At 44.6% G+C, this 70,146-nt stretch overlaps 3 protein-coding genes across 6 annotated transcripts; 2 read left to right on the forward strand and 1 right to left on the reverse strand.

Annotated features, from left to right (window-relative positions):
* Positions 1-31,172: 31,172 nt before the first annotated feature.
* Positions 31,173-46,994, forward strand: LOC125534966. Of its 4 annotated transcripts, none has more exons than XR_007294569.1 (19): positions 31,173-31,479; positions 32,135-34,814; positions 34,913-35,111; positions 35,861-36,000; positions 36,260-36,339; positions 37,010-37,141; positions 37,226-37,342; positions 38,331-38,423; positions 38,713-38,790; positions 38,914-38,970; positions 39,207-39,873; positions 39,948-40,003; positions 40,876-41,057; positions 41,134-41,216; positions 41,306-41,385; positions 41,574-41,653; positions 45,119-45,164; positions 45,803-46,685; positions 46,768-46,994. XR_007294569.1 is itself a non-coding variant. In XM_048698026.1 (18 exons), exons 2-18 carry the CDS (start codon positions 32,192-32,194, stop codon positions 46,520-46,522), a joined length of 5,433 nt encoding a protein of 1,810 aa, XP_048553983.1. In that variant the 5' UTR covers positions 31,346-31,479; positions 32,135-32,191; the 3' UTR covers positions 46,523-46,756. The 4 variants fall into 4 exon arrangements, 1 of the variants encoding a protein (XP_048553983.1); XR_007294568.1 differs by having other exon boundaries at positions 31,346-31,479; positions 46,812-46,994; XR_007294567.1 differs by having other exon boundaries at positions 31,359-31,475.
* A 1,981-nt stretch (positions 46,995-48,975) lies between these two features.
* On the forward strand, positions 48,976-51,098 carry LOC125534967 (desmethyl-deoxy-podophyllotoxin synthase-like). The gene is made up of 2 exons (XM_048698027.1): positions 48,976-49,975; positions 50,180-51,098. The coding sequence occupies exons 1-2, from the start codon at positions 49,073-49,075 to the stop codon at positions 50,813-50,815; spliced, it is 1,539 nt and encodes a 512-aa protein (XP_048553984.1). The 5' UTR covers positions 48,976-49,072; the 3' UTR covers positions 50,816-51,098.
* A 198-nt stretch (positions 51,099-51,296) lies between these two features.
* LOC125534671 (hexokinase-4, chloroplastic) lies at positions 51,297-59,001 on the reverse strand. The gene is made up of 11 exons (XM_048697832.1): positions 58,992-59,001; positions 58,827-58,906; positions 54,165-54,577; positions 53,811-53,961; positions 53,476-53,658; positions 53,195-53,269; positions 52,770-52,925; positions 52,433-52,528; positions 52,225-52,355; positions 52,047-52,128; positions 51,297-51,958 (listed from the first exon to the last, which is right to left on the reverse strand). Exons 1-11 carry the CDS (start codon positions 58,999-59,001, stop codon positions 51,608-51,610), a joined length of 1,728 nt encoding a protein of 575 aa, XP_048553789.1. The 3' UTR covers positions 51,297-51,607.
* Between the last annotated feature and the right edge of the window lie 11,145 nt (positions 59,002-70,146).

A 70,146-nucleotide genomic window follows, 5' to 3' on the forward strand; every position in this document is an offset into this window, starting at 1 on the left:
CCCCGCACATATTTTTGGGAGGGCAACTAACTAAGAGGCACCCCCTGACGGAGCCCTTCAAGGGTAACTTTTGGCGGGATGAGAGCACGCCACTTGGCGCGCTTTTAGCCGCCGCTACGTGTCGCGTGCTCGACGCTCCCTCAAGACTTTTTATAGGCATTTTCTGGTTTAGATGGTTTGTTTTTTAGGTTTTTCGGGTTTTGCCTTAATTTCCTGAGATTTTGAAGAAAAAACATATTTGGAAAAATAATTGCGTGAAAGTGTTTTTTTTTTGCTTTCACAAGAGGCACAGATTTTCTTCTCGTGGAGGCACAAAGTTGCTTCCACAAAGCCTCTCGGAAAGGTAAAAATGTGTTTTTTACTTCTGGTGAAAGAAAAAAATGTGTTTATTTATTTATTTTTTGCTTCCACGAGAGACATAGATTTTCTTCTCATGGAGGCACTGGTTGGCTTCTGCGAGAGGCGAAAGGAAAGAAAGACTTCTTTTGCTTTTGCGATAAGAACAAGTTTGCTTTTTGTGGAGGCACGTGTTTGCTTCCGCGAGAGGCAAAGAAACAACACATTTTTTCCAACGAGAGGCACAAGATTGCTTCTTGTGGAGGCGCAGATTTGCTTCCATGAGAAGTATTGTTGTGCCTCCGGAAAGCTAAAAAGAGAGAGAAAACGTGCTTCTGGCTATGATTTTTTTCTATCGGTTTTATCCAGGGTTTTTTGTGAAAAAAGTTCATCGAAACCTATTAACACAGTGTCTAGTTTCAAAGATCCCGGTGCGAGGAACCCAGTGGTGAAAGCGCTTTGAAATTTGGACGCATGGTTTGAGAGATAAAACATTTTGAAAAATGAATCTAAAAAAGGAAAAAACTCCCAGGCTACCACTTGTCAGCCCCTGAGGAGTTGAGAGTGACCTTTGCAAGAGGTACCCTTAACTAGTGATTTCATATTTTTAGTCATCGGCTTTGTGTGCGGGGATGCGTCTGCCCAGGCCAATGGCTTGTTCATGTCTGTGTGGTGGCCCGACCTTGGTATGCCTGGCCTATTGTCGGTGGTTGTTTACCAACGATCTGTAGAGAACACATGTTCATACTAAATCCAACCAGAAAATAGTGGCCACAAGACGGTATGCAATTTATATTGATCATTTGTCGAAAAAAAACATAGGACACGAAAGAAGGCACACTCAGGTCCCCAACCCAAGGATCTACAGAGAAAATTATCACAAGAATAGAATGGGCTCCACAAAGTTGTTGTGATCATTAAAAATGATACTCAACATAGTAAAGGACACAATAACATTTGTTGCATGTCATAGAAATAGAGAAATGTTAACACCCCCATGATTTCCTCTAATGCATATCACCTTCAAGAATCATTTTTTTACTGCATGCTTCGATCGCCCGCTCCAGCATAACACAATACTCAGTAGTCTCGGTTGCTGCATTCTTCTCACTATGCAAGAAGTGAACCATGCTTTTGATGTTCCACGGGGTGAGGAGGCCCATTGCGAGGTTTAAAACCTTCTGTTGCACAGCAAGATCACCGACTGCTAGCGCACGGAGGACATACGTGGCCATGTCATCCATACCAGAACCTTCCATGATGGCAGACTTGAGTTGTTGTAGCCGATCGAGAATTATTAGCATGTTTTCAGTTCGTAGAGATGGTGTTTGGGCAATCAAATTACAGTAGGCTTTTGCCACAACATAAGCAAATCCTGGCAAAACAGAGGACAATTGCAACAGTGCATCGGCGCATCCACACACCACTTCCATGTGGGGTGATGATAACAACGAAACAAAGCCTACAATACATCTAACATCATTGACATGTCCAGGCAAACGAGGGAGGCATGTTTGCATGATCCTCAGTGCACCACGTTGCGCCGGGAGCGTTAACAACCTTAGATCTATTGGGTCACGTAAAATGTACCCAAAGGCCTCATCCTCCCAACAACAATTAATGGCATAGAGGGCATTATTGCGGGCAGACGGATCCATCATCATGTTTGTGGTGATGGATGCTCTTATTGCCTTCAATGTGTAGCGGGCTGCATGGTTCATTGTGGTGTGGCTATGGGCCTGGATCAAAATTGAGGAGAGGCTAGAAATGAGGTGATGAAGTGGTATGTCACCTGGAAGGGTTTCACCCCTAGCAAGGTGCACCATAATGTCTACCATGGCACATATTTTGGCGATATCGTCGCCACATAGAAGAGTGGATGCGGTTACTGAGAAGTCAACACATGGTGAATTCGTCTCCATGACCACAACAAAGGTTTCTACAAATGGTTATTCTAACCTTTGTACTCGGTAGAATTCATAGAGCATATACTCCAGAAGTTTCGGCTATGAAGGCGGATTGATATCGTATTGTGGAATGTATTGTAAAGGTATAGATGCCAATATACTTACTTGTGGGCTGATCCAAACTGGGAAAATGATGGCTTCATATAGCAGGATAACATGACAAAAATTGGAAGAATATAACTCATAGTAAATGAAAAACTTATGAATAGCCAATATTGGATCTTATGCCTAAGATAGATATGTGGTACTTAATTAAGATTTAATATTATCTATCCAGATGCCACACTGGCCAAGAATCATGATGTTGATATATTCCACATAACATATATTGTCTCATCAACAAACTAATCAACTCTGTGTTAAAATGGTAGACATTGCTTGTCAAAATCATTGAGGGACTCTTAAGTACGTTTAAGACGCCTAATAAACTCATATGGAACTAGTTCTGCAAGTGCAAGCCATGCAGGACTCTGTGGGCTTGATCCTTGAGGGATCAATACCCATTTTACGGATAGTGTCCTGATAAAGCAGGTTAAGACTTCTGCTGCCATCCATGAGGACTCGTGTGAGGTGACATCCGTCGATGATTGGATCGAGGACCAATGCTTCCGAACCTCCATGATGGATACTGGTCGTATGGTCTCTGTGGTCAAAAGTGATCGGACAGGCCGACCATGGGTTGAATTTTGGGGCGACTGACTCTATGGCATAAACTTCCCTTAGTGCGTGCTTGCGCTCCTGATAACCCACAAGTATAGGGGATCACAACAGTTTTCGAGGCTAGAGTATTCAACCCAAATTTATTGATTCGACACAAGGGGAGCCAAAGAATATTCTCAAGTATTAGCAGTTGAGTTGTCAATTCAACCACACCTGGAAACTTAATATCTGCAGCGAAGTATTTAGTAGCAAAGTAATATGATAGTAGTGGTAACAGTAGCAAAAGGTAACGGTGGCAAAAGTAATGTTTTTGGTATTTTGTAGTGATGATAGCAATAGCAATAGAAAAGTAAATAAGCGAAGAACAATATATGGAAAGCTTGTAGGCAATGGATCGATGATGGAGAATTATGCCAGATGCGGTTCATCATGTAACAATCATAACATAGGGTGACGCAGAACTAGCTCCAATTCATCAGTGTAATGTAGGCATGTATTCCGAATATAGTCATACGTTCTTATGGAAGAGAACTTGCATGACATCTTTTGTCCTACCCTCTCGTGGCAGCGGGGTCCTAATGGAAACTAAGGGATATTAAGGCCTCCTTTTAATATAGTACCGGAACAAAGCATTAGCACATAGTGAATACATGAACTCCTCAAACTATGGTCATCACCGGTAAGTATCCCGATTATTGTCACTTCGGGGATAACTGATCATAACACATAATAGGTGACTATAGACTTGCAAGATAGGATCAAGAACTCTCATATATTGATGAAAACATAATAGGTTCAAATCTGAAATCGTGGCACTCGGGCCCTAGTGACAAGCATTAAGCATAGCAAAGTCATAGCAACATCAATCTCAGAACATAGTGGATACTAGGGATCAAACCCTAACAAAACTAACTCGATTACATGATAGATCACATCCAACCCATCACCGTCCAGCAGGCCTACGATGGAATTACTCACGCACGGTGGTGAGCATCATGAAATTGGTGATGGAGGATGGTTGATGATGACGATGGCGACGGATTCCCCTCTCCGGAGCCCCGAACGGACTCCAGATCAGCCCTCCCGGGAGGTTTTAGGGCTTGGCGGCGGCTCCATATCGTAAAACATGATGAATTCTTCTCTCTGATTTTTTCTCCCAAAAGCAAATATATAGAGTTGGAGTTGAGGTCGGAGGAGCTCCAGGGGGGCCACGAGGTAGGGGCGCGCCCTAGGGGGGTAGGCACGCCCCCACCCTCGTGGACAGGTGGTGGGCCCCCTAGTCTTCATCTTTTGCAAGGATTTTTTATTATTTCTGAATAGATGTTCCGTGAAGTTTCAGGTCATTCCGAGAACTTTTGTTTCTGCACATAAATAACACCATAGCAATTCTGCTGAAAACAACGTCAGTCCAGGTTAGTTCCATTCGAATCATGCAAGTTAGAGTCCAAAACAAGGGAAAAAGTGTTTGGAAAAGTAGATATGACGGAGACGTATCAACTCCCCCAAGCTTAAACCTTTGCTTGTCCTCAAGCAATTCAGTTGATAAACTGAAAGTGATAAAGAAAAACTTTTACAAACTCTGTTTGCTCTTGTTGTTGTAAATATGTAAAGCCAGCATTCAAGTTTTCAACAAAGATTATGACTAACCACATTCACAATAACGCTTAGGTCTCAAGTTTACTCATATAAATTGCATAATCAACTAGCAAGCAATAATAATAAATCTCGGATGACTACACTTTCTCAAAACAATCAAGATGGTATCTCGCTAGCCCTTTCTGAGACCGCAAAACATAAGTGCAGAGCACCTTTAAAGATCAAGGACTGACTAGACATTGTAATTCATGGTAAAAGAGATCCAGTCAAGTCATACTCAATGTAAACTAACAGTAATGAATGCAAGTGATAGTGGTGCTCTCCAACTGGTGCTTTTTAATAAGAAGATGATGACTCTACATGAAAGTAAATAGATAGGCCCTTCGCAGAGGGAAGCAGGGATTTGTAGAGGTGCCAGAGCTAGGTTTTGAAATAGAGATGAATAATATTTTGAGCGGTATACTTTCATTGTCAACATAACAACCAAGAGATGGCAATATCTTCCATGCTACACACATTATAGGCGGTTCCCAAACAGAATGGTAAAGTTTATACTCCCCCTCCACCAACAAGCATCAATCCATGGCTTGCTCAAAAAAACGAGTGCCTCCAACTAACAAGAGTCCCAGGGGGAGTTTTGTTTGCAATTATTTTGATTTAATTTGCATAAAGCATGGGACTGGGCATCCCGGTGACCAGCCACTTTCTCGTGAGTGAGGAGCAGAGTCCACTCCTCTTGAGAATAACCCGCCTAACATGGAAGAGACGGACATCCCTAGTTGATACATGAGCTATTCGAGCATACAAAACAGGATACTTATTTGAAGGTTTAGAGTTTGGCACATGCAAATTTACTTGAAACGGCAGGTAGATACCGTATATAGGTAGGTATGGTGGACTCATATGGAAAAACTTTGGGGTTTATGGACTTGGATGCACAAGCAGTATGCCCGCTTAGTATAGGTGAAGGCTAGCAAAAGACTGGGAAGCGACCAGCTAGAGAGCGACAACAGTCATGAACATGCATTAAAATTAATCAACACTGAATGCAATCATGAGTAGGATATAATCCACCATGAACATAAATATCATGAAGGCTATGTTGATTTTGTTTCAACTACATGCGTGAACATGCGCCAAGTCAAGTCACTTAAATCATTCAGAGGAGGATACCACCCTATCATACCACATCACAACCATTTTAATAGCATGTTGGCACGCAAGGTAAACCATTATAAGCTCCTAGCTAATCAAGCATGGCACAAGAAACTATGATCTCTAGTTGTCATTGCAAACATGTTTATTCATAATAGGCTGAATCAGGAACGATGAACTAATCATATTTACAAAAACAAGAGAGGTCGAGTTCATACCAGCTTTTCTCATCTCAGTCAGTCCATCATATATCGTCATAATTGCCTTTCACTTGCACGACCGAATAGTGTGAATAATAATAATAATAATAATAATCGTGCACGTGCATTTGACTAAGCTGTAATCTGCAAGCATTTAATAAACAGGAGAAGACAAGGCAATATGGGCTCTTTTGTCAGATCAACAATAATGCATATAAGAGCTACTTCATCAATTTAATTATGGCCTTCTCCTATCGACCCACAAAGAAAAGAAAAGAAATAAAACTATTTACACGGGAAAGCTCCCAACAAGTAAAAGAAGAACAGGAATTTTTTTGGGTTTTCTTTTTAATTACTACTACAAGCATGGAAAGTAAACTAATTAAAAGCTACAACTAATTTTTTTGTTTTTCTTAAGGTTTATTAAACACACAAGAAGAAAGCATAAAAAGGAAATAAACTAGCATGGATGATACAACGAAAAAGTATGAGCACCGACATCTAGCAATGAGTGTGTGAACATAAATGTAATGTCGGTAAGAAATACGTACTCCGCCAAGCTTAGGCTTTTGGCCTAAGTTGGTCTATGTCCACGGTTGGCCTAGCGGATATACATAATAATAGTTGGGGTCGTACTGAGATGCAGCGGCTATCGCCTCCTGAGTTGCAGCGTGGCGACGAGCGGCCTCTGCCCTCCTCTCGTACTCATCTGCCTCCTCTTTGGTAATAACATATCTTCCTTTTGCCTGATAATCAAAGAAGGCAGGAGCAGGGAGAGTAATACGGACAGCATGACGTTTGTCAAAGATTAAACGATACTGGAGAGGTGATTCATTCCTCTCGACAAACTGGTGGCGAACCATAGCATTAAAGTCTAGGTAAGCAGGAGGTAATTCAATATCATCATTACGTATAGTTACACTAAGAAAATCAGCTAAGCGGGTTGCATAAATTCCACCAAAGAAATCTCCATTAAATCTATTCAGATGCAACCTACGTGCAACAATGGCTCCCAAATTATAAGATTTATCTCCCAACACACCACTCCTAAGAATATGAGGTCGGGGCACACATGTGACATGCTTCATCTTTACCGTTAATGCATCTACCTATGAAGAGAGCAAAATAATGTATAGCAGGAAAATGAATGCTCCCTATGGTAGCTTGTGTTATATCTCTAGATTCCCCCACAGTTATACTAGCAAGAAAATCTCTAAATTCAGATTTGCGAGGTTCCCTGATACTACCCCATTGTGGAAGTTTGCAAGCAGTGGTAAAATCCTCTAAGTCCATAGTGTAAGAATTTTCATAAAGATCAAACAGGACAGTTGGAGAATTACGTGAAGATGAAAATTCAAACCTGCTCACAAAGGAACTAGTGAGACAGTGGTACTGACGGCATTTTTCTTCCTCGAAGCTCACAAGATCAGCGTTACGCAAACATGCGTTAAATTCTTCCTTAATTCCCGCTCGATCCATAAAGTTTTCCGAAGGCCATTCACAAGGACGCACTGGAGCGTTTCTTGGTGGCTCATCATCAGCATCACGCATTGCAAGCCTGGGCTCTTGTTTCCCCGAAGAGCCCCCTTGGTACATTTTCCTAAACATATTTCTTTCTCTGAAAAATTTCTGAAATTTTTAGTAACTTCAAAATAAAAGTGAACCAAACTCAATAATATTGATAGCAACTACTCCTACAAGTGCCTAGAGCCTATATCATGCATCAAAACTACTTTTGACCATATAAATTTGACATGCAAGCTCAAGAACAGGGTCACCTAAGCAGCACAAATTTGCAATGAATAAAGCACTAGAACAAAAACTAATTGGACCAATGGAGGATTCACATACCAAGGAACAATCTCCCCAAGCAGTTTTGTGAGAGGTGCTTTGAGCAAGGAGATCGAAAATGGTAGCAAAATGAGCTTGGACTCGGGTTTGAGTTGGATATTCATGTTTGTGGGAGGAAGAAGGAGTGTGTGGGTGCAGGAATAAGTGGAGGAGGGCTACCGTGGGCCCACGAGGCAGGGGGCGCGCCCAGGGGGGTAGGGCGTGCCCCTGACCCTCGTGGCCAGGTGCCAGCTCCTCCTGTGTGTTCTCAGTGCCAAATATTCTCAAATATTCCAGAAAAAATCATATTTAAATTTCAGGGCATTTGGAGAACTTTTATTTTTTGGGTATTTTTATATTGCACGGATAAATCAGATAACAGACAGAAAAATACTATTTTTATTTTATTTAATATAAATAACAGAAAGTAAGAGGAGGGTACAACAGGTTGTGCCTTATAGTTTCATCCATCTCATGATCATCAAAAGGAATCCACTAACAAGGTTGATCAAGTCTTGTTAACAAACTCATTCCGAATAACATGGAACCGGAGAAATTTCGAATAACACTATGTTACCTCAACGGGGATATGCACATCCCCAATAATAAGAATATCATATTTCTTCTTGACAGTAGGAAGAGGAGATTCAAAACATCCAAATATAATCGATGGATTTTTTCCAATAGAGTTGATACTATGAACTTGAGGATGTTTCCTCGGAAAGTGTACCGTATGCTCATTACCATTAACATGAAAAGTGACATTGCCTTTAGTGCAATCAATAACAGCCCCTGTAGTATTCAAAAAAGGTATTCCAAGAATAATAGACATACTATCGTCCTCGGGAATATCAAGAATAACAAAGTTCGTTAAAATAGTAACGTTTGCAACTATAACAGGCACATCCTCACAAATACCGACAGGTATAGCAGTTGATTTATCATCCATTTGCAAAGATATTTCAGTAGGTGTCAACTTATTCAAATCAAGTCTACGATATAAAGAGAGAGGCATAACACTAACACCGGCTCCAAGATCACATAAAGCAGTTTTAACATAGTTTCTTTTAATGGAGCATGGTATAGTTGGTACATCGGGATCTCAAAGTTTCTTTGGTATTCCACCCTTAAAAGTATAATTAGCAAGCATGGTGGAAATTTCATCTTCTGGTATCTTTCTTTTATTTGTAACAATATTTTTCATATACTTAGCATAAGGATTCATTTTGAGCATATCAGTTAATCGCATACGCAAAAAGATAGGTCTAATCATTTCAGCAAAGCGCTCAAAATCCTCATCATCCTTTTTCTTGGATGGTTTGGGAGGAAAAGGCATGGGTTCCTGAACCCAAGGCTCTCTTTCCTTACCGTGTTTCCTAGCAACAAAGTCTCTCTTATCATAACATTGATTCTTTGATTGTGGGTTATCAAGATCAACAACAGGTTCAATTTCTATATCATTATCATTGCTAGGTTGAGCATCAACATGAACATTATCATTAACATTATCACTAGTTTCAGGTTCATTACCAGATTGTGTTTCAGCATCAGAGATAGAAATATCATTTGGATTCTCAAGTGTTTCAGTAATAGGTTCACTAGAAGCATGCAAAGTCCTATCATTTTTCTTTTTCTTCCTATTAGAAGGACTAGGTGCATCCACATTATTTCTCTGAGAATCTTTCTCAATTCTCTTAGGGTGGCCTTCAGGATACAAAGGTTCCTGAGTCATTCTACCACCTCTAGTCATAACTCTAACATCGTTATCATTATTCTTACTATTCAATTCATTGAGCAAATCATTTTGAGCTTTAAGTACTTATTCTACTTGAGTGGTAACCATAGAAGCATGTTTACTAATAAGTTTAAGTTCACCTTTGACACTAGCCATATAATTACCCAAGTGTTCAAGCATATCTGAATTGTATTTCAATTGTCTATCAAAATAAGCATTAAAATCTTCTTGATTAACCATAAATTTATCAAACTCATCTAAGCATGGGCTAGCAAATTTAGTAAACGGGGTTTCAGCTTTATCATTCCGAGAACTTTTGTTTCTGCACATAAATAACACCATAGCAATTCTGCTGAAAACAACATCAGTCTGGGTTAGTTCCATTCAAATCATGCAAGTTAGAGTCCAAAACAAGGGCAAAAGTGTTTGGAAAAGTAGATACGACGGAGACGTATCAGCTCCGCTTAGGGATATGAGTGACGTAGATCATATTCACTGTTTTTACCTCGGGGGGATTTCTTTTGCCCCCTATGTTTGTTGGCGAGGCCCATCGTCATCCTCGCTGGGCGGCCCTTTCCCCTTATCTTCGGTGTTTATCTTACCGGCCTGTTTGAAGACCCAACAGTTTCTATTGGTATGATTAGCAGGCTTGTCCGGGGTGCCATGGATCTGGCAAGGCTGATCTAGTATTCTGTCTAAGATAGATGGACCATCTTTGTTTTCTTTGAATGGCTTCTTCCGCTAACCGGGTTTAGAGCCACTGAATCCGGCGTCGACCACCGTGTCTTCGGTATCTTCATTGTTGCTTCGACGCTTGTGTTTGTTGCGTCGTGGCCTGCCATTGCCATCTCTAGCTTCGGAGGTGCCAGGGTCGCTGGTGTTGTTGCTTCTGCGAACTAGCCAGCTATCTTCTCACGCGCAAAAGCGGGTCATGAGTGCGGTGAGAGCTGCCATGGACTTCGGTTTTTCTTGGCCGAGGTGTCGGGCGAGCCACCCGTCACGGACGCTGTGTTTGAAGACCGCGAGGGCTTCAGTGTCCGGGCAATCAACAATTTGGTTCTTTTTAATTAAGAACATGGTCCAGAGTTTTCAGGCTGACTCTCCGGGTTGCTGAACTATGTGACTGCGATCATCGGCGTCTGATACGTCTCCAACGTATCTATAATTTTTGATTGCGCCATGCTATGTTATCTACTGTTTTTGGCAATATTGGGCTTTATTATCCACTTTTATATTATTTTTGGGACTAACCTATTAACCGGAGGCCCATCCCAGAATTGTTGTTTTTTTGCCTATTTCCGTGTTTTGAAGAAAAGGAATATCAAACGGAGTCGAAATGGAACGAAATCAACTAGAGAAGTTATTTTTGGAAGGAAAGCTACCGGATGGACTTGGACCCCACGTCAGGAGCCAAGGGAGGTGCTCACAAGGGCGGGGGCGCCCCCCCAGGGCGCGCCCCCTGCCTCGTGGGGCCCCCGAAGCTCCATCGACGTACTTCATTCACTCATATATACCTACGTACCCAAAAACTTCCAGAACACACAATAGATCGGGAGTTCCGCCGCCACAAGCCTCTATAGCCACCAAAAACCAATCTAGACCCATTTCAGCACCCTGCCGGAGGGGGCAATCCTTCTCCGGTGGCCATCTTCATCATCCCAGTGCTCTCCATGACGAGGAGGGAGTAGTTCTCCCTCGGGGCTGAGGGTATGTACCAGTAGCTATGTGTTTGATCTCTCTCTCTCTCGTGTTCTTGAGATGATACGATCTTGATGTATCGCGAGCTTTGCTATTATATTTGGGTCCTATGATGTTTCTTCCTCCCTCTACTCTCTTGTAATGAATTGAGTTTCCCCTTTGAAGTTATCTTATCAGATTGAGTCCTTATAGATTTGAGAACACTTGATGTATGTCTTGTCATGGATATCTGTGGTGACAATGGGATATCACGTGATTAACTTGATGTATGTTTTGGTGATCAACTTGCGGGTTCCGCCCATGAACCTATGCATAGGGGTTGGCACACGTTTTCATCGTGATTCTCCGGTAGAAACTTTGGGGCACTCTTTGAGGTCCTTTGTGTTGGTTGAAAGATGAATCTGAGATTGTGTGATGCATATCGTATAATCATACCCGCGGATACTTGAGGTGACATTGGAGTATCTAGGTGACATTAGGGTTTTGGTTGATTTGTGTCTTAAGGTGTTATTCTAGTACAAACTCTAGGGCTGTTTGTGACACTTATAGGAATAGCCCAACGGATTGATTGGAAAGAATAACTTTGAGGTGGTTTCGTACCCTACCATAATCTCTTCGTTCGTTCTCCGCTATTAGTGACTTTGGAGTGACTCTTTGTTGCATGTTGAGGGATAGTTATGTGATCCAATTATGTTAGCATTGTTGAGGGAACTTACACTAGCGAAAGTATGAACCCTAGGCCTTATTTCCATGCATTGCAATACCATTTACGCTCACTTTTATCATTATTTACCTTGCTGTTTTTATAATTTCAGATTACAAATACCTTTATCTACCATCCATATACCACTTGTATCACCATCTCTTCGCCGAACTAGTGCACCTATACAATTTACCATTGTATTGGGTGTGTTGGGGACACAAGAGACTCTTTGTTATTTGGTTGCAGGGTTGCTTGAGAGAGACCATCTTCATCCTACGCCTCCTACGGATTGATAAACCTTAGGTCATCCACTTGAGGGAAATTTGCTACTGTCCTACAAACCTCTGCACTTGGAGGCCCAACAACGTCTACAAGAAGAAGGTTGTGTAGTAGACATCAAGCTCTTTTCTGGCGCCGTTGCCAGGGAGGTGAGTGCTTGAAGGTATATCTTTAGATCTTGCAATCGAGTCTTTTAGTTTCTTGTTTTATCACTAGTTTAGTTTATAAAAGAAAACTATAAAAAAATGGAATTAAGTTTGTCTCATACGCTTCACCTTTTTAATATATTTCGTTAGTATGATGGAAAGGATAATTGTGCTCAAGTGCTAGAAGAAGAAATCTATAAAATGTTTGGCACTAAATATTTGAATGATGAGCATGATTGCAATGTTGTTAGTACGAATTCTTTGAATATCCATGATACTAATGATGATTGCACTAGTTATGATGAAAATGTCTCCTATAAACATGTCAATTTTTGTGGAGTGCATTGGGTTTGTAAGTACACACCAAATAGGGAAGATAGATATTGCAAGAGGCATAAGTACTTAGAAACTGAATTGTTGCAAGAAAGTCTTGATGATTGTGCTAAAAAATTCAATATTTTTCGCGCCCCTTGTGAACTTTGCAATGAACATGGTCATTTAAATCTCCAATGTAAATTGTTTCATGACCGAATTGTATCCAAAATTTGTGATAATTTGATTACCCTTGAGCATCATAAAGAGCTTAGTCTTCTTTTGGGGTATGAGGAAATGAAACGTATAACTGAGGGTATTCCAAAGTTTAATCTTTATAAATTTCTTGATTTTGATCTAGAGAAGATTTATATGTATTGTGCGGTGAATTGCATTGAAAATCCTTATATTGCCAATTACATAAAGAAAAGAAAACAAATAGAAGATGAAGAGAATACTAATGAAAGGGAAGAGGCTTCCCAATACCCTCCTATTATTTCTTATGATGAATTAGGTAACGAGGAGGAGCCTCCTATTCAACCAATCTCATTAATAAGGAGCTACAAAAAGAGGATTGAACCCACACATGATGTGGTGAAGAAGAAGAAAAGAAAAAGGAAGAGAGGTAAAAAGATATCTCTCCCAAATAGTGCTGCTCCTATTACTATTGTGCCTCATGAAAATATGATTGTGGAAGATAATGATACCTCTTATGATCTTGAAAATCTTTTTGGCACTTGCTTGGAAGAATATGATAATTGCTATACTATTGGTGCTATCCATACTATTAATGATGAGAGTGATTATGCTTATGATATGAAAAGGCCCAAGCTTGGGGATGCTATGTTTGATGAAGATGATGTTTTTGAGAATATATTTGCTGCAATTAATGTTTGTAACAATCTTGGGGAAGCTATGATTAATGAAGATGATATTTTTAGTCTCCCAAGTTTTGATATGCAAGTTTATAATGCTGATAGCATGCCTGCTACTTATGATGATTATTGTGATGATACTTATGCTATAAAAATTAGTGATTATATTTATAAAACTTGTCTTGATTATGATTACCCCTTCTCTGAACATTACTCTTCTAATTTGGAAACAATTTATAATATTCGAGTTTCCTATGATGCTCCCACTATTCCGAATGAGAAGAATTTTGCTTATGTGGAGAGTAATAAAATTTCTATGCTTATAGATCATGAAAATAATGCTTTAGGTGCTGGTTATATTGTTGAATTCATTCATGATGCTACTGAAAATTATTATGAGGGAGGAATATATGCTTGTAGGAATTGCAATAATATCAAGTTTCCTCTCTATGTGCTTAAAATTTTGAAGTTATGCTTGTTTATGCAAGTTGATTCTTGTTCCCACAAGTTGTTTGCTCACAAAATCCCTATGCATAGGAAGTATGTTAGACTTAAATGTGATAGTCATATTCTTCATGATGCTCTCTTTATATTTCAATTCTTATCTTTCATGTGAGCATCGTTGAAATCATCATGCCTAGCTAGGGGTGTTAAACGATAGCGCTTGTTGGGAGGCAACCCAACTTTATTTTTGTTCCTTGCTTTTTGTTCCTGTTTAGTAATAAATAATTCATCTAGCCTCTGTTTAGATGTGTTTTTATGCTTTTAATTAGTGTTTGTGCCAAGTAGAACCTTTGGGAAGACTTGAGGAAAGTCTTTGTGATCATGCTGTAAAAAACAGAAACTTTAGTGCTCACGAGAACTGCTGCCATTTTTATTTGGAGAGTGCTATTTAGTTAACTCTTTTTGAAGAAGATTAATAGATAAATTCCTCAGGTACATAAATTTATTTGAGAATTTTATGAGTTCCAGAAGTATACGTTTGATCTAGATTACTACAGACTGTTCTGTTTTTGACAGATTCTGTTTTTCATGTGTTGTTTACTTATTTTGATGAATCTATGGCTAGTAAAATAGTTTATGAACCATAGATAAGTTGGAATACAGTAGATATTACACCAATATGAATTTATAATGAGTTCATTACAGTACCTTATGATTGTGATTTGCTTTCTTATACTAACGGAGCTTACGAGTTTTCTGTTAAGTTTTGTGTTGTGAAGTTTTCAAGTTTTGGGTAAGGATTCGATGGACTATGGAATAAGGAGTGGCAAGAGCCTAATCTTGGGGATGCCCAAGGCACCCCAAGGTAATATTCAAGTACAACCAAGAGCCTAAGCTTGGGGATGCCCCGGAAGGCATCCCCTCTTTCGTCTTCGTTCATCGGTAACTTTACTTGGAGCTATATTTTTATTCACCACATGATATGTGTTTTGCTTGGAGCGTCAATTTATTTTGTTAGGATTTTCTTTCTGTTATTTAGAACAATGTTTTGCATATTTTATTTCAATAAAAGTGGCATTGATAGCCTTTACTATGCCTATGTTACAAGTGCACATGTTGCTGTTTGAAAACAGAAAGTTTACCGTTGTTTCAATAATTCCTTAGAAAAGTCAGAATGTGATAAAATGTTGAAACCTTTTGAATATTAAGCTCTGATAAATTTACTACAGTGGGAACTTTCTTTCATAATTTTTGGAGCTAGGGAAGTATGGATGTTGCTGCATTCTTTAAAGACTATCCTGTTTAGGCAGATTGCTGTTATGTTTGCATTGTTTGCATATGTTTGCTTCTTTAATGATTCTATTTGAGGATAGGACTATTAAATATGCAGAGGCCTTTAGTATGAAATGTTGAATAATAATTTTAGTGATTTGCTACAGTAGAGTATGATAAGGTTTTGGCAATGGTTTATACTAACTTATCTCACGAGTCCTTGTTGAGTTTTGTGTGGATGAAGCTTTTCAGATTTAGGGAGACCGTGATATGAGAGGAATTAAGGAGACACAAAAGCTCAAGCTTGGGGATGCCCAAGGCACCCCAAGATAATATTTCAAGAAGTCTCAAGTGTCTAAGCTTGGGGATGCCCGGTTGGCATCCCACCTTTCTTCTTCAACAACTATCGGTTAGTATCGGTTGATCCTAAGTTTTTGCTTCTTCACATGATGTTTGCTATTCTTAGAATGTCATTTTATTTTGTTTTGCTTGCTGTTTGAATAAAGTATCAAGATCTGAAATTCTTAAATGTTAGAGAGTCTTCACATAGTTGCATAATTATTCAACTACTCATTGATCTTCACTTATATCTTTCGGAGTAGTTTGTTGTTTGCTTTAGTACTTCACTTATATCTTTTAGAGCATGGTGGTAGTTTTATTTTGAAGAAATAGATGAACTATCATGCTTCACTTATATTATTTTGAGAGTCTTAAATGGCATGGTAATTTTCTTAAAATCCTAATATGCTAGGTATACAAGATTAGTAAAAACTTTCATATAGAGTATTGAATACTAAGAGAAGTTTGATGCTTGATGATTGTTTTGAGATATGGAGGTAATAATATCAAAGTAATGCTAGTTGAGTAGTTGTGAATTTTAGAAATACTTGTGTTGAAGTTTGTGATTCCCGTAGCATGCACGTATGGTGAACCGTTATGTGATGAAGTCGGAGCATGATTTATTTATTGATTGTCTTCCTTATGAGTGGTGGTCGGGGACGAGCGATGGTCTTTTCCTACCAATCTATCCCCCTAAGAGCATGCGCGTAATACTTTGCTTTGATAACTTGTAGATTTTTGCAATAAGTATATGAGTTCTTTATGACTAATGTTGAGTCCATGGATCATACGCACTCTCACCCTTCCACCATTGCTAGCCTCTCTAATACCGCGCACCTTTCGCCGGTATCATACACCCACCATATACCTTCCTCAAAACAGCCACCATACCTACCTATTATGGCATTTCCATAGCCATTCCGAGATATATTGCCATGCAAATTTCCACTATTCGTTATTATGACACACTCCATCATTTGTCATATTGCTTAGCATGATCATGTAGTTGACATCGTATTTGTGGGAAAGCCACCGTTCATAATTCTTTCATACATGTCACTCATGAGTCATTGCACATCCCGGTACACCGCCGGAGGCATTCATATAGAGTCATATTTTGTTCTAAGTATCGAGTTGTAATTGTTGAGTTGTAAGAAAAATAAAAGTGTGATGATCATCATTATTAGAGCATTGTCCCAGTGAGGAAAGGATGATGGAGACTATGATTCCCCCACAAGTCGGGATGAGACTCCGGACGAAAATAAAAAAAATAAAAGAGGCCAAAAGAAGCCCAAATAAAAAAAGAGAAAAGGCCCAAATAAAAAAATGATGAGAGAAAAAGAGAGAAGGGACAATGCTACTATCCTTTTACCACACTTCTGCTTCAAAGTAGCACCATGATCTTCATGATAGAGAGTCTCCTATGTTGTCACTTTCATATACTAGTGGGAATCTTTCATTATAGAACTTGGCTTGTATATTCCAATGATGGGCTTCCTCAAAATGCCCTAGGTCCTCGTGAGCAAGCAAGTTGGATGCACACCCACTTAGTTTCTTTTGTTGAGCTTTCATATACTTATAGCTCTAGTGCATCCGTTGCATGGCAATCCCTACTCACCCACATTGATATCTATTGATGGGCATCTCCATAGCCCGTTGATACGCCTAGTTGATGTGAGACTATCTTCCCCTCCTTTTGTCTTCTCCACAACCACCATTCTATTCCACATATAGTGCTATATCCATGGCTCACGCTCCTGTATTGCATGAAGATCGAAAAAGTTTTGAAAATGTCAAAAGTATGAAACAATTGCTTGGCTTGTCATCAGGGATGTGCATGATTTAAATATTTTGTGTGGTGAAGATAGAGCATAGCCAGACTATATGATTTTGTAGGGATGAACTTTCTTTGGCCATGTTATTTTGAGAAGACATAATTGCTTAGTTAGTATGCTTGAAGTATTATCATTTTTATGTCAATATGAACTTTTGTCTTGAATCTTTCAGATCTGAATATTCATGCCACAATTAAGAAGAATTACATTAAAATTATGCCAAGTAGCACCCCTCATCAAAAATTCTGTTTTTTATCATTTACCTACTCAAGGACGAGCAGGAATTAAGCTTGGGGATGCTTGATACGTCTCCAACATATCTATAATTTTTGATTGCTCCATGCTATGTTATCTACTGTTTTGGGAAATATTGGGCTTTATTATCCACTTTTATATTATTTTTGGGACTAACCTATTAACCGGAGGCCCAGCCCAGAATTGTTGTTTTTTTGCCAATTTCAGTGTTTCGAAGAAAAGTAATATCAAACGGAGTCGAAACGGAACGAAATCAACTGGAGAAGTTATTTTTGGAAGGAAAGCTACCGGATGGACTTGGACCCCACGTCAGGAGCCCAGGGAGGTGCTCACGAGGGTGGGGGCGCCCCCCCTAGGGCGCGTCCCCCTACCTCGTGGGGCCCCCGAAGCTCCATCGACGTACTTCTTTCACCCATATATACCTACGTACCCAAAAACTTCCAGAACACACAATAGATCCGGAGTTCCGTCGCCAGAAGCCTCCGTAGCCACCAAAAACCAATCTAGACCCGTTCCGGCACCCTGCCGGAGGGGGCAATCCTTCTCCGGTGGCCATCTTCATCATCCCAGTGCTCTCCATGACGAGGTGGGAGTAGTTCTCCCTCGGGGCTGAGGGTATGTACCAGTAGCTATGTGTTTGATCTCTCTCTCTCTCTCTCTCGTGTTCTTGAGATGATACGATCTTGATGTATCGCGAGCTTTGCTATTATATTTGGATCCTATGATGTTTCTTCCCTCCTCTACTCTCTTGTAATGAATTGAGTTTCCCCTTTGAAGTTATCTTATCAGATTGAGTCTTTATAGATTTGAGAACACTTGATGTATGTCTTGTCGTGGATATCTATGGTGACAATGGGATATCACGTGATTAACTTGATGTATGTTTTGGTGATCAACTTGCGGGTTCCGCCCATGAACCTATGCATAGGGGTTGGCACACGTTTTCGTCGTGATTCTCCGGTAGAAACTTTGGGGCACTCTTTGAGGTCCTTTGTGTTGGTTGAATAGATGAATCTGAGATTGTGTGATGCATATCGTATAATCATACCCGCGGATACTTGAGGTGACATTGGAGTATCTAGGTGACATTAGGGTTTTGGTTGATTTGTGTCTTAAGGTGTTATTCTAGTACGAACTCTAGGGCTGTTTGTGACACTTATAGGAATAGCCCAACGGATTGATTGGAAAGAATAACTTTGAGGTGGTTTCGTACCCTACCATAATCTCTTCGTTCGTTCTTCGCTATTAGTGACTTTAGAGTGACTCTTTGTTGCATGTTGAGGGATAGTTATGTGATCCAATTATGTTAGCATTGTTGAGGGAACTTACACTAGCGAAAGTATGAACCCTAGGCCTTATTTCCACGCATTGCAATACCGTTTACGCTCACTTTTATCATTAGTTACCTTGCTGTTTTTATAATTTCAGATTACAAATACCTTTATCTACCATCCATATACCACTTGTATCACCATCTCTTCTCCGAACTAGTGCACCTATACAATTTACCATTGTATTGGGTGTGTTGGGGACACAAGAGACTCTTTGTTATTTGGTTGCAGGGTTGCTTGAGAGAGACCATCTTCATCCTACGCCTCCTACGGATTGATAAACCTTAGGTCATCCACTTGAGGGAAATTTGCTATTGTCCTACAAACCTCTGCACTTGGAGGCCCAACAACATCTACAAGAAGAAGGTTGTGTAGTAGACATCAGTGTCCGGAGGCCAGACATAGGTACCTCGGAAGTTGTCTCTAAAGGTATCCTCCAAATCTTCCCGGCTACCAATAGAGTTCTCTTGGAGGCTATTTAGCCTGTGCCATGCCAATCCTTTCAGTTTTAAGGGAAGGTATTTGATGGCATGGAGATCGTCACCGCGGGTCATGTGGATATGGAAAAGGAAATCTTCAATCCATACCGCGGGATCTGTCGTGCCGTCGTATGATTCGATGTTTACGGGTTCAAACCCTTCTGGGAACTGGTGCTGCATTACCTCGTCGGTAAAGCATAAGGGGTGTGCGGCGCCTCTGTATCGGGTAACATCACGATGAAGTTAGGATGACATCCGTATGCGGTTTTCGGCCCTGGTGAGGTTATGCCTGTTGTGCCAAGCTTGACGGTCGTCTTCTCGCGTTGGGGCACGCCCCCTTGATCCATAGATTGATCTTGTTTGGCCTGCTCTATTGCTCAGGTCTTGTCGTAAGTCATAGGTGTATCCTGGAGCCGCTGTCTCTCTGCCCTTACGGCGAGGTGGTGCGGGTTGATGTTCGGCGTAGGTGGTCGCTTTATCTCGCCCACGTGGTGGCCGGTCTAGTTCATTAGCTGGGTCATGTTTCGACGGGATTGGCTCGAAGGCCTCGTCGTTGAATTGTGGCAGTAGCCGACGCTTTGGATTACTCTTTGTTGGGCGTTGTTGGCCATATTCTTCGGCAGCTAGGACCTGGGTCCATCTATCGTTGAGTGTATCTTGTTCGGCTTGGAGCCGTTGCTGCTGACTTTTAAGGCTTCTTGTAGTGGTGATCAGTTGGCTCTTAAAGCGCCTGCTCGAGGGGTTTGTTGGGTATATAACTATTAGGTATGACCCGCCCAGGAGGGGCCAGGTCATCCCTATGACGATTCTTCTCAATGAATCCCAAGATCATATGGCTTAGTAGAGGGCCCAAACCCGAAGGCGGCTTAAGGCCCACGGATATAAACCGCCATGTATGTAGACTTGTTTTGTAAGGTAGGAAAGGAAGGTCACCGAGCCGGATACGTTGTATAAGCCGGTCGGGGCTCTGTAGGCCGCAGGGCGTCAACCCGTGTATATAAGGGGATGACCCAGCGGCGGCTTAGGACAAGAATCAACAGATCGAGAGCCGGGTCAAGCGTATTCGCTCCCCATTCATCGAAACACTAGCAATACCACCTACAACTGGATTAGGCTTTTACCTTCACCGTAAGGGGCCGAACCAGTATAAACTCCTCGTGTCCTTTGTCCTGATTAACCCCTTTAAGCTAACCTCATTGCGATGGCTCCATGACTAAGTCCTCACACTAGGACATCTGCCATGACAATTCCACGACAGATGGCACCCACCGTGGGGCTATCGCACGATGGTTTCAAGTTCTTAGAGGGCAACTTCAAAGGGATCAAGGGATACGCCATGGGCCGGATGACCAAGAGTTGTCACGGCAAGCTCTTCATCGATGACGCGGGCTGTGGCCCCGAGGCCGGCTCAATTGAGTACGGGTACCATGTCCCCTTTGGCAGAATTCATGTCTTCATCGGCAAGATCGGCGAATCGGACCCTGAGCCGGACATCTGCACCGACATCATCGAGACGACTCAGCGTGCGAGACCCGCCCGGGTTCAGCCCACCAATGAATCGTGCCTTCGTGGGATTTATCCATGGAGCGGAACCTGAGGATAGATCGGCATCTAGTGGTGAGACCGTCGTCTATTCTGATGGTCAGTCATCCACTGGTGAGACTGAATCATTGTATCAACTACAAGAGGGACGGCTTGGGGGCTGTTCTGATGACGATAGTATTCCGGACCCCTATGAGCCGCTGAACCAGGCTGCAATCTTCATGGCCGGTACACAGCCCGTACAACACGCATCAATAGCAGCAGAGCTGGTTTCCGGGTCAGCAGCGGCAGCCGCTGCCGAGGCAGGAGGCCCTGAGCGCCCGACGGCTCAGGTCTTAACCGACTTACTTGATAAGCTGACAGCGCTGTTAACAGTGGTGGTTAACCCGATGGATCAAGATCAGCATAATGCGGCGGTCATGAAGCTGCGTGATGAGATAGCACAGGCCAAAGAGGAGTTAAACGCAGAGAACACACCAGGATGGCCAAGGAGCGGGCTGCTTTGGATGCTCAGGCGCAACGAATTCAGTCACAGTCTTACCGGCTCATGCTAGATCAAAGCGCTTCAAATGAAGTTATGAGGAGGAGACATCAGACTCATCTGCCGTCGGTTTATGAGGCAAGAAATCTCTTTAACACGCTAGGAGCAGGGACCATTAACCCGGCAGGGGTGAATCGGGCCGAAGCACCTGGGACGGGTATGCCGGTTCAGCCATGCACAACGGACCCGCCTCGTCAGAACAATAACCCGCCGAAGCACGTGCCGACGCCACCGGGTCATTATTCTAACCCTTTGGACAACATGATCGCTGGGGCGTCACGATTGGCGGCTCTCCCGGTTGATGGTGAGTCGCTGACGGTGGTTGAAATATGGAGGGCTAGAGAGCTTCTTCAGACAGCACTGACTCAGCAGCATGCCTATTCTTATAGTCGTGATAGGATTCACTCCACCCCTCGCCCGAGCCGGAGTAACAGCAGACATATTGATGAGCCGGCTGTGTCAAGCAGTGGACGGAACCATAACCCGCCTCGTGGACATAACCCGGCGGGTGGAGGTGCTGATGCTCAGAACGTAGTGGATCAAGGAAGAGCACATCGAGAGGCCGAGCTGGCGGCCCAGCATGCCGCCCGTCAACCTACTCAGGTTCGTCCAATCACTTCTGTGGAGCCGGGTGTGACCTTTAGAAATTTGGGTGTGCCATGCTTAGTACCGGATCTACGTAATGAGCGTCTACCCAAGGATTTCAAGGGTCCTCGTAAGGTGCCTAACTACATGGACGATTTAAGTCCTGAGGCATGGATTGAGAGTTATGAGATGGCCATGGAATTGTTAGATGTCAGCGAGGCTGCATGTGCTAAGTATTTCCCCCTGATGTTGGAGGGAACGGCCCGCACTTGGTTGAAGGGGCTCCCTGCCAATTCCATCGGGTCATGGGCCGAGTTAAAAGCATGGTTCATCCAGAACTTCAAGGATACATGTAAGCAGCCTGTGTCAATTGTGGATTTAGCCTCCTGTGTCCAAGAAGAAGGTGAGTCGACAACCCATTGGGTGCGCTGGGTCTCAACAATCCTGCACTCGTTGGATCGCATCAGTGCCGACTCAGCGGTGTTGATGTTGGAAAACAATTGTCGTTTCACGCCCCTGAAGCAGAAATTGGGGCGGCTCAAACGCCATTGCAATGACATGGGGACACTCATGGCGGCTCTGGTTAAGTATGCTGACTCTGATAGTACCAAGGACCCCGAGTCTGATGACGAAAAGCCGGGGAAGGAACAGCAGCAACGCCAAGGGGCAGCGGCATAACCCGACAAACCAGGGAGGCAACGGTAAGCGTAAAGCTGATAATAGTTTTGACTTTGTGGCTAACACCAATGCACAGAATAATGGTCAGCCTCATAAGGGGGTAGTCTTGAAAGCCGACAGTCGAGTCTGCGATGAATCGCCAGAGGAGGAACGGGAAATCTCCTGCAAAGATGGAATCAAAATTGAGTGGTTAACGAAAGTAACTCACTGGTAAATACAAGAGTTAAGGTTAAAAAGAACCTCATTTTGACATTTTCGAGGAGTGTTTGGTAAACCAAAGGACAAATCTTCACCTCCAGCGGTCCGGGTCTGGCGGCGGCTCTCATGTTGTTGTCGTTTTAAGAGAAAATGAGGATCTAAATAAGCCAAAGGGGTGTGAAAACCTTACTTCCCGGGTTACCCGCCGAAGTTTCTACCTTGGTAAAGGTTCTGAGTCGGAGGAAATAGTAGTTACCTCTTCTTCGACTGCTTGGCTAGCTCCCATGTCATCCTGGCAATAGTCAGTGTCAATAAGGTTGTTAAAAAACAAGCCAAGAGAATCAAGGGCTACCTCCGACTCAGAGGTTTTATCCGGCTTCAGCAATTCAGAGGTGCTTGGTTTCTTCCTAGAACTCTTGATGGTCTTTTTGGCGGCTCTCACAGCAGCTTTAGCCTTTTTGGCAGCCTCATGGTCATATTTGGCCTTCCAGAAGTCAGATTAGCCTGTGGAAGGATAACATATCAGAGTTCATGCAATGTTTAAGTGCCGAAGGAAAAGGAAATCAAAAGATTTACCTCTGGCGCTGGGTTAAGCTTGCAGAAGGGATTCAAACCCACTTTGTTGCAGTCTTCATATTTGCTATTTACAAGCATGGTTGCCATCTCAACGATGCCCTCTTCAGTCAGTCGTAGAGAGCTATGGCGTAAGGGATCATCTGTTCCTCCGGTATATGTACACATCAAGCCGGATCGGTGGCTTAAGGGTATGATCCGCCATGCGACCCAGCATCGGATTAAGTCGACTCCAGTTAAGCCGCTTCCTAACAAGGCTTGAACTTTTCTGATTGTAGGGACAAGTTTCTTGCGTTCGGTGGCGGTAAGTTTATCAGGGAGTTGGTAATTTGAGTCGAGACGCTCAACACGATAACCCGGCAATGAATTTTCATTAGACGGCGAGATATCTTTGCAGTAGAACCATGTTTGGTTCCAGTCCTTGGGATGGCTTGGCAGAGCTACTTGAATGAAGATGACATCTCGTCTGCGTTGAATTGAAATCCCGCCAAGTTCCAAGCTGGGCCCATTTGTGAACTCATTTTGCCGGTTCAGGTAGAAGTATTCCCTGAAAAGCTCAACACTAGGCTCTTCTTGAAGGTATACCTCACAAAAGACTTGGAAGTTACAGATGTTTGATATGGAATTGGGTCCAATGTCTTGCGGATGGAGCTTGAAGAAGTGCGGGATATCTCTAAAGAACTTAGAGCCGGGTGGCGAGAAGCCCTGGTTCATATGATCAGTAAATACGATAACTTCACCGTCTTTAGGCTGAGGTCTCTCTTCGCCCGGGTCAGGAGCACAGTAGTGCATGGCACTCTTCTCTGGCAAATATCCAACGGTGACAAAATCCTTCAAGGTGCTCTCAGTGACGGTGGAGGGAACCCAGTTGCAGGTCGTGATTGTCTTGGGCGGCATGGTGAAAGGACAACCTAAAAGACAGGAAATAATTTGCCGGCTCAAGATAATTGATAAAGTTGCAAGTTAACAAGTACAATGCATGCTCAGAATGGCGGCTTAAGTGAGGGCTAATGATATATGAAGTAACGATAAGCCAGCAAAATAAGCCACCATGACTAAAGACATTCAAGATCTACCAAGAGTAAAATTTGCTAAGTGTTAGGACAAACAGGTTCCACAGGTTGAGGCTACAAATTCAGATCTACCGCTGTTCAGAAAAGAGAATAAATTCGAAATCTACAGAGGCGACAGTGGAAAAGCAGAGGTGCCCTAGGAGAGATCTGTTGTGATGAGGATATATTCTAGTATCAGAAACAGGTGCTAAAACTACTACCGCGCAAGATTCATGTGGTTTTCGGATCTAATCCATGGATCAAAACAAAGAGAAAGAAGGGCGGCGACGAACATCGACGAACACCGATGAAACCTAATGGTAGATCTATGGCGAAAGAAGGGATGGCTTACTGATGCTGTTAGGGCAGCGGAGTGGCACCGCAGTTTTCTAGTCTGATCAGGGTGATGCAGCGGCCGGAGTTGAGGTCGAGTACGAAGGTTGACGGCGGCGGAGCTCGTGCGAGTCGATGCGTCGCGAGGAGGAAGAAGGCGAGCTGGAAAAGGAGAAGAATGGAAGATGACTCCATGGCCCTATTTATAGGCTTGGAAGTACAAACGACAAGTGCGGGAATCGAGGAATAGTAAAATGGATATGTGTTGGCACGGGCGCTTCGATTTTCCAAGAGTCGGTAAAGGAAAAGATTTGGATTCTATATAACATTAATTGCAGATGATGGCATGTTGGGTTACCGCAACTTTCGGACGCGACGTCATGGCGGGTTACAATACTTCACAATAAGAGGAGGACGGATTTTTCTAAGTGTTGAAGATTGACATGAACAAGTTCAAGTCAACCTGGGGCCTAATGTTGGGGATATAACTATTAGGTATGACCCGCCCAGGAGGGGCCGGGTCATCCCTATGACGATACTTCTCAATGAAGCCCAAGATCATATGGCGGTTCATAGATAGGCTTAGTAGAGGGCCCAAACCCGAAGGCGGCTTAAGTCCCACGAATATAAACCGCCATGTATGTAGACTTGTTTTGTAAGGTAGGAAAGGAAGGTCACCGAGCCGGATACGTTGTATAAGCCGGCCGGGGCTTTTTGTAGGCCGTAGGGCGTCAACCCGTGTATATAAGGGGACGGCCCAGCGGCGGCTTAGGACAAGAATCAACAGATCGTGAGCCGGGTCAAGCGTATTCGCTCCCCCTTCATCGAAACCCTAGCAATACCACCTACAACTGGATTAGGCTTTTACCTTCACCGTAAGGGGCCGAACCAGTATAAACTCCTCGTGTCCTTTGTCCTGATTAACCCCTTTAAGCTAACCTCATTGCGATGGTTCCACGACTAAGTCCTCACACTAGGACATTTACCGTGACAATTCCACGACAGTGTTCCTCTGGCACGATGAAATCTTTGTTGCCGAGGCTGACATCATCCTCGAAGAGCGGTAGATAGTTACTATCTTCCGAATACTCATTCCCGACCGGATCGTCGGGGTTAACTTGCCCCTCCTCCACATCATCCTGTTCGGATGTGGGCTCGACGGGGGCTTTGGGGTCTTCGGCGTGCTCTGGAGTGTTATTGTCTCCGGTGCCGGTATTACTGTCTTTGCCACGACGCTTCGGCGGTGCCTCGTCAGGTTTGTCCTCCACCGGATCCTTCCTGTCTGCACTGTCATCCTCTTTGGGTGTGTCCACCATATACACGTCGTATGTGGAGGTGGCCGTCCAATGTCCGGTAAACAGCAGGTCTTGGTCTTTTGCGTCTCCGGCTTCGTCGTCCATGCCGTCGATGTCTTCGGAGGTGTAATCCAACATGCCAGTTAAGTCCTCGACGGCGGCTATGAAGTGGGTGGTGGGTGGGATGTAAAATTCCCTGTTCTCAGCCCCTAGTCCGGGCTGGGCATAGTTCGGAGGCGATTCCTCTGTAATGGCGAGGGACCGCATCAAGTCTAGAGCCTCGTTTAAGAGCGAGGGTTGGACGGGGAAGCGAGAGTCCGTGGGGCTGGCCAGGGCAAAGGCATCCTGGCCACGCTTGCTGGGCGCGGGCTTCGAGAGTTTGGAGCTAGAGTCCGGGGGCGAGTCCGGTCTTTCCATGATAGGGGGAACCCGGCCTGACTCCTGGCTGGACAAAGACAAAATCGCCTTCGGATCCCCGATTGTGAGTTCCGTAGCTGAGAGTCCAGCGGGCTTCAAACTCCCTCTTCGAACCCGACAGTTTGCTCCGAATCTAAGGCTAGAGCGGTGGTCGGGGCCGCGAACCCTTCGAAGATCAAGTCTCCTCGGATATCATCGACATAATTTAGGTTCCCAAAACTGATCTGATGACCAGGGGCGTAGCTGTCGACCTGCTCGAGGTGGCCAATCGAGTTGGCACGCAGAATGAAGCCGCCAAACACAAAAATCTGGCCGGGGAGGAAAGTTTCCTCGGAAACGACATCATCGTTGATGATCGAACGAGCCATCGAACCTTCTGTCGACGACACAGTGGAACTCTCAATGAAAGTGTTGGAAATATGCCCTAGATGCAATAATAAAAGGATTATTATTATATTTCCTTGTTCATGATAATTGTCTTTTATTCATGCTATAATTGTGTTATCCGGAAATCGTAATACATGTGTGAATACATAGACACCAACATGTCCCTAGTAAGCCTCTAGTTGACTAGCCCGTTGATCAACAGATAGTCATGGTTTCCTGACTATGGACATTGGATGTCATTGATAACGAGATCACATCATTAGGAGAATGATGTGATGGACAAGACCCAATCCTAAACATAGCACAAGATCGTATAGTTCGTTTGCTAGAGTTTTTCCAATGTCAAGTATCTTTTCCTTAGACCATGAGATCGTGTAACTCCCGGATACCGTAGGAATGCTTTGGGTGTACCAAACGTCACAACGTAACTGGGTGACTATAAAGGTATACTACGGGTATCTCCGAAAGTATCTGTTGGGTTGACACGGATCAAGACTGGGATTTGTCACTCTGTATGACAGAGAGGTATCTCTGGGCCCACTCGGTAATGCATCATCATAATGAGCTCAAAGTGACCAAGTGTCTGGTCACGGGATCATGCATTACGGTACGAGTAAAGTGACTTGCCGGTAACGAGATTGAACGAGGTATTGGGATACCGACGATCGAATCTCGGGCAAGTAAAATACCGATTGACAAAGGGAATTGTATACGGGGTTGCTTGAATCCTCGACATCGTGGTTCATCCGATGAGATCATCGAGGAGCATGTGGGAGCCAACATGGGTATCCAAATCCCGCTGTTGGTTATTGACCGGAGAGCCATCTCGGTCATGTCTACATGTCTCCCGAACCCGTAGGGTCTACACACTTAAGGTTCGGTGACGCTAGGGTTGTAGAGATATGAATATGCAGTAACCCGAAAGTTGTTCGGAGTCCCGGATGAGATCCCGGACGCCACGAGGAGTTCCGGAATGGTCAGGAGGTGAAGAATTATATATAGGAAGTGCAGTTTCGGCCATCGAGAGAGTTTCGGGGGTCACCGGTATTGTACCGGGACCACCGGATGGGTCCCGGGGGTCCACCGGGTGGGACCACCCATCCCAGAGGGCCCCATGGGCTGAAGTGGGGAGGGGAACCAGCCCATAGTGGGCTGGTGCGCCCCCCTTGGCCCACCCCCTGCGCCTAGGGTTGGAAACCCTAGGGTGGGGGCGGCGCCCCACTTGCCTTGGGGGCCACTCCACCTTTGGCCGCCGCCCCCCTAGGAGATCCCATCTCCTAGGGCTGGCGCCCCCCTTGGGGAGCCTATATAAAGGGGGGGGGGAGGGGCAGCCGCACCCTTGACTCTTGGAGCCTCCCTCTCCCCTGCTACACCTCTCCCTCTCGCAGAAGAACGGCGAAGCCCTGCCGCGGTGACTGCTGCATCCACCACCACGCCGTCGTGCTGCTGGATCTTCATCAACCTCTCCTCCCCCTTACTGGATCAAGAAGGAGGAGACGTCACGCTGACCGTACGTGTGTTGAACACGGAGGTGCCATCCGTTCGGCGCTAGGATCTCCGGTGATTTGGATCACGTCGAGTACGACTTCCTCATCCCCGTTCTTTGAACGCTTCCGCGCGTGATCTACAAAGGTATGTAGATGCAATCCGATCACTCGTTGCTAGATGAACTCATAGATGGATCTTGGTGAAACCGTAGGAAATTTTTTGTTTTCTGCAACATTCCCCAACAGAAAGCACCAATGTCGGTGTCAAAACCGGGCGATCTCGGGTAGGGGGTCCCGAACTGTGTGTCAGAGGATCGAAGGTAACAGGAGACAAGGGGGACACGATGTTTACCCAGGTTCGGGCCCTCTTAATGGAGGTAAAACCCTATGTCCTGCTTGATTGTATTTGATGAGTATAGGGGTTACAAGAGTTGATCTACCTCGAGAGCGTAATGGCTAAACCCTAGATGTCTAGCCTGTATGAATTCTGATAGCCTCTATGGACTAAACCATCCGGTTTATATAGACACTAGAGGGGCCTAGGGTTGTACAGAGTCAGTTTACAAAGAAAGGAAATTATACATCCGGACATTAAGCTTGCCATCCACGCATAAGAGAGTCCTACCCGGACACGGGGGAAGGTCTTCTACCTTGTATCTTCACAACCCATCAGTCCAGCCCATATCAAATAGCCCGGACACCCGAGGACCCCATAGTCCAGGACTCCCTCACCGCTTCAGCACGATCTACATTCAATGGCAACATACCGCTTCATGCGGAGTCGGTATAACATAGTCGTCTATCCGGCATCAAGCGTCTCTCGTCTTCGACGCTACTGCTATTTGAATTACTTTCCGCCAGTCGACATTTCACCATGGGAAGGTTGTAATTTAAGGCAATAATTCCTTTCCAACTTATTCTGGATCTAGGCCCATCAAAGTTCAAAGCTTTTCCCCGTAAGCTTGCAACGAAAGCAATCCAATCTTACAAAGTTCAAAATGTGGAATCTACAACCATATAGGCACGCATCTTCGAGCATTCACAGACACTCGAAAATACATTTCAAATATTACTGTCCGTTTAGATTGATGGAGATAGTTGGGCATGTGTCTTACAAGCTCCTCTTTCTAGATGGATGCAAGTTTCATCATACATTTCACATCGATCGACTGAAGAAACACGTAGGGCCTGAGGCTGTGCCTAATCTAATCCGTCCCTCTTAACTCTGACGACACAATTCTCATTGAACCAAATGAGCCACTCAGTGCAAACTTAAAACAAGAGTTTGGGAAAATATTAATGTCCGTGACTATGTAGTCCAATTGCTCATCAAATGGGAGAATCTGCCCGCCATGTAGCAAGCAACATGGGGAGATTGAACATGCATCCAAATGATTTACCGAGGCTTTCATCCTTGCGGGCATGTATTATCTTGGGGGGGGGGGGGGTTACTAGGCCTCAACTAAAGAAAGCGTATAGTTTTACAATTTTCCACCAAAGAAATAATCAACACCTTTGACTGGCGCCAACTTTCGGCCCACTTCAGCCACCCCGATCTCTGTTCGGCGGCGGCATACTGGTTCGCGCGGAGTCACGATGCAGCGTAGCCATCCGCCTGGCATCAAGCGGCTCTCGTCTTCGCCGCTGCTGAGGTTTGAATTCCCTTTCTGTCACCAGACACTTTACAAAGGAAAGGCTGCGATTCAAGGCCATAACCCCTTTCCAACTTATTATATATCCAGATCCCTCAGAGTTCAAAACTTTCCCCATGTAAGCCTGCGTCACCCGCCGTGGCAGAACCAACCCAATCTCGCAAAGCGATCCCATCATATGTTTCCACAGAAGCACGCCTCCAATTTTGGCACCAACTTCCGGCTCGCTTCGGCCGTTCGATCTCCATTCAACGGCAGCATAACGCTTCGCGCGGAATTATGATGCAGCGCAGCCGTCGATCTGGCATCGAGCGGCTCTTGCCCTCGCAGCTGTCGCTATTTGAATCCCCTTTCCGCCACCGGACACTTCACAACGGGAAAGGCCGTAATTGAAGGCCATAACTCCTTTCCAACCCACTCCAGGTCCAGCTCTCCCTCAAAGCTAAAAACTTTCCCCATGCAAGCTTGCGCCTTGAGCCGTGGCAGAACCAACTCGATCTCGCAGAACAATCCCATCATATGTCTCCACACAAGCACGCCACACCCGCGTGAACACGGAGAGAAAAAGAACAGAACAATGGTGCGACAGGGAACCGCAACCGCATTCGGTTCCTCCCTCCCTAACCCTGACAGAAAGAAAGCAATGCCTTCCTTTTCCGCCCGACGATGAGAGGCTCATCCACATGCCTTTGTTTCTCTTATTAAGATTATTATTATTAGGAAAGCCATCATGGCAAGCAAATCGTCTCATTTCTTCACGACTAAGATAAGACAGATGATCAGATGAAAGTTTATAAATCCGTTCATTCACTTGGGTATGAATATGATGCAATGTTGGGGGGAGGAACATGAATCCTCCAACAATTTCAGTGCCAACAAAAAACGTTGCAGCACGCACGCACGCACGCACGGACGGACGCGCTCGTGAATATATTTGCTGCTGGAGGAGGAGTAGTATATTTGGTTTGGTGAGCATCGTACGCGTCCTCTTCTCTTCTCTCTCTCCCGGACCCGGTCGGTCGGTCGGTCGTCTCCCTATCCGCCTCCCCTCCTCTCCCCAACGACCAGACCAGAGCCAGAGATCTGCCTCCCTCCCCTCCCCGAGCGCGACGGCTAGGGTTCCTCGCCGCCGCCGGCCCGCCGCCGTTCCTCTGCGGCGCGCCCAGCCGGCCGAGGCCCCCGCCGCCCCGCCGCCCGCACCGGGGCCCAGCAGCGCCTCCCCCCCCCCCCCCCCCCCCCGGCGCGGCCGGTCCCGCCGCCCGGAGCGACCCCGGCGACCGGTCCATAGGCAGGTACCAGCCACCGCCCCTCACCCTCCCCTCCCCCCCTTCCTCCTGCATCCTCTGCCCGTTCAATTTCTGTTTTCCCGATTCTTCTGTCGGATGAGTGTTTTTTTCTTTCTAGAATACGTGTCTGATGAGTGCTTGCTGTAGTAGATTGGGTATTGCGAGGAGGATGCATACAGCGACGGCTGTTCCTTGACGAGTAGTTGCTGCGTGATTTTCCCAGTGCGCGTTCGAGTTCACTTGCGATGGGATGTTGTCTGATAGGTGTTTGTGATAATGCTTCTAGGGGGGGAGGGGCCAAATGCTTCCAGATTGTGGTTTGAACCTTTTTTTCTCTCTCTCGGATGAGCAAATTGACTGTTAGCAGTGAAACATGTTAGACTGAAGATATACTTCTTCTATATATAAAAAGGAAAAGGCCGAGCCGTTTATTTATCTCTGTACTGCCTTGAACTGAAATCAAAGCTTATAGCAGTAACGTGCGGTTTGAGAGCAGCACATTGGTACTGGTGGTATTGTTGCCATGATAGATGTCCTGAATTTTGTTTATGATTGGGAACATAGTAGTGGTACTGTTGCGCTGTGTTGTTTGATTTTATAAACAGTCAGAACTAAAATATTATTACCGTTTGAAGTGACCGTTTCTCCTTTTGCATGTTAGCTCTTTGCGCCCTCTTGTGGAGGATCTCAGGCCAACTATTCTGGATGCATCTATGACATGGTGGACAAGGCAGCAGAAACGAGTCAGCTTGAGGTGGCAGCCGAGGGAGTTGTTTTGTGGGATGAAGCCTTGGTAAAGACAAGCCCAGAGGATCTGCAGATGCGTTGCAAGGAGTTGCGCTGCTATAATGACATCCCTGTCATGTGTTTGAAAAAAGATGTTAACTGTGACCTGGAAAAGGACGGTTTGTTGCCAAAAATTGAAGCTGAGGTCTCTACTCCTGCCCACCAAGATTCAGTTCCTTTGAATTTTGGGCGTAACCTTGCTGTTTGTTTGGATAGCAAGGCTGGTGAGATTGGTGAAGTATCTGAACACAGAACTGGCATGGAGAGAGCGGCTTGTGGCTCACAGGGAGGAGGTATGCTGTCATTTGACCATGGATTTTGGAAGGGGGCTGTTGGAGACAAGAATCAGTTTCCCAGGATGGAAGGATGCCATGAAAATGGGGGCTTGTCAGATTTGGGAAACCATGACACTGACAAGTTTCCACAAGGTGCTGATGCCCTGAGTTTGATCGATGATAATCATGAGCTGGGAAGGGATTGTTTTCTGGCAAATATTGATGAAGAGGTGTCCTTCCCCGTTGATGAAGCTTCGGTCCCTTCCTTCTACCAGAAGAGCCATATGGATGTTTTTGTAGAAGATAGCAAGTCATGCATAGAGAAATTAACTCAAGATTCACTGGAAGGAGATATGCTTTCATGTGAGCGCGATGCCAGATTTCGTACTGAGGCTTCTGGAGACGAGAATCAACATAGGATGGTGGTGTCGAAGGGTCAGGTTTCATCTATTTGTGAAGATGCAAATAGTCCGAGTTTAAATGCTTGTGGTCTTTTTCCTGAAATAGAAGTTCTACGCCAACAGGCTGACAAAGAATACAAGGTCTTTGAACTACCCCCAGAGATATACCTGGCTAGATCTTCCTATAACCCACCTTGCCTAGATGGACTTTGTCGTAGTGGCAAGGAATCATCTGCTGTGTGCCTGGGCCATCAAGATTCTTCTGGTGTCAAATCACGTCGTCCAGATCATTTGGTACAAGAGCTCAATGCATATAACTCTTCCATTGACAAACCTTGCTCTGCCAATTTTGTTGAAAATGCCAATGATGAAGAATCACAAAATAAAATTTCGGAGTCATTAAATGCCTCCAAGCGTAGGAATCCAAGAAGAGCCGCCTCATCAAGAAATCGCGCTCCTGCAGAACATGATCATCAAATAAACAAAGGAAGCAGTAGCACATGCAAATCTAAGAAGGTTGAGAGTTCGTGCTCATTAGTTGAAAGCGCCTTGATTAAGTTCCCAAGCAAAACTACCAAGGTAAGAAGTGGCATCAACAGACCAGTGAATTCGACTGCCTGGGGCAGTCTAGAAAAGCTAGCGGATGGTTTTGGTCAGAACTGTGAACCTTCTACCTCTAATTCTCATCTGATTTCCCTTGAAAACGGTGGGAGATCAAACAAAAGATCTGGGAAGAAAGAGCAGCCCATTGTTCGAAAGGCTCGAAGTTCAAGATGTCCAAAAAATAAGTTCCCTGCCTTTTCTGTTACCAGATATGCACCGGATGAATTGAATGGCGAACCTACCTTTTCAGTCATGGATGGTGCTTATGGCTCCGCAGAAGGTTACATAGGAAACTTCCCTAAGTTGGTTCCTCGTGCATTTCTCAATGTTTCTGATGATGCTCACAGATCTGTGCAACATATGTCTATCCAGACTGACATGCAGCAGTTAGACAGGTGCTTGGATAGTGTTGCTCAAGAAACATGCCCTGCGTACATGTGTGGAGAGTTTGCTAAATCAATTTCCGAACCTTCTCCTAATAATGGCGGTGTTGGATTTTCACCTGACTCTGTTTTGGAGGTAGCCTCTGTTACATGTGAAAACAACACCTCTGCAAGCCATGATGTTAAACTGCGTGGAAACCCATCTTATCCTGCTGTATTGACTGAAAGTGATCTTCATGCATCTGATTTATCTATTCCTGACTTTGGAAAAAATCATGCGTCATCATCAACAGATTTTGAGCAGCAGCCCAAAACTGTGAGGGGTGATGAGAACACAAGAAGTGAAGAGATTAATCAGTCTCATGCCATAATTGGTTATGTTGGTGAGGGAAAAGTGCAAGGCTTAGAGAAGTCCAATGCAGTGAGGAAAACTAAGATGTTGGAAAAGCAGAAAGGCCGAAAGAAAGATGGAATAAAGGGAAATAACATAAGGGATGGAAGTTCCACCAAAATTTCATCAAGTGAAGCTTCACAATACAGGGTCTTCTCTGATGATCCATCTTCACTTGTTTCATCAGGACCTTTAAAGTTCAGTTCTTGTTTTGAGGTCGTAACTTCTGCCACACATGGTATCAGTATGCATGAACATGGCTGGGTGCAGGGTACTTCTGTAATTGGCAAGGAGAAAACGAGTGCACTTAACAATGTAAAATCACCGAGGTGCAAGAAAAGTGGTGGTCTTAGAGGGAAGAAGGATATGGTGCGGGATCCGCATGTGAAGCAAGAAAGCAAGAAGAAAAATATAGCAGATGCCATTTTCATTGATTCTGGATTGTCTACTTTACCTTATCAGCTCGCTACTAATCTGGCAACATCTCATACGAATGAACAGGGTAGGTCTCCTGTTATTTGAAGTTTATTACTTAATCCTGTTTAACTGTCATGTATCAAGTAACTTCAGTAGATACTGACATTCTTCTAAATTTTATAGGTTATCGTAGTCCAGCTATTGAATATACATTTCAGAATCCAGTAGCTATATCTACCGAATTACCTGGAAATGCTGCTGGCTCAACAGGTGGGGCATCTGTATCGCAGCCTAAACGTGCTGCATGGGCATGTTGTGATGATTGCCAAAAGTGGCGCTGCATACCATCTGAATTGGCAGATGTCATTGGAGAAAACAGATGGTATAGCTTTTCTTCCTGTTACCTTTTGATCATCTTCCAGGGTTGCACTTGTCTGCTAATAGCCTAATCTAACTGAGAATCATATACTGGAGTTTTGTACTACATCGCTCCGCTCTGCGAGAATTCAGATTTTCCTTTTAAACTTCTTCCTTTTTGCTTAGATAGTTTTAATTTTCCAGGCTACTAATCCTGAATCATGAACTTGAGCTGCAATGGTTTTCGTAGAAAGATGCTAATTTGGTTAATGTCAAGAGATTAACTGGGATAATACTGTCACACACACTACATTCCCTCATGTGTTGTGTAAAGATGACATGTCGATACTATCTTCATGTAATTCCATTGAGAATCTTGGCAGTAGCTGCTAGCCCAGTTACTCAGTGGAAGAAATACTCCTTGATTGTTCCCATGCAAACAGATGTGGAGCTACAATTTTTTGTCTGTGGGTTCGGTTCTAATATATAGTTCACATGTCTGTGTTGGGTCTATCCCTCTAATAATTTGTGTTTCATCAAGGGTGTTTCCAAGAAATGCACTGCTCATGCATATTAAGGTTTTTATACAAATATAATATGGGAGCCCCACAACCTATCATGTGGCTCTGCTACTCTGTGAAAATATGTATTTTGGTATTTCTTTTGCTCTTTCTGTTATGTTCTGTTATGATATAGTGCATTTGTGTGCTAATTTTAATCATGGTTCATATATCGAATGCTTTATGCTTCTGATCCATCCTTGTTACTGTGAAGGACTTGCAAGGACAATGATGACAAGGCGTTTGCTGATTGTTCTATACCACAAGCGAAGACAAACGCTGAGATCAATGCTGAGCTTGAACTTTCAGATGCTTCTGCTGATGAAGCTGACAAGGATGGATCAAACTCAAAAGGTTTTGAATTGTTTTTGCATTTTTCTTCAGTACACTTTCTAGCATAGTTGAAAAAGCGCGCCTAGGCTCTAGTGCTTAATTGCACTTGATGTGCGCATACACTTTGGTCAGAAAAGCACAAGGCGGTGGCAAAACACACAATTAACGCCTAGCACTTTTTTTTAAACTTTGCTATCTAGTCATAATACATAAGGCTCTATGTTGCACATCAATAGAATCTGATTTTAGGATGCTCTTTTGCATCATTTCTGTTGTGTAGCTTCTAGGGCACCGTCCTGGACAAATCTCAGATCGAACACATATCTACATCGTAACCGAAGGAATCAATCCATCGATGAGGTATGTGCTGATTGTATGATTCACTCACTTTTTTCTGTATTGATCATATTCATCTACTTCTCTGATTGCAGTTATAAGGACAGTTAGTAAATAAAGTTGGTATAGATTCTTATAGTTAGTGTATTGGAGTCAGAACCTTACAATGTTATCAAGCTTAATGGGGATGAATGTGGTGCACTTTTAGAATTCCAAATAAATTTCAATCTTCCTCGACTTCCACTTGTTGGATGGGCTGGGAAAAATTGCTGGAGAAGTGCATAATAAAATGATAAACATTTGTACCATAGTCAGTGTAAATCAGAGATGGGCGGATGGCTATTCTTAGCTAAGTAATTAAGTGCACACAGTCACACACTTGCAGTAGATTCTTTTTGCATAATACCATCTCTTACTTTCTACTTATAGGATGAAATAGTGAACTGTGGGAAAGTCAAGTGTATAAAAAAGAACAAATTTGCACCCTAGTCACTGCTAATTCTCTTCTCAACAAATGCATTTTCTCTCCTGTGACAACTATTCTGATCCATTATAGATTATACTATTTTGAACCAGTGTACACAATGTATTGATTCTTTGTTCTTGATTCATGGAGCGTGAATACCACTTAACATATCAAAATAATGGCCTGATTTTTTATCTTGTGTATTTTTTACATTGAAAATACTATCAGAGCATGGTATGCAACTGCAAGCCTCCTCAAGACGGCCGAATGGGTTGTAGAGATGGCTGTTTGAACAGAATGCTCAACATTGAATGTGCAAAACGTACATGTCCATGCGAGGAGCAATGTTCTAATCAGCAGGTCAGTTTTTGCATTTTTTTTCTTTGTTCTGATGCATATTTCCTGTATTATATTGGGTTTGATCTTATAAAATATCTAAAACAGTTTCAAAGGCGCAACTATGCAAAAATTGCATGGTTCCATTCTGGTAAGAAGGGCTATGGATTGAAGTTGCAAGAAGAAGTATCTGAAGGACGGTTCCTTATTGAATATGTTGGCGAGGTACCAATTCAGACTGCCTACTTTTTTAATCCTTTCTTCTGTTGGTGGTGATCATCCTGTGGGATGGGTTGGGTCACTTGGGTGCATGTGTGGTTGCTATATTCCTGTTGGTGCATGTGTGTGTTAGTTTTGTGCTATTTGTAATATTTAGGTTCATTAATTTGAGACAAATTAATACAATAATTTCTACCACTCACACATCTTTTGACCAAAACAAATTGATACTATAATTGATCAGGGTAGCTATATTTCACCAAAAAAATCTGTAGCACAACCTGTACATGGCCTCAGTCGCGCGTCGTGACAAACACCGACATCTTCTCCAGCAACCATTGTGGCTCTCTCCCGTGCCGCCATCCTTCTCCTTCTTGATTGCTTCACAGCTGACCCTCTGGCTTCTTGTCAACCGGCTGAGAGTCCACGAGAGGATTTTATCACGAAACTTTCTACATCATCCAAAGATATTACACCATTCAAGTCCATTGGGTTGCTCACACAATCCAAAAAGCACATTGCCTATAGGCACATCTGAGGATTGTGCCCGTGAGCACAAGCAGCGTGCCAAAACAAACTGAAATATTACATCGTGTTGAATATGTTGAATATGAAAACTGGTTCGCCACTTCCACGAAACGGGACTCTGGGTGCAGCTAGCACTATTGTCTAATGGCTCACCTAACCTTCTTGGGTCGACAGGCAAAAGGATTCAAAGTAATCAATAATTTCATGGCCCAGTCATACCAGTCGGTCCATATGCATGATGTAAATGCCCATCATCTATTTTGACACAGTTGTAACATCATTTTGTTGTTTTTCCAACATGCAAATAATTACACGCTCCACCCATAATACATATTTACAGCCCACAGGGGTACAAATCCTCCTGCTCTTCTGTTCCATTAAAATCCAAAAGTATTTTTACCAAAGTATAAATCGTACCTTTAAAGAGAACGTCTTTGTTGATTTGTTTACTTCGTTGTTCTTTCAGGTCCTTGATATAACGACTTATGAATCCCGCCAAAGAGATTATGCTTCTAAGGGCAAGAAGCATTTCTACTTTATGGCACTAGATGGTGGCGAGGTAGGCTTTATGATTTCTGTCATTATGTTTTGCCCAAGAACTCTTCTATTGTATTAGTTTTTAACTCCCTCCATGTTCAGTTGCAAGCCTTTCACCATTTTCTATGTGTTTGATGCTAAATATCTTATTATTTCCCTTTATATCCTTCTGTCTGCCATTAATAGATGATACCACACACATAAGTACATAACCCTATGTTGCACCCACTATTCTAAGTCATTTGTCCTGATACTAGTACACAGATATATCTGTTGGGCCACTTTTAACCTCTTGCTTTGAATCCGTCCAGGTAATAGATGCCTGCACCAAGGGAAACTTGGGCCGTTTCATCAACCACAGCTGCAGTCCTAATTGTCGCACAGAGAAGGTGGAAGTTCTGTTTATTTGTTTATTTGTCCTTGTATTGTTGTACACATTTCTTGCCTTGCTAAAATATGCTGATAATCTCTGTTACCAACATGAGCTTACTAAATTATTTCTCCTTGTTTAGTGGATGGTCAATGGAGAAGTTTGCATTGGAATTTTTGCTATGAGGAACATCAAAAAGGTAATGCTAGATATCATCAACAAACTTAGCTTCTCACAGAGCCTTGTCCCACCTCCTATGCCTCATCTTTTTAGATGTTAACTTAAGTTTTTACCTTTAAGGATGATGATTTACTTTGTGATAATATTTCTAATTGAACTTGCAACAATCGAAGGTCCTCATTTTGTTATTTGACTAGTTTCCTGTATCCGCCTATATCTATATGATGCATGTAGTTGATATTTATTTTCTCACAGGATGAAGAATTAACGTTTGATTACAACTATGTTCGTGTATCTGGTGCTGCTCCTCAAAAATGTTTTTGTGGCACTGCCAAATGCCGGGGTTACATTGGTGGAGACATATCAGGGTCTGGTATCAGCACCCAACATGTTGCAGAAGCAGAGTATTTTGAACCCATGGTCACTTACAAGGATGCCGAGGAAATGCTAGGAAATGCATGTTCTCATGGTGCAAATCCTAGTGTTGTTGAGCTTGAGCATGAGACCTCCATCCAACAAGAAGATTCAAATAACTGCATACCTGTAACCCCAGACTCTGAACCTCACCAAACTTCCCCTATCTTATTTGAAAATAGTGAGCTAGAAAATTCCTGGGAAATGTGGAGCCCCCAGGATGCCGAAGACCCCACCCGTACACCTGTCCATGTGCCCAGAACAATAGATAGTACTTTGCAGCAGTTACCAGTATATGACACTCAGCCATTAGAATTCTTGCCGAAGGCTCCTAACACAATGGATGGATCAAAGGCTCCAAATGTGATGAATCAATCAGCACGTAGCTCCGATTTGGGGCAAAACCTGGTGGTACCTGGTTTCCATGCTAAGAAGAAAAACAATCTAAAAGATCACAGAGATGTAAAATCATCATCATGTTCTACTGACAATGAAAATACTCTCGGAGGTAACACTTGCTGCCAAATGTTCTTTTCTTGCTGCCTGGCATAATAAATTTAATGATGTCTCTGGTATCTGCAGTTGAAGCAAGACTGAACAACCTACTGGATCGAGATGGAGGTATTAGCAGACGAAAAGTATGTAACTAACTTATCCATTTTATTGTATACCTTTCTGAATACTGGACTTGGATTGAATATTCTGCTCTAACTTGGAACAAGTATGCTAAATTGGAAACAACACTCTCTGTCTTGTGTATCTGTCCTTAGCCCACCGTGTGCACAGATCAATGAAATAATTGACTAAGTTGGAAATAGATCATTGCTATCCCTAACTAAAGCAAGAGAAATTATTCAATCCACTGGCTACTTCGCTGCACAGTCACTACCAACTTCTAGTACATGCATACCATTCATCTTAGCTGGTGCTTCGTGCATATCGAACCACTAATGCTCCATGCATTTCGTTGTGCTGCAGTGCTTTAGTTGGGACAGAATTTTGATCAGCACTGTAAGAAGCCTCGTAGGTTTAGATGTGCAGTACATCAAACACCACTTTTGCATGGAATGTGGCTTCTTTAATAACGAAATATCATGGTTTTCATGCATGGACAGATATATCAAAACACAGTTTCCTGTGGCAAGGACACATAGTGAAACAGAGGGAGTAATTTAGATATGACATTGTTCACTGAAAGTTGGGAAGGCTTAGGGGATGAGCATAATTTGATTAGTGATGCTGACATTTTCATAGTGTATGAAAGACATATTACTATGGTGGCACTCACATTTCTTCAGTACAAAAGCTCAAGGATTTGTCGAACCTTCTTAGTTTTCAGATTCTTTTTGATTGCTTATACTCGTGTAGATAGCAAGGCATAGCTCCATCTTGGAAGGGTTCACTATTACTATGGTGGCACTCACATTTCTAATGGTGCAGATGTTTGTTTCTGCTCCACCTTTTCTTACATGTTCTAACTAGTGGTGTGAACAATTTGTTTTCTAAACAGGATTCAACAAATGGATATTTGAGGCTTCTTCTATTTGTGACCGCAGCAGCACGTGACAATGCCGCGGCCGCAGCAGCACGTGACAATGCCGCGGCCGCAGCATCACATGATGCGACCGCAATGGAACATGAAAATGCTGCGACCCCAGCGGAACGTGACAATGCTGGGGGCACATCTAAAAGGTTTGGTTACCATGTTGGGATGTCTAGCAAGTTTTCTGTATCCAGTCTAAGTGAGCTACTGTTTAATCTCTTTCAGTGCAAGGGATCTTTCGTTAATTCTTGATGCACTTCTAAAAACAAAATCACGCTCTGTCCTGTTGGATATCATCAACACGAATGGTATATTTCCTTGCCTTTCTGCAACTTCCTATATGAAAGATGATCTTTTATAATTACAAAATGGTAATTTTGTTTCTATTCTGCGACAGGATTGCAAATGCTTCATAATATATTGAAGCAGAATCGAGACACCTTTCTTCGAAGACCTATAATACGGAAGCTTCTGAAGGTTTGCCACTTTTTTGATTTCATCCATTCCTATAATCACCTGTTGTATGGTTTCAGTTGTGATCATCTTTGTATGGTTTCGACCATGGTGATGTCCCACCACCTGGTCTTTTCCTGTGTATTTCACATTTTATTACTATTCTATATTTCCATCAACTAGTCTTTATGAATGTTGGCACCTTCCTTTAGGTATTGGAGTTTCTTGCTTTGAAGGGAATCCTGAGAGCTGAAAAAATAAATGAAGAAGCCCCACGTGAGGAAATGGAAAGGTTAGGTTATTCTAATTTGTAACTTCTGATTCTACTAAATGAAATGCTGATTAAAGAATTTCATAGTGGGTTGGACGGTTAACCTTTTTCTTTTTATGCAAATATCATACATTTTTCTATTTTGTTGTAATGAGTTCTTAGTTTGGACTACATAGGGTTTCCCAAAAGGATAGCAAATTATTGCTTGAGTTATTTCTTTGTATGTTATATGATTGAACTCTCTAGTTTCCTATAAGGGCATTTCCAAGGGCAATCCCCCATTTGCCCAAAAAGTGGGTGGGTGAACAAATGAGGTGTCGAGCCATCACAAATAATTCAAAGAAAAAATATTGCAACACAAAAATTTGTTAAACAATTCAAATAGGAATTCGCAAATTAAAATTCAATTTATTCAGAGATCCTAGGCTTCTATTGGTTTCCATGATGCACACACTCATGATCATTGATAAGTTGTTGATGCACTTATTTACAATGCATAAACAACAACAGCAACAACAACAACAAGCCTTTCAGTTCCAAACAAGTTGGGGTAGGCTTGAGTTGAAACCTACTCCCTCCGTTCCAAATTACTCGTCGCAGAAATGGATGTATCTAGAACTAAAATACATCTAGATACATCCTTACCTGCGACAAGTAATTCGGAACGGAGGGAGTATTAGATTTCGGAACCTAGTCATGGTTCTGAGCATCTTGAGAATATTCTGAATTTCAGCCGGTTCTTGTTCTGGGATTTCGAGAAGCTCTCCAGTGTAGTCAGCCCATGGGGTGTAACTTGACGACACTCATCCTCCACCATCATGTTGTGCTCAATTTGTCCAAAGGCCCTCTCCACATCCTTCCTCTCACCTTCTTGCATTTGGGCAAATAGAAACTTTTTGGTACTTTGTCGATTGGAGATTGTCTTCATAGATGTCGCCTGTTGAGGGTAGATACCATTGGCAAGGGTGCGTGCTAGGCGCCAGCCAGATGTAGGAGCGGAAATATCAACCGTTTTCTTGCCGGCGAGCGACCTTGCAGCAATCGTTGCTTCCGATGAGCGGCCTCGCAACACCGGTGCTTCCAGCGCTCCTTCGCCGTGCTCGTCGCTGGCCTTGCAACATCCCCTCGTAGCTTCTTCAGACGCCATTGCAGCATCACTGGCTCATTGGAATGCTGCTCCCAGCTTGCAGCAACGCTGTAGCTCTCGCAGGCATGCAACAGGTGGCGATCCTCGCCGCTCTGCCGTACCCTTGTCTCACAACAGCGGCACCGGCCATATGGAATGGGAGCGCCCTTGTTTGTTGAGGTGTAGAAGGGAATCAGTTGAGGTGCAAAAGGGGTGTGTGTGAGAGAGAGGAAGACACACATGACATGGGAGATTGGGTAGAGGATGAGCGGATGTGGTGCTTCGGCTGGTGATAAGGCAAGAAAGATAAGCAGTAGATGGGCCCACTCAACAAACGTCGCACAGGTCAGCTGTTGTTTTTGTGTTTACAACCGGGTGTGTCAAATCAGTTTCCATCGGCAAGGTAGTACCCCATGGTATAGTTGTTGCCATTAATAGTAGGAAGTGATGCCTAAACATGGCATCATGGAAGGGCAGCGTAGCTGCTAAATAGTCTTGGAAGAGCATAACATGACCCTCAGCCCTTGCACTAGTTAAGAACTCGATGCCCCAGTGAGAACCTGTGAAGTCAAGAACATGATCCTCTTCCAACTCCATTACTTCAAGTGCCTCGCTCATCATCACCAATAGAGACAGTGAAGACAAGGCGAAATCCTTGCTTCGAAACATATTCATTAGTGATGTCAAAACTTGAGTCGGGTTGGTCTTGGGCCGACGACATGTGGGGCTAGGCAGCATGTAGCTCCGTGATTGATTTTGGGCGTTGCCGCGAGAGCTAAGGTGAGGCGGCGGCTATCTTGGGAGGGACCTAGATCGTGAAATTGGGGTGGACAATGGCGGAGGGGTGAGGCAGTGCAACGACGAGTGGGGCAACATGGTGTCGGTCAGGGCCTGCGGGTCAAGAGGGCTGGGTTGGGCTCGGGGAGGGGAAATCCCATCTGCTGGTGGGCTCGAGGTGGGGTCAGTGTGGGCCCTATCTGACGTGGAGGTGGATAGTTGAACTCCCACATTTCCGTCTCAATTTTGGGGAGAAAGGGGCAATGGGCTATCCGCGGTCATATGGAGGAGCCCTTCGGACAAGATTTTTGGGCCAAAAGCGAGCATTGTCAGACAAACAACAAATGGGGTGTTTTAGGGCCGCTCCTTGGAAAAGCTCTAACATCTAGTTGGATGGCCTTGTAATTGCTTGTGTTTATATAGCAAACATATGCAAGTACAGTTTTTTTTTGTTTGAGAAAGCACAAATCGCAAAGGTAGGAACAAAGTTACTTACATGCCCAAGGGAACAAATGGGGGGGGGGGGATCATTGGATATCTACCGGCCTGGATGCACGACCCTCGTCGATGATGGCCCTAAGAAGAGTGTGGTGGTCTGGATGCAAGTTGTCATTTGTCAAATGTTGCATGCGTTTGGGTGCTTCCAGAGCATCTAGGATGTGAGGAGCACGACACTCGCAAGGCAGCATTTGCGCCGCTCTTTTGGTGTCGTTTGCTTAGTAGTGTGTCACCAGTTGATGAGGGCTTCGCCGGGGATGGGGCCGCAGAAGTGGGCATGGGTCCAGGAGAGGACTTTTAGTAACATCCCGGCTTAATGGGTCTAGGAGATAGACTACTCATAAAAACGAGGTGCGCTTTCTTTTCTGGGAGCCCATCCGAAAGGCACCTCAAAGTTAGGCTAAGCGTGCTTGGCTTGGAGCAATTTGAGGATGGGTGACCGACGCGGAAGTTGATCTCGGGTGCGCACGAGTGAGGACAAAGTGCGTACGAAATGCCCCATCAACCTGCAGTGTGGGTTACCTTGAAACATAAGCGGCGTGCAGCAAACAGTTCGTCGAGGAACTCAATCTTGGCAGCTTCCTTTGATGGCCGTAGACCATGGTCAGCCACCAATTGCCTGGCCGGGGAGGAAACCTGGGCTGAGACGGCGTTATTGGTCGGCGTCACATTGGTTAGGGAGACGCAACAACTCTTCCAAGCAACAATAATTCCACCTGAAGTACCAACTGCTGGGAGACAAGTGTAACCATCAAACTCTGATCCCACCGTTTAAGAACGAGTTAGGGAGTTAAAGTTTTGACTTTGGGCATTGGAAGAGACGACAGTAGAGCGAACAGCTATGCACTGGTCTTTGTCGTTAAGACCTCGCAGTTGATATGAGTGAGGTCTTGATTTACAGCTATGTGTAGTTGCAGGTTTTCGATACTGCGTTACCCCTGACCCTATTAGTCTATCACTAAACCTTGCTGGTGGATAATGGTCATAGAAAAATCTCCATTGCCAATACCTTTGAGTTTTGTCCTTTTTGGAGCTTCAGTTGTACAAATTTTCATTACCTTGTTCTGTACTTTTTATTGTTGCAGATTCAGGGACTCGATGTTGAAATTGACCCGGCATAGTGATAAACAGGTAATGTACTAGAGATGATGGATGCTTTTTAACTTGGTACTTTGGACATGCATCTGCATGCTGTTTATTTGTTAGAATGTTTAACTGACAAGTTTTATGCATGGAAAGATACGCCATTTTCTGATGTAACTTTATAAATGTAACAAATGAATTAAATAATTGAGGAGGGGAAAACCTTATATAAAAGTGTACATGGATGTGACCATACTTGTGGCGTGCACAGCTTATCCCACAAACCTTTGCTTATTTTCATGTTCATAAAACTTGGTCCCAACTCCCCCACCATTCTTGTCCTGGCTTAACACCAGAGACAGGTCTGCTAGTTAAGTGAGCTACAGTTTCCCCTATTAAAAAATACTGTTAAGAGCAGATGCATTTCATGAAATTGACATGCCTGTTAGGTTTACCAGTCATGGTACCCTACGGAAGTCTTTGCTGCTGGCTAAGTAGCTATTTGTCAGTTCACATTATTTATTATTTTGTCTTTCCTAGCCCTGTTCACATTCTTTTTAGGTTTTGCAGTAAGAAACAAGGAAATTAAAATTTGTTACTCTCTGCAAGCATAGTTTAGGTTCTTCATGAATAGCTATGGTCTTGTCCAGTTTTCCCAATATCTGATTTTATATTCATTTTAACAGGTTCAAACTATTGCTCGGCACTTCTGTGAGAAGTGGATCCATCCTTATATGGATGGACCTGTTTCAACTTCAAAATGGTGTACAGATTCATATTCCAATAGAAGAAAGCGCAAGAGCCGTTGGGATTATCAACCAGAATCCCACTATAAAATGGTTGGATCACTAGTTCGGAAAGTCTATGGAGAATTGGGTCTTCAGGCTGGCTTGACCAGAAATAGGTCGCAGCCTGTGATGGGAGGCAGCTCAACAGGCACAGACGATGATGTGCCTCCTGGGTTTGAGCCTCAGCAGGGTCGTTCTGTAGCTCCAGGATTCTGCCTCCCTAACTTGAATATTTCATATGGGATTCCCATCGCTCATGTTCAGCACTTGGGAACCCCAGAAGTCGAAGGAGGTGGCAACCGTGGACAGAAATGGAAAGTCGCACCTGGTGTGCCTTTTATTCCTTTCCCACAGTTGCAACGAGGGAGTCCTTGTCCTTCTACTTCAACTCAGATGTCCTGTCATGACGCCATGAGGCAGAACAACAGTTCAGGATATCGAGGAAGAGGTTTCGACAGAGGTGGAAGGGTGCAAAGGAATGGGAGGAATGGGGCAAGAACGAGATATCCATATGATCATCAAGGAAGAAGATTCCCAAGCAATCATCATAGATCTGAAAGATGGCAGCCCTGGCCCCAGGAACATGATGGTGGTTCAGGATCTAGGGGCAGACAATGAATGACCCAGCCCCTGGCATCAAACATCAATTAGTTGTGTGTATACATGGTAATTCCTTCCTGTTCATCAGAAGTGTACACAAGCAAACTGTGTTAGCTTCTCATTCTATGTAACAGAAGTTTTCCACTGATTCCAACAGTAGCAGAACATGTGCTACAGATAGGTAATTGCCATTGCAGTTTTGTTACTAACAATGTGTAATCTCAATAGGAATAATAATTGATTTGATTCAAATCTTCTTACAGGCCAAAATTGCTAATTCATTTGTTGTCAACTTCTTGATGTTCAGTGTGAGCGGCAATCAATCGGAGGAAGAGGACTAGTACGATTTTCATTGTAATTTTAATTTTTTTACTGGTCATTCTGCCTCCAATTGTCTTTCCTTGTACTGGCCGTTTTTCTGGATAATAATTATCAGTTCTAAGATGCCCTTTGGGTGTCTTTCTTGAAGAAAAAAACATCTTGATGCCCATGTTACCTGTGTTATTTTCTGTTTTATTTTGTTTTGTTGTGTGCCTGCAGCTTTTGTTCTCAGGAAAGTGATGCGCGCTTTTGATATTCTACAAGAATGTTCTGGCTTAGTATTCCGTTTCTCATCTTCTATGCCAATAATATTCATTGTTAGCTGTGCGTTGGGCCAACTGCAATAGAATCTGGACCTGTGGTGCAAATATAGAAAAGAAAACTATCTGAGTCACAGGATCCGACATGGATGGCTCAGATGAGCATGAAGGCATCCCAGGCCAATGTACATCTCAGGAAATGCCCCCTGAAATACTGTTGAAGTAAATCTCAACTTTCTCATTTTAATTGTTTTGTCCTTAGTAAATAAGATTATTTTAAAAACTACATCCTCCATCCCATAATATAAAAGTGTTTTTTACACTAGTGTAGCGTCAAAAGCTTTGAAAGGATCCCGACTCATCTGCACCTGTGTTGAATAAAAAAATCAAAACAAATACTAGAAAATTTTGATGCGCGAGTTCCGCCCCAATTTTCAAATCATTTGGATCCGATTTATTTTTTTGCTAAAAACTACTCAGATGTCCAAATGAGCTAATATTTGGAGTGAACTTCACGCAATAAATTGTCTATCATGAGAGTTTTTTTGGAATTTTTCTAGTAATTTTTTTTAAAAAATTCTGACCGGTTGCACATGAGCGTGGGCATTGAATTCGCTGCACTCCAAAAGCTCTCTTATATTATGCATGTGTTTTGAAGTACTTGCCTTCTTTTATATCAGTAATTATGCAAGAAAATTGTAAACGTTGGAAACAAAAAAAAATATGTCAATATCTTATGAGAAACTTTCTGAGTACATGACAACATTAGGTCATCCTGTTCAAGTACATGGCACAATTTGGGTACATGTCAAAGTGGACAATCCCAACAACAACCATTTGAGTACATGTCAAAATGAACCATCCGAGGCACAACTATTCAAGTACTCCTTTCGTCTCAAAATAAGTGACTTAACTTTGTACAGTACAAAGTGACGGAGGGGGTACATATCAAACTGGACCGAGGAAGACTAGTATATGATCTGTGGTCTTTAAGTGAGATAGGATCAACTCCAAAATTTCATATTTAGGCAATTCAAAAAATTCTGATTTTTTAGACAACATACCTGCAGTCTCAGTGTTCCGGTCGGTGGAGCTACTCTCGGACGAATTTTCAACGTTCTTGGGGAGCCTGTTGACAATTTGGGCGTATGTCTACGACTCCAAAACAAATCAACTCAAAACTCGATCTACAATTAGAGATTCAAAAAACACAAATTCCACTATGAATAGTGTCAGCTTTGAGTGACTTGTATTTGCCACTATTCACATCCAAATTTGTCTTTTTTGATTCTTTATGTGTAGTTTGAATTAGGAGCTGAAACTTTTTGAGGTTGTACATCAAACATGGACATGTGTCTGCAAATATTTTCATAATGTTTGAACATGTTTTGTGTCTTCAAAAAGATTGATCTCACTTAAAGGCCAGATCCTATACTAGTCTCCCCCGGCCATCCCAGGTACAAATATTCTAGTACTAGTACCATGTCAAACTGGGGGCATCCCATGCAAAACATCAGACATATATAAATAGCAAGTTATACGTAACATGACACGATCATTTCTAGACTTCTAGTGCATGAATGGCAAGACTGAGTATGAAGGACTGAAATGATCACCACTTGCATCAGCTTTGCTTTCTTGATGGTACATGACATTCTGATTCCGTAGCCACGTCGAAAATTCTGAAATAAATTCTGCATAAAAACAAGCATCATGATTTGAACCCTGATGAACTGAAAATTCCACTATCTTTCTAATCATCCAATCATAGATTGGTTCATGCTTTCTAGTACACGTAGCTTTCGTATTAGCCCATCCCGGCCGGGACCAAATTCAAATTTGCATTCTTAGCAGCCAGGCAAGAGAAAGCTGCTCGCCCGTCGATGCTTCTCCCCTGGCCTATGAAAGCTCCGCGAAGCCAAAGGACTGTTATAATATTTAATACTTTGGTGCCGTCGGCGTCACTGCACCTGCCAAGCTGCCTGCCATGGAGGAATGGTTCAGCTTGTGCTTCATAGCACTATGCACGCCGCTTGCCCTTTGGCTTCTCAAGCTCGCCGGCAGCAAGAAAGAGCCACAGAAGCACCATCTGCCGCCGCCAGGGCCATGGACTCTCCCGATCATCGGCAGCCTCCACCACGTCGCCAGCGCCCTCCCTCACCGCAGGATGATGGACCTGTCTCGCCGGCACGGCCCACTGATGCACCTCATGCTAGGCGAGGTCCCCACCGTGATCGTCTCCGGCGCCGAGGCGGCGGCGCTGGTGATGAAGACCAACGACCTCGCCTTCGCGGGCCGGCCGCAGAGCGCGACGTCCGACATCTTCGGCTGCGGCGGCAAGAACATCGGCTTCGCCCCCTACGGCGAGCACTGGCGCCAGATGCGCAAGGTGTGCATCGTGGAGCTCCTCAGCTCCAGGCAGGTGAAGCGCATAGAGAGCATCAGGGCGGAGGAGGTGGGCAACCTCCTCCGCTCCATCGCCGCCATGGATGGCGCCACCGTCAACGTCAGCGAGAAGATGACGGAGCTGAGCAACGACATCGTGACGAGGGCGGTCTTCGGAGGCAAGTTCACGCAGCAGGAAGAGTACCTCCGCGAGCTGGATGAGGCGTTTGCGCTGGTGAGCGGCTTCTCCCCCGTCGACCTTTTCCCGTCGTCGCGGCTAGTCCGGTGGCTCAGCAACGACGAGCGCCGCATGAGGAGGTGCCACGGCCACATCCAACGCATCATCGCCAACGTCATAGACGGGCGCAAGGCCGGGCGAGCCGCCGCCGGAGTTGGTGCCTCCGGCACCGACGAGGAGGATCTGCTGGATGTGTTGCTCAGGCTGCAACAGGAGGACTCGTTGGAATTCCCTCTAACCACCGAGATCATAGGCGCCGTGTTGTTTGTAAGTGTTCCTGTTAGTTTCATGGTGCTATTAAACTATTTAGAGTTACTATTAATACTATGTTATTCTTCACAGAAGAAAAGTGACATGCTATTTGAAGAAAAGTAACATGCTAATGTTAAGTAGCTTTTTAGTCATTCATACTACAACATTATTTTATATGCAGAGATGTTTGATTGTGCTTTCCACGGCCTTGGTTTACAGGACATATTTGCAGGTGCCACGGCGACCATAGGAACCACCTTGACGTGGGCTATGTCGGAGCTTGTGCGCAGGCCTGAAACTATGGCCAGGGCACAACAAGAAGTCCGAGAGGTTCTTGGCGAAGACCGGGCTGTCATTACCAATAACGACCTCGCTAAACTCGACTACACGCAGATGGTCATCAAGGAAACCCTCAGGTTCCATCCGCCTGCTTCTCTAATTCCCCGCGCGTCCATAGAGGATTGTACTATCATGGGTTATGACATCCCCAAAGGCACCAATGTATACGTTAATGTCTTCGCGATTTCTCGAGATCCTGCATACTGGAACAATCCTGGCGAGTTTATGCCAGAGAGGTTTGAGAACAGCAACACAAATTACAATGGCTCGTACTTTGAATTCACTCCCTTCGGCGCAGGGCGGCGGCAATGCCCCGGGATTCAGTTTAGCTCGTCAGTCATGGAGATGACATTAACAAATATTCTCTATCACTTCAACTGGAAGCTTCCTGATGGTGCTAGCCCGGTTTCGCTTGACATGTCCGAGAAATTTGGGCTTGCAGTAAGCAGAAAGTATGACCTGAAACTTGAAGCTACTCCACACGTGTGGTTCAAAGCTATGCGGTCGAAGTCATAGAGAAAACTTGCATATTCATGTGCAAATGCAAGTAAACATACCTACACTATCAGAACATGTCAATGATGTCATTATTGCGCGTATGGTTGTACCTTTATGCAATAGAATAAGAGAAGCTCATTGCAAACATCGTGTTCTCGTATGAACAAAAACATTGTGGTATTGTACTGCTTTATCTATTATGAACTTCTGAATAATCATGACAGAAGATCCTGTAGAACATGGCTGTATTAGTTCTGTATGTTCTTATGAACTTCTGAATAACACATTTACCATTATTTAATTACCGCACGACGTGCTTATGGAATGGCTTTATTTAGAGAATATGATTTGTGGATTAGCAATATATATATGTGTTCTATGCAATTTTCATATCAGTGAATATGCTCAGCTCATATATCAGTGGTTGCCCGGTCCAGTACAGCTCTTGATATTTCCCCATGCAGGGCACCTATCTTAGGACAACCGACACACTTGACTGTAATATAATAGCAAAATATAACTGAACTTATTTTACATTCCTGAAACATACCAGATTCTATAGTCCAATACTAACAAGTAATCTCAGCCATCTGAGAGAGACTGAGGAGCAATGTTTTTTTTTTTTTTTTTTTTTTTTTTTGCGGGATGACTGAGGAGCAATGTTGAAAGTCAATGAAGATCATTTTTATCTACCTCTCAGTTGTGTCGAAGCAATATATGTTCCTGAGCATGAGAATACATTTCCAGAGCTCACCCAAGGTTACTATCAGGCTAGAGCAAACTCTTCGCTTTGCAAGTTCCTAACGAACGTCACGCCGAGTGCTGAGCTGCTGCATATTTTGAGTTTGCGGCTGCTAAAAGTGCCGCGCCGATGCCCGAGCCGTCCTTGGTGTGCTCGACGACAATGTGCTCCATGTCCTGTGGACCAAGCAGCTCCGCCATAGCCTCAACCATGTACGACCTGTACTGAGGGTAATTCTCGTAAAGTCCGCCGTCCATCGCTACCACTGTTCTTCTCCCCAAGATCAGACCCTTGGAATCATTCTCCATCTTCTGAAGAATGCCAGCAATGCCGGCACCAGCCAACCGCCCACCTCTCTTGACGATGCAATCGGAAACTTCTACGATAACCCTTCGTGCCGCTACAGAAGATTGGTTGACCTGCAACCATGGTTATGGACAAAATTGCACGCTCAAGTACTGGCTGTCTTAGTTGGCCATATATGACTGAATAAGTTTAGGAACTTACCCCGATGATATCGCGCAAAATTGATTCAACTTCTCCAAGATCGTCGGAGTTATCTTGTTGCATAGCACACAAATGCGGTGTTCTACAATCGTGTTTGCGGTTCAGCTTAGAACGGCACAAAATTGTGAAACGAAAAGGATAATGTGGACTCTAGAAGCTACAACGTGGAATAACTTGCCTTAGAACAAATGGCTCAGTTAGTTTGTCAGCGAACGAGTGACCGAACAGATCAGACTCTTGAGCCATCCTGGCCAGCACCCTCCGAACAATTTCTCCAAGGTACATCCCGGAAATCGTCTTCTCAAATATCTGCATGTATTGCAAGCTTACCATGCCATCAAAATAAACACATGAACGGATAGGCGAGCAAACCAGAGGTGTTTTACCTGTTCACCAGGATTTATGCTCTCAGCATCCATGTCCCTGTCAAATTCAGTTAGTGGAAGACCATCTGAAAAGGCTCCCCACTCAGTGTTGATAATCTGCATTTTACAAACTTTAACCAACTCAGTGTGCTGGCATTTATTCTCTTATTTCAAGCAATGAAATATTTCACTGAAATTTTATGGCTATGTGGATCGATTGGTGCCTCCTTTTCCAAAAAGGAAAGACTTCATTTGCTCCACTCACCCTTTTTTTTAGGCAAAGCAACGTTGGAATGGCATGCATCGAATGTCAGTTCAGTACGGAGTAAATAAAAGATCTGATCTTGTTGCAGCATACCGTGTTTCCTGTTCCAAGCCCGAGGTGTTGGAGCTTTGGGATGGACTCTGTTCGCTCAATGTAGCAAGCATTTGTGCCAGTTCCCAAAATAACCGCAACCATCACATCCTCGTCCCAATAGTGCGCTCCAGCTAACGCTCCAACGGTATCATTTACCTGTTAAGTGTGATTCACTTGCTTCAAACCATATCATATACCTTTTGATGTGAAATGATGTTGTTTCAGACGCATTTCAGCCCGTGCCAAAGCAGAGCACAAGCAAAAAAGCAGAGTTCAGTATCCACTATGGTAATTGGGTATCCCATTTGCTTTGCTAACCATGAAGTTTGCTGTCGCTATGTGCATTTTCCGATACAGAATCCGGAAGGCAATGAAGCTCTTCCCCTTATCTAAAAGTAATAGTACGAGTTTTGATGGTTGCTTACCAGAGCAGATACACTCATGTCAAGCCCCTGTCTTTCCATGGCGGCATTCAGACAGGCAACCACATCCTTCCCGGCCTGTGAAGACCAACATATTGCTTTATTGTTAGCATGAATTCAACTGAAAAAAGAAACTAACATGCTGATCCATAAGCTATGTCCAGTGGGAAAAAATATTCTTGGTTCAAGCAGGGAACTTTTGGTCTTGCAACTCTTGGTACTAGAAATAACTAAGTACAACACACAAAAATGAGAAAATTGTATTCGGGAAAAGAAAATCTTACAGTCCCAGAGACAGCAAAACCCTTGGTCCACTTGATCAGAATGCCAGAGTCAATGGAAGTCTGCTTCACCGGGAAGGAGAACGTAAAGCCTATCTCCCTTTTCCAGCCCTCCTGAAGATGAAAATTACCACCCTCCTTCGCTACAAAATTCGATAGGCGGGCCGCAATAAAATCGAACAGCTCCTGTTCAATAGCGACAATCGCAGCGTCAAACATCAAACGTGCTCCGTCCATATGCAATTATATGCTAATTCTGTAATCACTGTAAAACCTATTTTTCTTTCTGAAAACAGAGCCAATTAGCTTATAAGAAAACAAATCAATGAACCGGCTACCTCGGTTGTACCATGCATGATTTCCTTTGGGATCGACACTTGCTCGGACTCGGTGTCGATGACGCGCCCATCTTTTCCCCCCAGCTGCACCCTCAGCACTCTGAAGTTGGTGCCTCCCAGATCCAGAGCATAGAACAGCCCTGTTTCACTCCTTCAGCACAACAGCGGTGATGCAGAAATCATTTCATGTACCGAACTGAATTAACTGACATTCATAACCAGATCAAATCTAGTGGCTCACGACACTCACTAAGTCCAATTTACAAAAACTAATTGGTGGACTGAATTGACTGAAGAACTCATCAGTTTACTGTACCAACCACAGTAACTGAAAGTCAAATGAGGATCAGTTACCCGGTGGGGAGCGAGTAGACATAGCTGGGGATCATCTTGAGCTCGCCGGCGCCGTCCACGGCGAGCCCGGCGCGCATGCCGGCGGCCATGGCGCCCGCCACGTGCCGCAGCAGGGGGAGCGGCGTCGCGCACTGCAGCCTCAGGTCGTCCAGGATGGGCGCGGCCGCGGCCGCAGCCACCTTGGAGCACCGGAGCGTGACGGCGCCGGCGCGCCCCTTCCGGCGGTGCTGCGCGGCGGGGGCGGCCCGGTACGGCGAGCCGACGGCGGCGGACATGTCGAGGCTGGCGGGGGGATGCTGGGAGTGATCTGTGCGGCGAATGATGGGATGGAATCGAGGAAGGTGGCAGGAAAAAAGCTCTCTTGTTGCCTTTTTTAAGCAGAGATAAAAATTGCTTCTTTGCGCGCTCCGCTCCTATTTGTCATCGAACAAGTAAAATCATTTTTTATAGACACGTCAGCTTTTCTACAGTTTTGCCGCGTCAGCATCTGGCATATTGCAGTTATTTTTTTGAATTGTCTGGATTGCTTACCATCTGGCATCTTGCAGTTCATAGTACTTTCTCGGTCTGGATTTTTTTTTAGTTGTTGATTGTTTTTGAGATAGCTAACCGCTTAGTCCAAGCGGTCTCGGTCTGGAATTAGTTGACATTCAAACGGATGTATGTATCTAGACGGAGGAGTTTTATATAATTATGAGCTGAGAGACAGATAAACATATCATATTTTAGAAACATCGAGTATAGCTGGGTTTTAGCATTTGTCGAAAACAATGAAATTTTAGCTTCGTATAGAAGATTGAATTTTTCATTGAATTTCTTCAAATTAATCTTTTTTCTTAAATACATTTCCATGCTTTTCCATTTTGTAGATTTTATTCATATTTTATATTTTAGAATTTTGTGTGTTTACTGGTATGCCACATGTGTGAAACCGCTTTCTCTAGGACATATACCAAATATATACTGCTTTGACAGGTCTAAAGTACTTAAATTTAATTATGTTCACTAAATTATTACCCAAAAAATCATTTTAGTTTTCTTGATTTTCTCTGGTTTTTTCTAAAAAATCATTTTAGTGTCCGTAGATGCACATTCGTCTCGCCAAAGTCGCGAGAAAGAAACCAAATTTGGAGGTCAAATTAAGTAGTGGTGGTGTTTGTTTCTCATCTCTCTTTTTTTTTTTGAAAATCAGGGGCCTCCTCCCGGCTCCAATTTCATTCAAGAAAGAGAAGCCAACCGAGTACCACAACATCCAACGACTAAAAGACACCGAAACTAAAAACAGGTGGAAAACAGCTCGCTGCAAACCTTGTTTTTTATCTTATAAAATCATTTTTGGCATGCTATTTTTTTAAATACTGCTGTTTTTTTCTTCATATTTATGCATGTAGCTGAAACGTCTCATTTGGTCTCATGGAAAGCAACGACCAACTGTAAAAGGTGTGGAACCCATCCCAAGTGGCCATGTGATTGTGCACGAGATCGACGACAGGTCGGGCCAGTCTTTCCAGTTCTCTTCCTCACCCAAACGAAAGCTCAACGAGTATCCAGTATCTGGTGCACCGGGGCAATTTATGCTACCGGTGCACCGGTCGCCAGTTACATATTAAAAAATGCTCAAAAAATTCCGAAAAAAAACTAGTGCATTGACACAACATGAATGTATGTTGTCACAAAAATTTAGATAAATATTCAAAACATTGCTCGAGATACATAAATAACAAATTTGACACTGAATAGTACGTAACACAAGTTGGGCTTCAGTTTTGGCCCACTAGCACATTGACGTCAAATTTGTCATTTTTGTATCTTGATCATTGTTTTGAATTTTGATTTGATTTTTTGTGACAACATACATCGATGTTGTATCGATACACTAAATTTTTTCCAGATTTTTTTGAACATTTTTTAGTGTGCAACGGGCTCCGGTGCACCGGTAGCACCAATTACCTTGGTGCACCAGATACGTTCCCCGAGTATCCAAGCCTCGTGTCAGTAGTAACATTTTTGAGGTAATATGACCAGAAGTCATCTTACCCTAAATGTTCAGTTTGATACTATAACTTTAAAAATACGAATTTATGGTAATCTAACTTGATGTATGGTGCAAATACGATGCTTTGGGTGTACACCTTGCCTTGCCAGTGTGGCAGTGGCCCACCGGTCTTTGACAGTAGAATTATTTTCTGATAAATCCCTGGATTTATTCTAATTACGCAGAAAAGCTTAGGTGGGACCAACCTGTCAGTGAAGAGTATGAAGAGAAAAATTGTATAATAATCTGAGAGGCAACATTATTTGAAACCGAGATCTTCTGGGCGCTCACGTGGAGAACTTTTTTCTTTTTGCGGGGTACGCTCACGTGGAGAACTACAGCGCCAGCTTCAACCAGATGCTACGTAGGAATAACTACTTCTTATATCCCTTTACTTAGAGCACGAGGCCATCAGCTACGATGCGCTATGCTACTGCAGCCCAGTTTACACCTTTGTTGAAAAAACATTGTAGATGCTATGTAAATTATGATACCCCTCGGAAAAAAATGTAAATTATTATCCAAGTAACAAAACAACTTTTAAATATTCGTGTGTTATAAATATTGTAAATACAAACAAAATAAGTTACTTTTAAAATTGTCCATGTATTATTTCCATATATTTATGAATAAAATAATTATTTGTAAAACTAAAATTCGAAAATATATTTAGTTATACAAACATTTCAATAACAATACGCACATTTTTATAGTTAAATTTCGTCACAATGAAGAATATTCATAATTTAAATTTTAAACTGTTAATATGGATATATAATCGGGTCTAATATTTAATTTAAATTATATAATTTTTTGAACATAAGTCATGAGTAAAATTTTATATACGTCTTAAATAAACATATTAAAATTTTGGATACACTAGACATATTTCTTTAATAAACATTTTAAACGCCCATATTAACTAAATATTTTTTTATAATTTACAGGTTTATTATTTTTATTTAATAATCACCGATTGTATGTATCATACAAATATTTGAACATAACTTTATTACCTACATTTTACAATTATCTTAAAGAAAATAGCGTGTGTAAAATGGCCGCAGTTTCTGCAGCCCGTCTAAGCTCTGCATGTGGCTTGGTTCAGTATATATCGTTACCCACCATAGTAGTAGATAGAGGATATCAATGGTGTAGTGCCATTAGCGGGTCGTTTGTTGATCCCGGGTTCGAGACCCGGCGGCCCCATTTTATTGTTATTTTGCTCATTTATGAGCAGTACACTAGTCATTTCATACGCGTGTTGTGACTCTATCTGCACGCTTGAGTCAAGTTAGATGACCACAAATTCGTATTTTTAAAGTTCTAGCACCAAACTAAACATCCAACGCAAGTTATATGACTCCCAACGATATTAGCTCAACATTTTTATATAAGAAATATCGGAACTGTGCTTCCCGGTTTCATGTTTCTTTGGTTTCCGGTTTTTTCATGTTTTTTTTTTCATTTCCAGTTCTTCTTAGGAATTTTTTCGAGGCAAATTAACATGTGCTCGTTTCAAAGATCTCGACGCGATTTTCTTTTCCAGCCAAACCCAACGCTGAAAGTGATTCGTGATTTGAACACACAGTACCTCTAACTAGTGATTTCATGACGTTGTTAGCTCCTAAGTTAATATCGTACACTCTTGTTCCAGGAAAAGAAAAACAGTTCTCCACGAGAAACAAATCTTTGAGTACCTCTCCGCCTAGCCTCTCCGCCCCACCGCCGGTGGCCACTCCGGCCCCGGCGTCCACGATCTCGTGCCTTCACCAGCGCCCTGTGACGATCCGGCCTCCTCTCACTCGCAATCTCCCAGATCAATTTTCTCCATATCCTTCCTCCTCCTAGCCACCAATGTCGCTCGCAGAACTCGACTTTGACAAGGGGCAGGACTTTGCCTCAGAAATCTGGAAAAAATGGGATGTCCCAATCAACCACGATGATGATCAAGAATCTGAAGCATTCCCACTGGTGGCCGAATTCACCAGATCTCGTCTGCGGCTCACGGAAGAATCGGTTAGCACTATTCTCTTGGCTTGTTTTGGAGGTAGAGCATCACTTTTTAAAATCAAGTTGCTTCAGAATTGGTCTTTTAAGTTTATTGTCTCTTCCAAAGAAGTGGGATTCTCTATCATCAAGGGAGGTAACATTTCACTCCCTCTGCTTAATGTTAACTTCCTTCTCTGGGGTGAAGGAGGCCCCAATTCTTGCTGGGAACTTGATCAATATCTCCAAGAAAAGGAGGACGAGTGGACACATGTTTTTCGTCGTCATCCTAGGAAATCATACGTTGCAGCTCTTAGATCCCCAGCTATTTTCCCCGCTCCTGATCTTGTTGATCATCGTGATTCACGGGATCGTTCATCTCAATCATTAAGTCATGCTCCATCAACGGGACATGATGGTCATTATGGCCATAATGGTCATTCATCAGTTGCTATTGATCAGAGGGTGGGATCACAGCAAATTCAAACTAATCAACATGCCTTTTGTGTGCGCTGTTTGCTCTTTGGCCATGCGAGGCCCAATTGCTCTAATCGCATTAAGTGTAGGTCTTGCAAAAAATGGGGCCACATTGCTAAAAACTGCTTCTCCGCGGCCCAGCCCAGACAGACGCAGCCCACCTTCACTTTACCGGTGCAGCCCTCCAATTTTGCTGGCCCATCCCGGATGATTGCCCTTCCGAGGTACCCCACCACTGTTCCTGCTGCGGGTTTGGCAGGTGCAGTCAATCAGCCATCATCTCCTGCACGCCTCGATTTTACCTCCTCTGTTCCTTCCCGAGTTACCTCCCTCCATTACTCCGCCTCTCACCCCTCTGCTGCACAAAGATTGCTGGCCGCCACCATCCCCATTGCCCAGAGATCCCAGCTCCGCTCCTCTCCCTCCCACAATCCAACAAAGAATACCATCACCATGGCTTCCTTCCCTTTCGATCCCTCCCCTTTCCTCCCCCAACCATCAGAGCATCACAGTTGAAGGGAGGCCAGCCACACTACTAGGAAAAGGCCTACTAATAGCGCACATAATTTGGTCATTAATGGCGCATTAGTGGTGCGCCATTAGTGCCACGCCATTAATATATTTTACTAATGGCGCACCACTGGTGCGCCATTAGTATCTGGTATACTAATGGCACACCTCAGATGCGCCATTAGTATATACAACAGTGCGCCATTAGTATGCCTCCCAGGGGGCCATCTATACCCAGGTGCTTTGGCATACTAATGGCGCACAACAACAAGATGCGCCATTAGTAACTTCGGCATACTAATGGCGCACTGTTTAATGATGCGCCATTAGTATCCTTTGGCATACTAATGGCGCACTGTGATGTGATGCGCCATTAGTATGAATATTAGTTTTTTTATTTTTTTATTTTCTGTTTTTTGCACAGGTTACAAAATGTATAATTGGACAAAATATAGACAGCACACATCAACAACAGATTCATCGAATACAATAGAAGATTAGTCTCTGAATACAATTCATCATATTAGTCTCCGAATACAATTCATCATATTAGTCTCCGAATTGAAAAGACCGAACAAAGATAGAACATTATATTACAAGTCTCGAGACCGCGAGTAGCGAGTTTGTCTTCACATTACAAGTCGATATCGATCATCTAAACTACCATCACATAGAAGAGAGCTGTGGTCATCACGATGAGCGTCATCACGATGAAACTCATCTTCATCCGGTTCCTCCAGCGCTCCCTCCCCTCTCCCGCTAGATAGCGGGCGTATCTAGATTCGGCCTCGGCCCTAGTGGTGTACCCTTTGTAACTGTTACCGCTGAATCGGTGAACCTGTCTCCGACACTCCTCCCAGTCGTCGTAGACTCCGGAAACCTTACCCTTGTACACGACATACGACGGCATCGCTATGCAGTAGCCAAACTAAACGTTAGTACCAATTCACAGACAATACATAAGCAATATATAAGTATGCAACGGAACGATCGGAAGAGAAAAGCAAGACATTAATAGCATCGATTACATCTAAGTTGAACGACTCTCGAAACCAAAGAGACATACTACAAGTTCATTAAAGTTTAATTACAACATGAGCCAATCAATGTTTCAGAACTAGACACAGCATCACTGCTTCCAACTCGACTCAAGGGACCGGAGCGTGGATGAAGCCGCCATCTATCATGGGAGTCATGAAATAACGGTCGTTGTCAGCCTGCATTTGTAGCATTGTGTCGATGTCACTGTTGGACGGTTGATTTCTGAGGTAGAACTGCCCCGAGGTATGAAGGACATCTTGATGGATGATTTCCGCAAACTCCAACTGGATGCGAAAGAATTCTTGTCTGATGTCCGCGTCCTGGATTGCCGACACGCTCGCGGCCCAATCTTTGAGTTTACTCGGTAGCAGAAGTTGATGATGGTCCCGTACGATCGCCCGCATGTGATGGATGGCGTAGTAGGCACCCTTCTGACCGCCAGGCGGCTGCTTGACGCAGCAGAACGTCGTATTGTGGGAGAACACGTGCTTGCCGTACTTACGAATAAGCCTGGTGAAGGTGCCTCCAGATTTGACGTAGCCGGGGAGAACATCATCAAGAACCTTCTTGACATTTGTGTAGTCTACGTTCGACTGACGGTCCGGGTCGAAATACATGGCCATGGAATATTTGGGGCTTAGGAGGATGAGCGTGCAATGTGTGTCACTGCAGAAAACACGGAATGTTAAAAGAAAAACGATCGAAATCTAAGAATTCATATGTTATGGGGCGATTGAGGGGAGGACTTACTCGGGAAAGTAAGGCACGAGGAAGTTATCCTTATCTTGGTTTGCCAGAATGACGCCTTCGAGGTAAGAAGTCGCGACTTGCCGGTCCCCAGCGCTGCCCAAGATCTTGGCACGCATGTAGAAGGGGTCAACTATCACGATGTCCGGGGTCTTGTCGCGAATGATCCGCATCTCCATACTCAGCGAAAATAGCCGAACGAAGGTGTAGTGCAGCGGATGAAGGTTCAACATAGCGTGGATGTCATCAAACCGCAGGACGATCGTACCCCCGATGGAGTTATCCACAAAGCCCTTGCCCTCTGGCACCTTGGCCGCGAAAACCGGGTATGCCACATCCTTCTCTCCGAGACGCCGCTTCTCCAAAGAAAGAACACTGTCATGCAGACTCCGCATAGCACCGGTTGCAGCATCGAGCATATTTCTCGGTAGCATCGGCCTACCCGCCACATGCACCCTCCTCGAGATATCCTCAGGTGAAGGTGGCCCGTCCTGAGCACGGATCGTACTCGGTGCCGGCTGGCCCGCACCCTTGTTAGTCTTTCTTTTGCGTGCCTTCTTCTTCTCCTGTAATGGGACCGAGTTCTGCTCACAGACCGCCTTCTTGAGTGTGTTGGGGCTGATAATATTTCGCACCTCGCCTATCTGAGGCTCGGTGAAGTCGGCAGCTAGAGGCGTCTCCTAAGAGCTGAACAGCAGACGACGCCTGTTGCAACTTGGCTTCTCCGCGGTACTAGCTAGATCGCGCACGTCTTTTGTTGGGTTGGGTTCTTGAGAAGGAGGCCCCATGAAGTCGCCACCGTACCCATGATCGGCAAAGTACTGATCGACGTTGGCAAATGTATCGTCGTCGTCGTCGTTCTGATCCTGTGCCATATGCATGTTTGGATCCAATGGCATAGGGATGTCCGGCACCATTGCGGCGGTCTTGCCATGGGGCCGACTTGGCGCCGGCACGACTGGCGGTGTTGTCTTTGGGGTGGTGTCCCCCGCCCCCAAACGAATCTGGCTCTTTGGCCAAAGCAGGGGCCAGCTCAGGCAGGCGCTGAGGGTCATCACGTCATCATCATCGGCCCCGACGGGTCGAATCGGAGGTAACAACTCGTCGCAGCCTGGCAGCACCCGAACCAGTTGAACCCTAAACAAGTTGGGTGGCATCTGGGTACCGTGGAACAAGGGGTTGCCCGGTTGAACGATTTTTCCCTTGACGACATCGACCAACTCGTTGTTCACGAAGTGCAGGAGAGTGCACGGAACGTCGGCGGCGCCCTGCGAAAACATGTAGGGCGTCAGGGATGCCCAGTCAAAGGCAAGGAGATGAAGTCCTCGACCGAGAGAGGCTTAATTAGTTACCGTGATGATGGCGTCGAGCTCGGCTAATGTCGAGGCACCGCCAACGGCGGGCCTGCAGTTGACGGAGGGGCCGCTTGCCGCAGAGGTGTCGGCCGGCGTACACCCGGGTGCATTAAGCTCCTGTGCCGGCGTCGGAGACACCAATGCCGCCTCCGCCGGAGACACCAATGGCCCCGCCATCGCATTCTGCGAGTTGCTGGCCGTGAAGCTAGGAATCGGGGGCGGCCCCTGTTGGTCGCCCGCAATCCACGCACTAATCCCCTGGATCAAGGTAGGCACAATGGTGGTGATCGTCGCTCCGAGTTGTTATTGCACTTGCTCTTGGACAATCTCCGGAATCCGCGCCACCTGTGCCCTGAGTTCTTGAACCTCGCGCGCCTGGCTTTCCGAGCTGGTATTTTTCTCCTTTCGCCCACCAGTGTTATAGTATGACGACCATTTTGTCGACAAGCCTTTGCCGGCCACACGACCAACTGACGTCGGCTTACTGAGCTTATCCTTGTTCTTCATTACATTCAACGCCCTATTTAGAGTGGTGTCCCAAGGGTTGCTCTTAGTCGACCCCGCGCTACTGCTTTCAGTCGCCTGCGGAAGGAATGTGAACCATTTAGAAATTTGGCTTCATTAATTAGAATGCAACCATATGGAGCTAATTACACGGGGGTGTATTCCTTACCAGAACAAGCTCAAGCGCCCGGGTCTTCGGATCCGTGGTAAGCTCCTTTGTTTTCGGGTCCTTCTTGTACCAGGCCCTGACAAAGTTCCTGGTCTGCTTGTCACCGTATTTATCGAAGAGGGGCGGTAGGCCTTGCTCGGCATGGTCCGCCTCCTCCTCGTCCCATATAGGCTCCGCCACTCTGTAACCGCCGGGACCGAGTGTGTGTTCCCCTAAGTTCAGCTCCCGCATTTCTTTCCCCCACTTACTTGATTCGGAGTTTGCGGTGCTCGAGCAATTGATCTTGAAGTCGTTGTAGTCATCTTTGGTGATCGAAGGATTTTTCTCCTTGATCTTCTCATAACTCTCACCTTTCTCGATCATTCTCTTCACATTGCTTTTCCAAGTAGACAGGGCCTTGCTCATCTTCGTGAGGGCAGCATTGTTCACTTTATTCCCTTTGAGGCTTGTGTTTTCAAATTTAGTGAGGAACTTGTATCGTTCGTGCAGCTTTGTGAAGAGGAGGTTGCGCAAATTCCCTCGGTCAGGATGCCTCAGGTTCTCGGTGTTGATCGAGACGGCGCTCCGGAGAATGCACCCGAGCTGAAGCGAGTACCCCTTGACTATTCGTTCGGGCGCCGTTGGATTCCCGTCGGAGTCCACTTCAGTAACTTCCTCCTTGAGGGTGCGGAGCACGGTCGGGCGCCGGTCCTTCCGTTGCCTCTTAGGTTGGCTGCCATCTGTGCATGCGCCGCCGTCATCAGTGGTGGCATCCTCGGCGACACCATCAGTGGTGGCATCAGTGGGGTCATCCTCGGCGGTACCATCAGTGGTCTCAGGATCGGTGGGGAAGGCGGCGTCCTCATACAAGTGAGGTTGTTCCTCCATCTCCTGGGACAGCTCCCAGAATGCCTTGACGCCCGAACCCCCGGCCTCATCGTTGTTGGCCATGTTTCTCTCTAAATAGGAACAAAGTTTGGTCAAAAAGTTGGTTATTGTCAAGGAACAAGATCATGGTCTCATCATTTAGGGTTTGTCGACACCGAGGCATCCTAAAAGCTAAGCTTTTATCATTGAGGGTTTTTCGACGCCGAGGCACCCTAAAAGCCTAAGCTTTCATCATTTCGGTTTTTATCGACACCGAGGCACCCTAAAAGCCATGCATTAGTCACAAGTACGCCGGGGCACTTGATCCTACTTAATTAACTACTAAGATACCCCGGCCCATGCATTAGTCACAAGTACCCCATATGTCCTATTTTTAGCAAAGTCATGCTAAAATTCACGGAAAATTTCAGCATGACCTTTGCTGAAAATAGGACATATGGAGTACCCGAATTTGCCGGAACGGAAGTTAATCGACATTCCAGCAAACTCAAGGGCCTCTCGGGTGGACAAGGCAAAAAAGGCCTCCATCACAACATGGAAAATACATTGTCATGTGAAGAGGTGAAACAATATATGCATCTCCAAGAAGTATCATTCAACATTTTGGACAAACCACTACAAGCAATACTGGACCATTTCTCCCCCAATACATCATAGCAATATTATTTGGGTACCTATATGGTATTAACATGCCATTCTCTGTCAACAGAAGTAGCACAAAATCATTCAAGTACCAGTGTTTAACTAAATTGGTGTGAATAAGATCCTCTGTCAGTACTTCATACCAATAATCAAAACCCCAAAACCTGACCCCAACTAGTCACCATAAGGTCAAATACTGTCCACAAAACCATAACAGAAATAGCACAAAATTATTCAAGTATCATTGTTTAACTAAAACTTGGTGTAAATAAGGTAATAAAAGCAAATTATCCTAGCCAATATGGGTTTTCAGGAAATATTGAGACGCCGCACTTCTGATCGACTCCTGAGGTACATTCTCAACTAGCATAGTTTGTTTACCTTCTATTCCTATGTGGTTCATTACTTGATTTCCTTTCAGCCTCAAAGTTTATGTTTGTCCTGGTCATATTATGCTTTTGGCAACCACTAGAAATGTAAAAGATTTTTTGTGAACTTGGGAAGAAAAGAACCAACTTTCATCAAAGAAATAAAAATAAGATCATGAGCAGAATAGTTGTTAGGGTACTGTCATTTATAGGACCATTTAACATTGGCTAGGCATTTCTTGGCTGCAACAATCACTGAGTTTGAAATAGGTAGAATAGAATGTATTTTTCTCACTTGGGAAAGTAATCAGTTACAGCAACTTCAATATTTTGTGTCTCTGAATATTTGCATAAATTCCTACCATCATCCATAACACTGACAGAGCTTTTTGGCCAACACTCATAACACTGATCAACATTTCTCTAACTCAGACTACTTTACACTGATCAACTGTTCTAATGGAGGAGAGGAGGAACAGCTGAGGTGGCTACTCACATCTACTTCTGGTGGGTGCTGAGGTAGGACTTCTCACAGTACTCGGAGGCGGAGTAGAGTTGCGGCCGCAGGTTCTTGAGCTCCTGCATCAAGCATGGCCACAACGCTCAGTTTATCTACCATAGACAGTTTAGCAGAAACAAAAGCAACACACACATGTCTATGAAGTATCTGAATTTTGCAACTTTATTGTGTCTGAAATAGCTTTACTCGATGGTGTACATGCAGATCTCAGTTTCAAACTGGAATAATTTACAAGCAGGTCTAGAGTACTGTCAAAATTCAGAATGGTGACTGAATTTAACTGACAAACACATATGACTGTGCCATTCTAAGATTAAAAGGAAGACACAAAGAACTTAATTAGATAAAGCAGTGTTAGCTTTCCTAAGACAAGTATCAGCAAAGCATACACAAAAAGTATCCAAAGCAATAAGCACCAAAACATTACTACACACAAAATATCCAGTCTACTCACTGAAACCTTTGAATCTCAAACTGTCCCAACTTGACAAGTCAAGGGAAACTCAGCATTCACAAATTAGTTCAATTAAAGGCATTAATGCCGGTGAAACTATGTACTGGTTCAAGGACCAAAGAACACACATGGTGTGGTGCCGTTGGTCGTAATGAACACCACCTACAATGTCAGAGCCTAATCTCCCCAACCACATTGGTTGCAAAGGGCCAAGGCACCACCAAGAACCACCCAGAACGCTAAACGAGCTCAGATTACCCACCTGTTCATTCCAAGACCGACAAAGAAATCCCCAAATTCGCTAAAAGAGGCACCGACCCGAGGATCGGGAACTAAATTACCTCGCTGAAATCACTTCGAGACCACCCAAGAAGAAACGGAGAACTAATAAGAACCTAATGCGCATTCCCCAACTAATAAAACCGATCAAGAAGCAGCAGCAGCGGCACGACGGGGCGGCGGCGGCGAGCTCCTGCTCCTAACCCTAGGTCGCCGCCCCGTGGGGGCATGGGGATGAGCGGGGGAGAGAGGGAGGGAGGGACATAGACTAACCGTCGTCGATGAGCAGCAGCCGCGCGGGGAGGCTCGCGCCGCCGTCGAGGAGCACGTCCGACGAGGCTAGCCGTCGTCCGTCCGTCCGTCGAGGAGCCCGTCCGTCGAGGAGCGCGGGGAGGCTCGCGCCGCCGTCCGTCCGAGGAGGTCGCGGGCTCGAGGGGGGGGGGAAGGGGAGAGGGAGGCGGCGGGGGCGCGTGGGCGGCTGCGGCGCAGTGGGTCGGGGCAGCGGCGGCGGCGGCGCGGTGGAGGGAGGGACGAGGGAAGGAGCGGCGCGGTGGATCGAGGGAGAGGGAACTGGCGAGGGGGAGAGGGAAGGGGGGATCGGGCGAAGGGGTATCACAATACTAATGGCGCACCACCCCTCGGTGCGCCATAAGTACATCCATACTAATGGCGCACCTCACCGTGGTGCGCCATTAGTAGTTTTTTTCTTATAGCAATGGCACAATACTAATGGCGCACCACCCCTCGGTGCGCCATAAGTACATCCATACTAATGGCGCACCTCACCGTGGTGCGCCATTAGTTTTTTTTTGATTTCTGCTCGAGCCAACAGGTTATCTTCCACCTGACCTGATTCACACCAAGTTCCCTCTACTAGCTCGACTGGTCAGCAGCCAGTTCTCACACCAGGAGGTCCTGGGTTTGATTCCCAGGCTCCACAATTTTTTTATGCATTTAAAATGCTGTTTGATACTTATTTGTGTTTAAATATGTTCAAACTTGTTTAAATCATAATAGTAATATTTTTTTATAAGACAGTAATAATTTTTTAAAAAATATCATCAAACAGTAATGCCGGTGGAGCGGGGGAGGGTGCGCGGGGTGCGGGGGGTCGGCGGCGGCGGTTGAGTAGGGGAATCGAGGGTGCGGGGGGTCGGCGGCGGCGGCCGGTGGACCGGGGGGTGCTCGGCGGCGAGGGGGACCGGATCTGGCGAGGTGGGATAGCGATCGAGATGGAGGGGGATCGAGATCGAGTGTCCATGAAATTTAAAAATATTCATGATAGTTCAAAAAGTGCCCATGAAATACAATAGAGAAATGAAGGCTACGATTTAAATACAATCGATCTTAGCTAGCTATCTATTCACAATCTTCTTTCCCTTCTTTTTCGCAAATGGAGTTCTTCTGTGGAACGGACGTCCTTTAGGTAGGGTGGTCCTGCTTCTTCTTGTGGTGTATGCTGCTACTTCATCATCGTCGTCATGTTCGATCCTCGGGTCGCCGTACTTGTCGAAGTCTTGCTCATTGGCTACTCCATCCATTCCGATGATCTTCCTTTTGCCTCTCCTCACGACAACACGACTGGGCTTTGACGGGTCGGTAATGAAGAAGCATTGGTCCACTTGGGAAGCCAGTACCCATGGCTGATTTTTCGCGGTGACGTTTGCGCCCGCGGTCTTGGATTTGGCTTCGGGTATAACCATGGTGGTGAAATACCGGTCTTCTTTTAGGACGCTCTTGGCCCATCTGACACGGAACATCGGGACCTTCTCTCCAGCGTAGCTCAGCTCCCAGATCTCCTCGATCCTTCCGTAGTATTTGTCCTTGTCGTTACTGGTGTAGGATTCCATCGTTACCCCGGAGTTCTGATAACCATCGCTCTTCATGTCCTTGGCCTCGGTGTAGAATGTGTAGGCGTTGATATCGTACGCCTCATAGGTCATCAGGTTGTGCTCGGCGCCCTGTGACAAGGCGAATATGAGTTGTTCTTCCGCGGAAGAATCCTCATGTAAAGGGTACGACAGAAGCTTCTGCTTGAACCAACGCGTGAAACATGAGTTGTGCTCTTTGAGTATATCTCCGTCCGTCCTCTGTTGGCCTCGGTCATTGTACGTCTTCTTAATAAAGGTTTTGTGCTCTACCACCCAAGGATCGACCACGTCTATGTGTTGTAGCGCGACTAGGTTTACTCTTTCAAAGTCGGCGAGTCGACCCTCGAAGTCGACATGCATTTCGCGACGACCCTCACGGTGACCCCATCCAGCGAGCCTGCCGAGGTGCCTGTTGACGGGCAGACCAACAGGGTTCTCGATGCCTAGATAATTCGTGCAGTAGGAGATGCACTCTTCGGTCAGAAAGCCCCTGGCTATGCTTCCCTCTGGACGTGACATGTTGCGAACGTATCCTTTGATGACACCATTCATCCTTTCGAACGGCATCATGCTGTGCAAGAACGTCGGCCCGAGTTGGATGATATCGTCCACGATATGGACCAGCAGATGCACCATAACGTCGAAGAATGCGGGCGGGAAGTACATCTCAAGCTCGCATAGTATCACCACGATCTCTTCCTGTAGCCTTCTGAGTTGCCTCACGCCAACAGACTTCCGAGAGATGACGTCGAAAAAGTTGCATAGGCCAAATAGGGTTTCACGGACGTGCGCGTCCATGATCCCACGGATTGCAACTGGAAGTATCTGCGTCATCAGCACGTGACAGTCGTGAGACTTCATCCCGCTGAACTTCAGCTTCGCTGGGTCTAGGTATCTGCTTATCTTCCCCGCGTAACTGTAAGGAAGTTTTACTCCTACGAGGCAGGTGAAAACTGCTCGATCTCCTCCTGACTTAGAGTGAAGCACGCGGGAGGGTAGTCATTTCCGGTCTTCTTGGCCTTTTTGCCTTTGCGACGACTTTCCGTGTCCTGCTTCGCCTCATCATCATCATGATCATCATATATAGCGTGAAGCTCCTGCCTGATGCCCATTGATTTCAAGTCTGCCCTTGCTTTCGGCCCATCTTTGGTCCTCTCTGGCATGTTGAGCAGGGTACCAAGCAGACTCTCGCACACGTTCTTCGTGATATGCATGACATCAAGGCTGTGAGGCACACGGTGGATCTTCCAGTACGGCAAGTCCCAGAAAACAGACCTCGTTTTCCATACCTTCAGCAGCGGCTCTGGCACCTTTCGCTTCTTTCCTGGCTCTGGCGCCTTTTGCTTCTTTCCCGGCAGTGGGCAGTCTTTCCAATTTTTCAACAACTCGTCTATTTCCTCGCCGCTCCTCGTACGCGGGCGTCCTCGGGGTTCGGTTTCACCATCGAACAGATCCTTGCGTTTTCTCCATAGGTCATCATCGCGAAGCCACCTTCGATGTCCCATGAACACGGTTTTCGAAGACCCGGGATCTCTATCTAGCTGGCAATACGTTGTGTCATCCATGCACCTGACGCATCCAGAAAATCCATGGACCACCTGCCCCGCGACATGTCCGTAACCGTGATAGTCGTGCACCGTCGTGAGCAGCGCGGCTCTCATAGGGAAATATTCTTTCTCTGCGGCGTCCCACGTATTGGCTGGGGGTTTTCACAGCGTGTCAAGCTCCTCTTTCAGCAGCCCCAGATACAGATTGATGTCGTTCCCTGGTTGTTTCGGTCCTTCAATTAGCATACTCATGTGAATGTACTTCCTCTTCATGCACAACCAGGGGGGAAGGTTGTACATCCACACAAACACAGGCCAGGTGCTATGTGTGCTTCTCTGGCTGCCAAACGGATTGACTCCATCGGTGCTCGCGCCCAGCACGATGTTCCTTGGATCGTTCCCAAATTCCGGGTCTTCAAAGTTCAACGCTTGCCACTGGCTCGCATCCTTAGGGTGACTCAGCATCTTGTCTTTTTTATCTATCTCCGGATCATTTGCGTCATCTTCTCGCTTCTTCTCCTCCCTATCCGCGTGCCAACGCAGGAGCTTTGCTACCTTAGGGTCCGCGAAATACCGCTGCAGACGAGGAGTGATCGGAAAGTACCAC

The sequence above is a fragment of the Triticum urartu genome, chromosome 2, assembly GCF_003073215.2.
Source record: "Triticum urartu cultivar G1812 chromosome 2, Tu2.1, whole genome shotgun sequence".
NCBI lineage: Eukaryota > Viridiplantae > Streptophyta > Magnoliopsida > Poales > Poaceae > Triticum > Triticum urartu.

Bases quoted from the DNA above. Each gene is read 5' to 3' on its own strand.
- LOC125534671 (XM_048697832.1), bottom strand. The intron at 54,578-58,826 runs GTGGGCTGCGTC...GATGACAAATAG, and splicing joins GCTGCACCGGTAAAGTGAAG to GAGCGGAGCGCGCAAAGAAG. The intron at 52,926-53,194 runs GTAAGCAACCAT...CACACTTAACAG, and splicing joins ACATGAGTGTATCTGCTCTG to GTAAATGATACCGTTGGAGC.
- LOC125534967 (XM_048698027.1), top strand. From the start codon at position 49,073: ATGGAGGAATGGTTCAGCTTGTGCTTCATAGCACTATGCACGCCGCTT. The intron at 49,976-50,179 runs GTAAGTGTTCCT...CTTGGTTTACAG, and splicing joins TCATAGGCGCCGTGTTGTTT to GACATATTTGCAGGTGCCAC.
- LOC125534966 (XM_048698026.1), top strand. From the start codon at position 32,192: ATGGTGGACAAGGCAGCAGAAACGAGTCAGCTTGAGGTGGCAGCCGAG. The intron at 39,874-39,947 runs GTAACACTTGCT...TGGTATCTGCAG, and splicing joins CAATGAAAATACTCTCGGAG to TTGAAGCAAGACTGAACAAC. The intron at 40,004-40,875 runs GTATGTAACTAA...TTTTCTAAACAG, and splicing joins GAGGTATTAGCAGACGAAAA to GATTCAACAAATGGATATTT.